The sequence below is a fragment of the Coturnix japonica genome, chromosome 10 (assembly GCF_054131305.1).
Source record: "Coturnix japonica strain WE chromosome 10, WE-NBRP24, whole genome shotgun sequence".
NCBI lineage: Eukaryota > Metazoa > Chordata > Aves > Galliformes > Phasianidae > Coturnix > Coturnix japonica.
This window is the reverse complement of record NC_140672.1, coordinates 13,880,106-13,943,791: the sequence shown is the minus strand read 5'-3', so window position 1 is coordinate 13,943,791 and position 63,686 is coordinate 13,880,106. Positions and strand designations below refer to the sequence as shown.

The 63,686-nt window shown below is 45.6% G+C and overlaps 6 protein-coding genes across 6 annotated transcripts; 5 read left to right on the top strand and 1 right to left on the bottom strand.

Annotated features, from left to right (window-relative positions):
- Window positions 1-8,976: 8,976 nt before the first annotated feature.
- LOC146759400 (myosin-binding protein C, cardiac-type-like) lies at window positions 8,977-17,700 on the top strand. The gene is made up of 3 exons (XM_085510374.1): window positions 8,977-8,992; window positions 15,303-15,578; window positions 17,528-17,700. Exons 1-3 carry the CDS (start codon window positions 8,977-8,979, stop codon window positions 17,698-17,700), a joined length of 465 nt encoding a protein of 154 aa, XP_085366500.1.
- A 9,994-nt stretch (window positions 17,701-27,694) lies between these two features.
- LOC146759399 (myosin-binding protein C, fast-type-like) lies at window positions 27,695-30,098 on the top strand. The gene is made up of 3 exons (XM_085510292.1): window positions 27,695-27,952; window positions 28,572-28,676; window positions 29,574-30,098. The coding sequence occupies exons 1-3, from the start codon at window positions 27,940-27,942 to the stop codon at window positions 29,723-29,725; spliced, it is 270 nt and encodes an 89-aa protein (XP_085366418.1). The 5' UTR covers window positions 27,695-27,939; the 3' UTR covers window positions 29,726-30,098.
- A 1,027-nt stretch (window positions 30,099-31,125) lies between these two features.
- On the top strand, window positions 31,126-33,645 carry LOC146759398 (obscurin-like protein 1). The gene is made up of 3 exons (XM_085510291.1): window positions 31,126-31,308; window positions 32,293-32,559; window positions 33,204-33,645. The coding sequence occupies exons 2-3, from the start codon at window positions 32,310-32,312 to the stop codon at window positions 33,377-33,379; spliced, it is 426 nt and encodes a 141-aa protein (XP_085366417.1). The 5' UTR covers window positions 31,126-31,308; window positions 32,293-32,309; the 3' UTR covers window positions 33,380-33,645.
- A 1,373-nt stretch (window positions 33,646-35,018) lies between these two features.
- Window positions 35,019-43,036, top strand: LOC146759397 (kinesin-like protein KIF20B). The gene is made up of 6 exons (XM_085510641.1): window positions 35,019-35,127; window positions 36,812-37,079; window positions 37,574-37,635; window positions 37,839-37,958; window positions 39,178-39,373; window positions 41,635-43,036. The coding sequence occupies exons 2-6, from the start codon at window positions 36,887-36,889 to the stop codon at window positions 42,387-42,389; spliced, it is 1,326 nt and encodes a 441-aa protein (XP_085366767.1). The 5' UTR covers window positions 35,019-35,127; window positions 36,812-36,886; the 3' UTR covers window positions 42,390-43,036.
- Window positions 43,037-43,288: 252 nt separating this feature from the next.
- Window positions 43,289-55,818, bottom strand: LOC146759396 (C-Jun-amino-terminal kinase-interacting protein 3-like). Its single transcript, XM_085510373.1, has 6 exons — window positions 55,501-55,818; window positions 48,228-48,348; window positions 47,882-47,952; window positions 47,377-47,468; window positions 44,569-44,592; window positions 43,289-43,499 (listed from the first exon to the last, which is right to left on the bottom strand). The coding sequence occupies exons 1-6, from the start codon at window positions 55,816-55,818 to the stop codon at window positions 43,289-43,291; spliced, it is 837 nt and encodes a 278-aa protein (XP_085366499.1).
- A 3,321-nt stretch (window positions 55,819-59,139) lies between these two features.
- LOC146759395 (uncharacterized) lies at window positions 59,140-62,245 on the top strand. Its single transcript, XM_085510372.1, has 8 exons — window positions 59,140-59,424; window positions 59,606-59,725; window positions 60,252-60,375; window positions 60,703-60,789; window positions 60,873-60,977; window positions 61,289-61,428; window positions 61,606-61,673; window positions 62,152-62,245. Exons 1-8 carry the CDS (start codon window positions 59,371-59,373, stop codon window positions 62,243-62,245), a joined length of 792 nt encoding a protein of 263 aa, XP_085366498.1. The 5' UTR covers window positions 59,140-59,370.
- The last annotated feature ends 1,441 nt before the right edge of the window (window positions 62,246-63,686 follow it).

Below are 63,686 nucleotides of genomic sequence, written 5' to 3'. Positions count from 1 at the left end.
AGGAGGAAGGCAATGCTGCCTGCAGCCCCAGCAGGCATTACAAAACATCCCCATTTACAGGAGGGTTTTAAATAGCACAATTCAGGAACTACAACTGCACAAATTCCCGCATGCCCTGGAATAAGTTTGGGAATGGACATGGTTCTACCACCTGTGCAATGCCATCGAAATAACAACCATCCACCTGTAAACCTCCATCCTCTCCCCTGCTGCACAAAGGGAAGCTCAACAGCAGTGCACAAATGTCCCAGCAATGTCTGAGCACTGCTCTGTGCATCCCAACCTGCTCATCCCATCCACTCCTGGCTGGGCAGCAGGATTGGGGTGGCACACTGCAATGGGCACAGAGGAACATGGAAGCCCCACACATGTGAGGAAGGGGCTGGCTGTGCTCCACACTCACGTTATCAGATGTGATTTGCCCTTCTGTGGGGAGCCTCTGCTCTTTCCCAGCTCATCCTCCAGCGTCTGGGACTCCAGGATCTCATTCAGGCTGTTGTTGGCTGCAGGGCAGCAGTACTCCTCCATATTCCTTCCCATATTTGCCCCCAACAGCCCCCAGTAGCCCCATATCACCCTAAGGCCCCCACAACCGTCTATCTCTCCATACACCACCCCTTAAAGCCCCAGACCTGCCCATATCCTCCAATAGCTCCCCACAACCCCTACACACCCTCAGAGCCCCCTAGAGCCCCTAGTCCTCCTATAGCCCACCACAGCCCCATATCCCCCCTACAGTCCCCCTCAACTCCCTTTACAGCCCCTGCACAGCTCTATAGAACAGTCTGATAGAACTACCTCTAGTAGAAGCAATCTCCACACTGAGATCCTTTGCCAGTGGCACTCAGCCCTTCAGTGTGGTCTAAGAGAGCTGCAGCCAGACTCAAACACAACTGCTCACACAGCTCAGCTGCCTTCACCTGCGCTCCTGACGCTGACACATTGCAGCCCCACATCCCCCTCTGCCCCCCCCACAATGGCCACTCCCGCGCACTGCGGCTCAGCCAATCGGAGCCGGCGGAGCTGCCGCTGCCCAATGGGAGGCCGGGGGAGGCCGGCGCTGGGATGGGGAGAGGAGAGAAGAGACAGAGGCAGCACTGAGGTGGGATGGGCTGATGGGGAGTGCGGGGAGGACAGGGGGGTGTGGGGCTGTGGGGGGGCAGAGGGGGATTGTCCCCTCCTGCTCAGCTCTTGTGAGGCCCCATTTGCAGCACTGTGTCCAGGCCGGGGAAGGATGTGGAGCTGTTGGGGTGGGTCCAGAGGAGGGGCCACTGTGATGATCAGAGGGCTGGAGCAGCTCTCCTGTGAGGAAAGGCTGGATGTGGCTCTGGGCAGCCTGGTCTGGTGGTTGGCGACCCTGCACATCGCAGGGGGTTGGAACTGGATGATCTTTGGGATCCTTTTCAACCCAGGCCATTCTATGACTGTACAGTTCCATACTGGAACAAATATAAAATGCTAACTATGTAAAACATGGAGTCAAACCTGTGTGATCTGTCCACACCAGGAGGTGATTAGAAAACAATTTGTAAGCTACAAAGCTGCTTGCATGAAACGAAAACTACAAGAAAAAGGGAAAACCTTTCTTCCTGAAAATAGGAAGAATAATGGACCTGACATGAAATTTGGGTGAAGCTGCCTGATTTTATGAAGCTATTCCTGTTATTTTCTTGGTGCTCTGTGTCCCAAATGAGTGGTTTCTGGCTGTGCTGCAGCACCAGTCTGCATGTGAACATCAGCTCTATTCACCATCTGGGAAGATTAGGACTTCCATTCTCCCACCAGCACCACTGAATTACAGTTACTCAGTGGTTAAACAAAGGAATCCTTAAAGAAGGGTTTACAGCTGTCGTGTTATCTGAAGTGCTTGGGGCATTCTGATGCTATTAAGCTCTATGTATTAAAAAGTTCAAAAAGAAAAGGTAGGCATCTGATTGTTGTGACAGTTTCTAAGTTATTTGGAAAGCTGTACCACCCAACCACTCCTTCTGTTTGATGGAGGTGACAAAGCTCAGTTTAATTTCTGACTGCTGTTTAAATTCTGAAGCTCGAGCTGGTTCCTGGAGCAGAAAAAGCTCGGAAGCTGTCCCTCCTACAAGCAGGCACCTCTGAGCAAAATATGACATCTCAGTTTCTGATGGTAAGGTCAGGAGATCTGATTCCAGCGTCTAGCTTTCGGCTTCATGCTGTGTTAGTGGGACCTTTGGCATCTAGCACTGACCAACAGCAACTGACAGGCTGGTAACAGTGCACCCCAAAGCAGTTATGTGTCTGTTTATGTTATGAGGGAAAATTGTATCGCATTGAGATTTCCTATTTTTACTCTTTGCAGATCTAACTAGCTGCTGGAAGAATCCTGTACGCCATGTTCACTCCATTTTCAATGAGCTGGATGAGTCTGTTGTTGGCATTTTAATGCCATTTACCAGGCAGGCAATATGTATGGAGTATTTGGCTCTCTCTACAGTCATGAATATTTGAGTATCTTCAACATGTGGCTCATTGCTTCCATTTCAGGCTGCCCAGAGAAGCTGTGGGTGCCTGTCCTTGGTGTTGAAGGCGAGGTTGGATGGGCAGCCTGAGCTAGTTAGTGGGCAGCCAGCCCATGGCAGGGTGTTTAGAACTTAATGATCTTGATGTTTTCTTCCAACCCAAGCCCTCCTGTGATCCTATGATTCTGTGATTTCATTCAGGTTTATTGAGATGAGATGAGTTCTTCTAAATGTGCTGTTCTCCATATGATTATAATTGGAGTCTAGATGAATGACTTAAACCAGACACCAAACTTTCTGATGGCCAAAATGAAATGAAATCAATCCTTTACTGTGTCAGTAGTCTGTAACTAGAGCTTATCAGGTAATTCCCAGCCTCCTGCCTGTATCAGTGGCTGCACACAGTGAAAAAGTCTGATGGGATTTTAACCTATAAAATGTTCCAAAGCAACCAGAGGGTGAATATATTCACTATGCAAATACCTGCAGGAATAAGCTTGTCATATATGTCCTCAGGTACCACAGTAGTTAATGGTGGGACTCAGTAGGTCATGCTGCAAGATGAGTCTGCTGATCTTGAAGGTCTTTTCCAGCCTACATGACCATCTGCTAATATTTCTGTATTTATTTCTGTTCAGCTCCCAGAAAACCTCCCACCCAGCCCCCAGCTGACCCCGTGGTGAAAAATAAAACAGAAACCTCAGTGACGCTGGCATGGTCCCCTCCGAAGATGCACCTCCCCATTCCAATCCATGGCTACATGTGGAACCCAATAAACTAACTGGCTTCAAGTGGGTGAGTGCCACGAGTCTCACGTCCCCGTCCCAGAGTTCACGGTGAGCAATCTGTCTGAAGAGGCTGATGATCAGTTCCGAGTGTCTGCAGTCAATGCGCATGGACAGAGCCCGTCTCTGGAATTCCCAGGGAGCGTGCACCTTGGTAAGCACAAAAACCCCAATGGAAATGGGTCAGTGTGTGCTGAGCAGCTGTGTTGGTTCCCTAAAGATGTTTCCTTTGACTTTAAGGACAGTAGTGCATTAACACACCAAAGTCTTTCCTTTATTCCCAGTTCTCCTATCTCCTATCAACCTCCAGATACCACTAAAGTGATACGAGTTATGTTTCTGTGACAGAGAGATGAATATCCTTATCTTTTGATATGTCACATGTGCAAGAGGCAGAACTTTCTGTAGCAGATCTTAAGCATAGAAGTGCTTCTTCCAGCACTCATGCAAAGGGAGAAGTAGAAATGTCCCTATGATTTAATCTTCCATCTCTAAATGAGATACCAGACTTGCATCTAAAGAGCATTAAGACAAACGTTGTTCTTCCTCAGACCCAGTCCTGGCTGTGAAATCCCCCCTAACAACTGGTGAAGCTGTACCTGGAGGGGATGCCATGTTTACTATTGACCTTACAACAACGTGTTGCGGCACTTGATGCCTCAATGGTAAAGTCTTACAGGAAAGCGAGACCTGCATCATCAAGAGAACCCAAACTACTCACAGCCTAATGATAAAGAACGTCACCAAGAACGATGATGGAGCAGAAGTGAAATTTGTTGCCAAAAATGTTGATGTCAGCACCAAGATGAGAGTGAGAGGTATTTGCTTTGATCCTTCTCCTTCCCTCTTACAGTCAAGGCATAGTTGCTGTGATCTGATGATTAGAACTGGGGCTGTAGGCATTCACTGACTGTACCAAATACCTGAAATTGCATCACATGGACTGACGTGAGTCCTGGTAATGACCTAAACATGATAGCACTGAGTGTAGGGTAAGCCAATCTACCCAGCTGCTTGGTATCTGAACCAGATTGCTTCATGCCAGCTGATGAATGTCTGCAGTTCACAGCTCTTGGCCAGTGCATTCAGTCACCATGTTTACCACTGCATCACCATAGAGCAGTACTTTCAGCTCCAGGTTCAGACAGCCTTTCTGATTGCACTGGAATAGTTTAGAAGTAGGGGAGCAATCATTCCAATATTATCTCTATCAATCAGCTTTGCATGACAAAATAGAACAAATAAACATTCATGATGGGAGGAGCTGTTTGTCATTGGGTGGAAACCTCTGCAGAAGCATGTTTAGAGCATTATTAATCAGTAGAAGGAGATGTTTGGTTGATTTTTACTTAGTAAATCCGGCAAGAAGACCAAATGAAATATCTTGAATTGCTCAGCACTGACACAATGATGAGTGCAGGAACAGAAGGTGATACTTTTTCAGAGATCTTGCAGCAAACATTGACCACGTTAGCCTGATATAAATTGAAATAACGAGGCCTTTGCTCCTGACAGGTGCTGCAGTGAGATTTACCAATAAGAGCAAAGATGTAGAAAAGATCTGCGCTCGGCTGCGTGAGGAAGCCAAACTGCAGGCTGAGCTTTCAGACGCAGGTGCTACTGTGGAGTGGATGAAGGATGGGAAGGAGCTCAGGGCCAGTGAAAACTATGAACTGCACATTGAGGGGAAGAAACACACCCTGAAAATTCACAGTGTCTCAATGGATGATGCTGTAAGTTGTCAGTGCATCTGTGAGGGGGATAAAATGCTCTATCAGCTTTCAGTGAAAGGTATGTGACAGTCTGGGCTGTCCTCTTCCTGCCCAGGGCCAGCAGACTGCATTCACCTGACTCCCCGACAGTCCAGCTGTTGTCAGACAGCATCTGGGGTGTTTTCAGTGGGTGTTTTGACTTGAACTGGCCAATCTGCTTTGTAGAGCCATTTGATTTCTGTGTTCTGTCCTGTGATTCGTCCCTAAGATATAGAGGAAGTCAAGGGAAAGAGAGGAAAAAGAGCATCCCAGCCTTCCTGCTCTTCTCTCAGGGTGGCCACGAGAGATGATGTAAAATGCTCTTTTTGTAGCAGTGATCCCAAATGTAGAAGAGACCTGTGAAGAGTCACAGGGATGTTTACTTAGCTGTCATTCCATGGTGGGCTTTTTCTGACACGGATGTAGAGAGAAACTGAACATTCCCACGCAGGTCTCTGTTTTGCTGCAGGGTGTAGGTCTGATCTCTGAGATCCACACGCTGGGCCTTGATTGCAATAAATGAGAGCCCTTTGTTTGCTCCAGTGGAAGACTTTCCATTTCTGCAGTACCCTCTGCAGATGACACAAATGCAAATGCACCTTCTTCCCAGCAACAATTGCCTTTTTTTTTTTCACACTGAGTATGCATGAGGCTCTTCATCATATTCTGCTGTCTTGTCACCCTTGTTGGTCCATGGAGAAACAACAAAGCCCTAGAGTAGTGTATGCACATGAATCTTTTAAGTCAATTATTCCACTGTGTGTTAATAGGGGCCAGTTTTATCATCTAACTTTTGCTCTCCAATTAATTTCCATAAAGGAATTCTGTTTATCTTTTCAGTCCTAAGTGATATCTCCATCTTTTAGGCTCGATTTGTTTGCCAGGGGGTTACAGTGCAGTAATAGATACCCCCTCCATTGATTTCCTTCTAGTTTGCTTGTTCCAATTCTTTCCTCAGTTTTCCTATTTTAGACATTTTCTTGAAGCCTTGGGCTTCTTCCTTTGGCTCTGTCCCCTGTCCAGTGTATGTCTTTCATCTTGTGGAGATAAGGTAATCTGGTACGTGGTTTATAAAAGCTGCCAATTTGCCAGCATCTGAATTAGAATCCAGCAGTTAGAACTAGGACTAAACGTGCACGTTTGATCTTATGATAAATGAATGCCTCATGGTCACCAATGTCCCTGCAGTTCTTTACCATCATACATATTTTGTGTGTCCATATTTTGTTTCAGCAGTGGCAGACTTCGTAATCAAAGAGACAACTGGAGGAGTAATCAGGGCCGTTGCTGGAAAGCAAGCTGAATTTGTTTCTGAGACCTCTGAAGCCAATGTCATGGTGAAGTGGTACAAAAATGGCAAAGAAATCACGACCAGTAAGAAATTCACAATGGAAGATAAAGGGAAACTGCATAAGCTTGTGGCTTCAGTTGTAACGAAAGTAGACGAGGGAACATACATCTACACAACTGGAGATGACACTCTGATTTTTGATTGGAAAGTCTCAGGTAAGTTTGTGAGGCAAACATGGGATCACAATCCATGTAAAGCACTTCAGACTTAATTCATTTGATTTGTCCAACCCTGTGGGTTTCCAGTATTTAGGACAAAGTTTGCATATCTCTATTGAAGCAATTCTGAACTTCCTGTTGTCCCTATGCAAATCCACAGTATAAGCAAATCATGTAACTGTGTTGTGATGAATTCAGGACAGCCTTAGCTCCAGCTCGGGCTGGAGTCACGACTTGAGCCCTGACATCTGGGCTTCATTCTTCTAGTTCATGAATTGCCTCAGCACTTACATCATCTTTAAACCTATGACTGAAATGTTCCTAAGTTCTTAGCATGGGAATCCTGTCTCCTCTTTTGACAAATTAAACTCCACATTTGGAGAGTTGAGTGTCTCCTTCTGTACCCGAAGGACGTTGTGATCTCTGAGGTGTCTCCCTGAGGTGCTGTAAGCACAGCCATTAGCTCATAGTGCAAGTAAAACACTGTCAGGTCAAGCCTGGAGGAGTAATGCTTGTCACTGACATGTTCCTGTTCAGGGTGGAGCTGGAAGGTAAAATAACACAAGAAATTGTCATTGAAATTCAAGATCTGTGAAATTCAGCTGGCTGCATTCACAGAACCTGGTGTTAAGATCTGTTTTCTGGTTTCTATCTTGAGCCAATTTTCCATAACCCAGTTTTCATTTATGAACTGAAGCTCTACTGAAAGCCTTTCGCTGTAATCTATCTATGTGATATTGATTGATGCTATTAGTTCTTAACAGCTTGACTCTAGAGGGACTATTCTTCTTTGGTCACCTAGTTTTAAAAGAATAGATGGCTCCTGTCTATTACAATTTTTAACGAATTATTTGTTCACTGATGCCATAAATGTGCCTGGCATAGCAATTGGCCTTGGTATATGCAGTGACTGAAAGCAACAGTTGTTGCTCTAAGAAATGCAATACTAAGCTAGGTCTGCCTGTAGCTGACAGCCATCAGCTTGCTCCTCAGGCAGGTTCTGTGTGGATGGAATGAAGGGCATGAAATACTGATGTGCTCATCAAACGCTGCTTGGTAGCTTAGAGACAAGGTGTTGAATAGGTTTGTTCATGTATTGAAAACACGTTACTTAGCTACATTCATTTTAGCTTCAGAAGAACATGTGCAGAATACAGAATTGATTAAAAGAAATAAGAACTGTCTGCATAGAACTTACTCTTTCCTTACACAGGAGAATCAAGCAGATGTTTGTATGTGAGTACCTCCAGAGGTGAAACTCGATCACCCAAATGTAATGAGCAGAGACATTACAATCAGTTCTAACTGTATCTTAATGCTGTGCTGAATAAGCCTGAGTCAGGATGTAAACCACTTTCTCTTTTTTTCTTCAGATGAAGCCATTAATTTTGTCAACAAGCCCAAAACGACTCCAGAAATATCAGTCAGTCCTTCTGAAGACCTGGAGCTGGTGTGTGAGGTGTCAGCTGCAAGCGGAGCTGTCGTATGGAAGAAAGATCAAACAGAGGTGAAGCAGGACCAGAGGACAACCATCATCTCCCAGGGGACGCACCGCAAGCTCATGGTCAAAAATGTGACCCTGAAAGACCAAGGGAGCTACAGCTGTGAAACAAAAGATGACAAAGCAACATTCCAAGTAAAAGTCAGAGGTGAGAAAATGCTTGGAAACCCAGAGATAAAGGAACGCTTCATTTTGTGTGTCTTTCATTTGGAGGATCAACTTACAGCCTCTCTGGTGCAAAACACTTTGGCTATAGGACTTTCTTTGTCATCTAGTGTCATAGCAACACTTTTCTACATGTGCTTTTCCATCCAGGAATGAATTACTGCAACAGACCATAGGCAAGGAGGGTAACTTGTGCAGCTCTTGTAGTCAGCTGGTGTCTGCAGGGTTACAGTGCAAGAGCACACCAGGCATGCAAGGAGTGAGAAAAGGGGAGGTGTTTGAAGAGATCTGGTTACAAAATTTGAATGACACAATTAGGTGGAAAATGCCACTAATCAGACTCATAAATGGCCTGGGTTGCAAAGCCCCACGGTGCTCATCCAGTTCCAACCCCCTTCTTCCTATGTGCAGGGTTGCCAAGCAGCAGCCCAGGCTCCCAGAACCACATCCAGCCTGGCCTTGAATGCCTGCAGGGATGGAGCATCCACAGTCTCCTTGGGCAACCTGTTCTAGAGGGCCGTTCCCTTCCGATTTACTGGAAATGTAGAGAGACATGAGAAGAAAAAAAGAGAAGGGAGGAGGTTCAGCAGTGCATGCAGGTGTTCTAAATCTCATGTCCAAATCTGCTATCAGAGTGCGAAATGTTTAGCTTTCTGATATGATATGATGTGATATGATAGGATATGATATGATATGATATGAACTGATATGCCTATAATTTCCCAAGGCAAAATAGAGGGGAAAGTATTTTCCTGTCTTAATGAGGCATCACAATGCTCAATGTGAAGGGCAAGTATAGTGAAAAAGGGGAACTGGACTTAGCTCTGCAGCAGACTACAGCAAAATGGTGTGACTGTTGTGATGTCCCTGCAGAGAAAGAAGACGTGTTTACAAACAAGGACAAGGTACAAAAGGAGGTGAAGGCTGTACTGACTCAAAATGCCACGCTGAGCTGCGAGGTGGCCCAGGAGAAGACGGAGGTGAAGTGGTACAAGGAGGGGAAACTGATCACCTCGAGCAAGAAGTTCAAGGTGGAGTCAGAGGGCAAACAGCGTCGGCTGGTGGTGAGCCAGGTGGAGAAGAAAGATGCAGGGGAGTACAGCTGCGAGGCTGCTGGCCAGAAACTCACCTTCAAGATTCATGTAACTGGTAGGAAACACATTTTGGTTGATATTCTTTGATTATTCCATAGTCTGGCTGTGGAAACGTCTGTGTGAACGTGTCCTCTTTATTCTGACATGAAACTGTTTTGGGGAGGATGAAAATAAATGCTTACAAACATGCAGCTAAAATGATTATTTGTTTTTAACAGTGTTTCATCCAGCTCTTCCCCTAGGACTACTTTTATCATCAGCTGTCCATGGATGTCCAACTGTGATTTGTACAATGTGCAACACTGCTCTGCCAGTTGATATTTCAACAGTAGTAGTTACAGATCTCTACTGTGGCTGCACTGAGAAGGTTTGGTTGTTGGTAAAAGTAAGAACTTTTAGTCAGAGGCATTGCACTTGCCTTTGGTTTGTTGAATCCCATGTTGACGACCATTCGTTCCATGTTCTGTAAATGTAATGACCAGTCATGAATCCATTGATACCTTTCTAATTGTACATTTCTCATTAGTCTGAGAGTTTAGCACGGAGGTAGATCTCTCACTCCAGCTGCAGTAGAGATTGCTCTGGTGTCAGTATATTTTGCACAAGATCCGGTAAATTTTAACTTAGACTCCAGATAGCCATGGGCACATCAGCTGCATTCGGAGTGACCATTAGTGAGCTGGCTGATGACGAGGGTTTGTCTTCTGTTTTATTTGTAGCTGCACTCTACAGGTTTTTGCTCATAAGTCAGCTTGTTCTCTGTTAACTTTACAGTTCTCGTCTTGTATTCTGAGCTGATTAGGACAGGGAATCTGTTTTCTCCTCTTCTTTCCTATGGCAGTGAACACATTGGAGCTTAATCCTGGTCAAGGTTTGGCATTTGATCAGCTATGTGGAGGAGCAACTGTACTGGGAGTCTACTGCCTTTCTGCTCACACAGACCTGGTGTCCTTGCAGGGCATAGCTTGCGTTCTGTTCCCTTGTAAAGGTCACAGTCTTTGCTCTCTCCATCTTGGAGATGGTCCCTTCAGAGGGACCTTGACAGGCTGGAAAGCTGGGCTCGGGTGAACCTAATGAGGTTCAACACGGCAAAGTGCAAGGTTTTGCACTTGGGCCGGAAGAACCCCAGGCACCTGTACAGGCTGGGAGGAGTTGTCCTTGAGAGCAGCTCGGCTGAAAAAGACCTAGGGGTCCTGATAGATGAGAAACTTAACATGAGCCAGCAGTGCGCTCTGGCAGCCCGGAAAGCAAACGGGATCCTGGGCTCCATCAGGAGAGGGGTGGTCAGCAGGGATAGGGAGGTGATCATCCCTCTCTACTCTGCTCTTGTGAGGCCCCATCTGGAGTACTGTGTCCAGGTGTGGAGTCCTCAGTACAAAAAAGATATGGAGATTTTGGAAAGGGTCCAGAGGAGGGCCACAAAGATGATCAGGGGGCTGGAGCACCTCCCCTATGAGGACAGGCTGAGGGAGTTGGGTTTGTTCAGCCTGGAGAAGAGAAGGTTGCGAGGTGACCTCATTGCAGCCTTTCAATACCTGAAGGGAACTTACTCCCAGGAGGGGAGTAAACTCTTCGAAAGGGCTGATAATAGCAGGACTAGGGGAAATGGTTTTAAGTTGAAGGAGGGAAGATTTAGGTTGGATGTTAGGGGAAAGTTCTTTACTAGAAGGGTGGTTAGGTCCTGGAACAGGCTGCCCAGTGAGGTTGTGGATGCCCCGTCCTTGGAGGTGTTCAAGACCAGGTTGGACAGGGCCCTGGGCAACCTGATCTAGTAAATGTGTATGTTTGGTGGCCCTGCTAGGCAGGGGGGTTGGAACTACATGATCCTTGAGGTCCCTTCCAACCCGGGTAATTCTGTGATTCTGTGATTCTGTGATTGGGGCATTCTGCTCCTTCAGTCCCTGGTGTGCAATATATCTCTGCTCCTGTAGTAGACAGTTTTGCTGCTGCCTGTGGTGTAGACTCTAAACCATCAGCTCTTACTATTCCCACACCACGTGGATGTGATTCTGGGGCCTTTGGATCTGTTCCGTGAGTTGTGTCGCTCATGCTTTTGGCTCAGGAAACTGGCAGTTTCAGCAAATAGTGGTTTACAGAAAGGGTAGATTTGGGAGGTATCTGTCAGAGCAAATGAAACATGAACGTTGACAGAAAGACTATGGCAACAGCTGGAATCAACCAAGTTAATCCTCAGCAGCCAAAGCCAGCCCACGTCTTATTGCAGAGGTGTAGGGAGAAAACCCAGAAATGTAGTGCTTTTACACTTGAATTTTGCTAGCTGAGGGCTATTATTAGCTGTTTGCCTCAGAAACCAAAGGTTTTCTGTTCTCTTTCAGACCGGATGAGCTCATGGCTGCACAGGGTAATGTAATACCTCCTCCTCTGCCATACGTGGAGAGTGCTTGCCTAGCTACTGTTGCTGTATTTCTTATGTATTTCTCACTGTAACATGATGTGCAAGTCCAGCCCTCACTGCAGAATGATGTGGTGTGAAAGTCAGGAGGGATTATGAGTACTCTTGGAGTGGTTGGCTCTTTCACTACAGAAATCCTCATCTTACTAGCTTCTCCCAAAGTGCAATGGCTTTCTGAGTCTTAATTTCTCCTCTTACCATTGCACTCAGAAAGCTTTTCAGGGTTCCTCTACCCCAGGGTTCCACTGGTAGCACAGAACAATCCCATTTTAAGGACATGTTGAATGTTAGGTGCTCAGTGTTGAGCATTACGGGATGCAGATTAGACCTTCTTGCTTAAAAGAAACAAGTGCTGCACACCTTGGAAACCTATAGAAAACTAGAGTAAAAAGGGCTGATTCTGCCATCTCATTATCTCAGTATTTGTGGTGCATGCTGAAATCCTTATTTGAAGTGGGCCAAAGCTCCATTGCATTTGTGAGAAGTTTTGCATCACCTGGTTGGTCTAGGCCATGTTTGTTGTCTTGCTAATAAGCAACCCTTCTGATCTTCATCAAATCATTGCAGTTGGAAAAGACCACAAAGATCCCCACATCCAGCCTCAACCCATCCCACCATGCACACTGCCCACGTCCCTCAGTGCCACATCTCCATGGTTATTGAACACTTCCAGGGATGGTGACCCCACCACCTCCCTGCAAAGCTGTGCCACCACATCACCATTCCTCTTCAGAAGAAGTTTTTCTTAACATCCAACTTGAACCTTCTCTGAAAATCATCAGTCAAAACAGGGGCTGTTGAAGATGGGCGGAGAGAATGATGCTTCTACAGTCAGTACAAGCAGGGAGATCAAATGTAGAGTGTGTCAACTGCATTCTTGCATTGGCTTGCTGCCCTGCTCCCTCGCCTTCAGTGGACTGCAGTGCTGGTGGTAGAGCTGTGGTGTGAATCCTGGGATTGCACATACTGCAACGGTCAGCAGCACAGGAACTTGAGCTGAACTTACCCTCCTGGGCAGCTGCTGCCACTCAGAATTCAGACAGCATGCAGAGGAGAAAGTCATGAAGGAAGGGAAAGGGATGGCAGCAGAAGGCTTCACAGAGTGACAGCGGGGAGGAAGGAGATAGGGGACAGGTCCTGGAAGGGTTTGCCATGACTGCTGGGGAGCAGGAGCCTTCCCGGTCACCTGAGCTGGGTATGCCTGAATATGCTTGCATGAATGATCTGAATGAGTGGTCTTCCATGTCTCCACTGCAAATAAAAGGCAATGTCAATCCCCCTCACACCTGCTAGTCCTGCATTCATGCTTGGAGCCTCTGTCTTGGTATCAGCATCAGGACCCTGGGATCTTTCCTGGGACCCAAACAAGCATAGGAAGCTTATTCAAAATTGCTCTGCTGTTAGAAGCTGGCTAGCACCAGAGAAGTCCATGATGTAAGTGCGTCAGAAATATTCTGCACTTCTACAGCCTTTTGTAGGGCAAACCATGGAATAGAAATGGAAGCCCATTTATTTAGGGTTTATCTGTTCTCCCACGCCTCAAATAGGAACTAGCATGAACGCTCTCAGCAACCAGTTGTTGGTAAAAGGAGAATCAGATAAAACAGTCATTAAAGTAATCAATAAAAGATTCAATGTATCAATCGATCCTACTTAGCAAGGTGATTAACTGAATCACCTTAACTGAAGTGTGTATGCCTAACTAATTACACTTGCTATCTTTCTGATGCTAACTCCATTTGTTGACACAAAGGGTAAGGTGGGCTTTAAACACTTTCTTCTTTATGTGTTAGTTATTAAGAGGAGATGACCTCAGCCAGTTCTCTGAAGAATCAGGGGTTGCTGAGAGTAGAAAACCTTGCTTTATGCATAAAACTGAGCTACAAAATCTAATGTAGGCGAAATATTCACCATATTAAGGGCTATATCATTACCAAAGGGTAGACTCAAAAGATGGTTTTCTGCTCTTAAATTTCTATGGTTTCCTGATCTTGAGGTCCTCACTTCATAATTGAGCTGTATTTGGCTGATCTCCAGTGCAGAGTGGAGCAATATCAAAAAGACAGACAGATGAAGAGCTGTCATTGTCTTCATTAGAAGAAATCTGAAAATTAGGAGTTCCAGCTGATAGTAAAGACTACTCAGAGGGATGGGATGACCATAGGGACTGTGCTGAGATGCATTATAATGTGTGATAAACACTGTAAAGCAGTGTTGCTCCAGGAAATGGTCCAATACAACATAGAAGCAACTTTTAATGTCTTCCAGTCACAAGTTGTTCATATCTAATGTATATTTTACCCAATGTTTTCCAGTTCCAGAAGCAGAGGATGCCTTTATCAACAAGCAGAAGGTGCAGAAGGAGGTGAAGGCTGCACCAACAGAAAATGCCACGCTGAGCTGCGAGGTGGCCCAGGAGAAGACGGAGGTGAAGTGGTACAAGGAGGGGAAACTGATCACCTCGAGCAAGAACTTCAAGGTGGAGTCAGAGGGCAAACAGCGTCGGCTGGTGGTGAGCCAGGTGGAGAAGAAAGATGCAGGAGAGTACAGCTGCGAGGCTGCTGGCCAGAGACTCACCTTCAAGATTCATGTCACAGGTAAGACAGGTGTTGTCTGAAATACAGCAGAGAACAGTAAAGTAAAATCTAGTTTCCATTATACAGTGATCCAGGTGCAGTAGTCTGTGCTGAGGTTTTTTTCCCTATACTTGATTGCCTGGGTTTGTAGCAAGTATTTGGTTTTAGTATGGCACAAAGACCTGTTTCAGTCTGTAGAATAATAATTACTGATATATGTACAATGGAAGCAATATTCAAGATATTATTCAAATCTCTCCAGTGCCTGAGATCCCAAACTGTAATTCTTGTTCACCGAAACATTTGACTAAGATAAGTATGTGCAGTGAGGCTGGAGTGCATGTTCTACGTGCAGCCTTTCGTGGCAGGAGAAGCAGGAACTTCTCCTAGTAGTACACTGCCTTTTTACTATGCCTTTATGTTGGAGGCTGCATCTGGATAGGTGAGTCTGCTACTCACAGTAAGAGACCTGGTAGAGCTGACTATTGCCAGAGCTCAAAGTAAGATAGATATCTGCAAATCACACACAAAGAACAAAGGACTGCGTTGGTGAGCATATTTCCTTTGTGCCTTTGACAGTCACAGTTGTGGCAATGGTAGAGGCCATGAGGAGTCTGTTCAGGAAGCTAGGAGTACTGTTCTGGGTCATGAAAAGGCAGCCAGTGGTTTGACTATCACATGTTTATGTGTTTTGATGTTTCACAGTGGGTCTTAAGTTAAAGGAGCTCAGGTTTTGGTTGCCTGCAGGACAGATGTTCTTTTGGGTTCAATATGTTTGCATAGTGACTTGCAACCATGGGACTGGTGTTCAAGGACCCTCTTGGTTCCTTCAGTTCCTAGGTTCTTTCTTGCCTAGATTTGACACTTTGTTTCAACAGAAGAGCTGATATTCTCTAGTGAAGGCTATTAGTTTGGGCACAAGTGGTAACCTAAACCTGTTCCAACCTGTACATACAAACCTGCAAGATGGTCTCATTTCAGTCCCTCAGTCAATACTTTTTCTTTTCTTCCCTCAGAGCCAAAACCTGTGTTTATAAACCAGGAGCAGGTGCAGAAAGAGCTGAGTGCTGCCCTGGCAGCAAGTGCCTCCCTCAGCTGTGAAGTAGCACAGGATACAACCGAAGTAAAATGGTTCAAGGATGGAAGACTGCTTGCCTCCTCCAGAAAGTTCAGAATGGAATCTGTGGGCAAAACACGGCGTCTGGTTGTGGAGCAGCTGGAGAAGAAAGATGCTGGAGAATACATCTGCGAGGCTGCTGGCCAGAAGATGACCTTCAAGTTGGAAACAACTGGTGAGCATTCCCTTTGGGAGCACTAAGCAGCTGTTTATGTGGCTTAGAGGAAGACTGTCTGTCTTCTACCCTGTGGGCATGGAACAGCCACAGTTCCCCCTGGAACAATATCAATGACCCACACCACTAATTGGATTCTCCTTTTTAATGTAGTGGTAGCGAGCTGAAAACCTGGCTGTGGAATACTTCTGACTAAGGAACTTCTATTTTAATTTCTAGGTGCACTGAATTACCCTCTTAGAGTATCTTTCTGAATATATAAGCAACCACGGGTGACTATGATCCTGATTTATATCTAGGTTCAGGATTACTGTTTCAGTTAGGTTAGATGAATAGCTCCAGAGAAGATAGGGAAATACAGCAGTTCACTGATACCACATGTCGGAAGAATGCAGCTCAGTGCTGGGCAGTTTGCTGCTTCATTCCCTCTTACAAGTTGCACCCAAGGCTGGAAAAGACCACTGAGATAGCTGAGTCCAACCCCAGCCCACCCTCACTGGACTTACTAACCACGTCCCCAGTGCCACATACCCGTGGCTCTTGAGAACCTCCAGTGACTGCGGTATATCAGCGTGGTTGCTTCAGTTGTGGGAGTTTTCAGACACTGGCTGTTGTTCTAGCGAGGCAAAAAACCAAAACTGATGGAACAGTGTCTATACAGGAAGCAACTGGCTGTCCTGATGGCTGCCAACAGTTTTGCACAAGGTGTGTCATGCAAGCTTGCATGAGTCTGGTTTAAAAACTTGCTGTTCTGATGGAAGGAGAGGATGTTGGTACCGGATAACTGCGGGATTTGTGCTCTCCCGACATCCAGTTGCAATCACAGCTTATTGTTGCTATAGAAAACAGCTTCTCTATAGACAAACTAAGTTAGTTCCAATAAGTGGCTGAAGCCCTAAGTGATCCAAGGTGAAGCATGATCCAAACTGGAATTTAGCTAATTGTAGTAGGGAATCCAAGATGTGTTATTTAAAATATGAGTCCTCCATCTAAAACAGCATTGAACTCTTACCCTGGTTGATGATAGAAGTGAGAGTTGAACAGCAGAAGTCTGAAGTTATGCTCCATATTTCTCATCACTGAAAAGAATATTTGAATATATGAATTCCTTTGGCTATGTTAGAGCTCATAATGCGGTCAGCTGATGTTCTTTAAATGCTTGGAGTCTAGCAATGTGGGGAAGTGGACTGCTATTTGCTGTTGAGCTTTAGGCTGAGAAGCCTGATTTTAGAGGACCATAGACTTCCCCTTTCCCTTCCCCTCTCCTCCCCTTCTCCCTGGACTGATCCCGCATGGTTTGAGAATGAGTTCAGAGCAAGGTAAATGAGGAATAGCCATGTGAAAACCTGTTGTTTTAGTGCACTATAAAAGACACTTAGTCAAAAGACAAGTGTGTGTTCCAAGCTTAAGATTACAGGAGATCCTAGAAACAACTCAGCTGCTCAAACCTGTAGTCTGGCTGAATATTTTATTGTCAGTTCTGGTCAGGACACCTTCCGAGGTGCTTGAGTAAGACAAATAAAAGGTCATGGGTAACTTGGTCCTTCTTGTGATATACTTCTAGGCTTTCATCAGGGAAAAGCTTAATTAGTCCAAATCATTCATCGGGGAGGCTCACTGTGACAGGTATTGGTTGGTGCAAGGTGTCATTATCTGCTCCTGTCCCAGATTACTTTAACAGCAGAACCAGCTTCCCTTCCAGCTGCAAAGAATGTTTTGCACTGGGCCATTACCACCAGAGTATCCCTCAAATATCAAGAGGATTGCTGGAACGTTATTGTCCCTAGCACAAGTAATGATAATGTGCTCAAAACAATAGTTTTTTTTGTTGTTAATTACAAGTTCTAGTAAGCATGGAGAGTAGGCACTGCCTTTCATTATTCCTTACGCCAGATGCTCCTAGAGACCTCATTCCCAACTAAATCCACATCCTTCTTTCTCCTTCTCAGAATTGCCTGTGAAAATCAGCAAACCATTGGCAGACATTAGCGTCACTCAGAAGGACAAGGTCACATTTGAGTGTGAGCTGTCCAGGCCCAAGGTGGACGTCAAGTGGTTCAAGGTATGGCATGTAATGGTATTTTCCTTTCTGACTTCTCTGGAAATGAATGAGAGCCTTTAATTTCACTTCCAAGGGATGCGAGTCTGAGCTTTTGCTTGATAGCTTTTGCACTGCTCTCTTTTCTTAGTGCTCTTTTACTTGCCCAGATCAGCACTCTTTGTTATTATGTCCTGAGTTCATTTATCAAGTAGAAATGGAAGTTTGCTTTGGGTTTCTTGTGAACTCCTGAGGTCTTGCTGCACAAAATATTGTTGGTTGGAGTACAGTCTTGAGCTTCAAGTCTAACACAGAAATTCTCAGCCGGGATTTTGTAGCCTTGTTGTGAACTGGGTTTTAGGGTGAAATCTGAGTTTTCTTTGCACCTGACAGTGTGAGAATTTGCTCTGGCACTTTGTGTAACTCCCCGGTGCTCAGCTGTTCCTTCCCTTACTTGGGGATAACATCATTTATTCAAGGTGATGTCCAAACAGGCTTGTTAACAGTCCTCCGCAGTGCTTTAAGCTGTCATAGTTCAGCCAGAATTTATGCATGTTCTATAGCCATTCCTACATGTTGAAAACACTGCACTGTGCTTAAGCTTCAGCATATGTGCCAGTAAGCACAGTTCCATTAATTCTAGGGGAGTGGGTGAATTAAGCATAGATCTGAAGGCTCCCTTTGCTCAGTGCAGAGATGGAAGGACTAATGGAGATCTGACTTGATATTTTCCCTTCTAGGATGGGAAGGAGCTCTGTCAAAGTAAAAAAGTGGGCATTACTTCCCAGGGAAATAAGAGAAGTCTCATTATTCACAAGTGTGAATATGAAGATCAGGGAACATCCACATGCTGAGCAGCCTAAGACAAGACATCAGCTACCCTAAAGGTTCATTTTATGTTTAACTGAAAGAGCAAATAAATCCTATTGTGGTATTTTGCACCACAGGAAGAAATGCTTCATGGGCAGTTTGGGCACTTCTTGGTTAGTCCTTTTGGATACCTTTCTCTTTCTTCTTTATGCTCAAGACAGATTTTCCCTCCATGTGTTGCATTGGTTAAACCCCAGTTTGTAGCTCATCACCAGGCTCTGAAGCATCAGACTTGTTACTGAACACATGGGTCTGCTGTGCCCTGATAGATGCCACCTTCCCAAGGGACGTATGAAAGGATGCTTTTTTCTGATTTCCTACTAGATGCTGTCCTCATGTGGCCACTTGGGTTCAGTGTTAGCATGAACATGAACATCTGTCCTGTCCCATGACTTTGGTGAACTCTCATTTTCTCTCTCATTCTGCAACCAGGTTGGGTTGCTGTTTCAGTACTGGCTGTTTTATGCAGCCATTCCATTTGTTCTGGTTTAGGTTCTTTTTTTTTTTTTTTTTCTTTTCTTTTTTTCAGACATCATTTCTATACAGTAGACAAAGCCAGCCTATTACATTTGATTTATAGTTTTTAGCTTTTGCTGGTAAGCAATTCAGCTCTCAGGCAGTTTTACCAACAGCTTTGAAGAGCTGAAATGAACCAGCCTGGACACGATGGTCTGTTTTTGTTGGTGTAATGAATTTATGAAGTTAAACTGATTGACCCCATAAGGTTTTACAGTGTATGACTCACGTCTGGCAGAGTTATCACAGCAATGAGTTTATATACTTAGCATTTCAGGAGGCAAATGGTTGGGGATACTCTTTCATTTGCTTGCGTCTCAGAGTGAATCACTAGAATGTGAACCATCCTTCATCTCCTTTGTATTGCTTTTGTGTGTGTCTGTGTGTGGTTTCCCCTGTGAATTTCATTCTTTCCAGTTATATGTAAGTTCTCTTTTGAGCAGTGAAATTAGATGTTCCATCAGCAGTCATAATGGTAAAGCTGAGTTGCCACGTTATCTGTGTCCTTTCTGTCTGGCGTCTCAATAACTGCTGCCCCACCACAATATCTGCCTAATACTTCAGCTCCATGGATGCCTCCTTGTGCAAACTGAGAGCCTGGATTTGGTGTGCATAGATCTGGGCTTACATCTGTGCTGGTAAATGCACTAGTGCATGGGCTAAGCAGTCCTGCCTCCTGTGCTGTGGGCATTGAGATGGGGCTCCTACAAGCTGCCCATTGCAAGATATTTAGAAACTAATTGCTGCGGAGGTTTCCATCCTCTTTTCAGACTAACTAAAATTTGGTTAGTGGGATCAAAACAGAAGGGGCAGGGAGGGAGAGCTGACCAAGGACTACTGATGGAACAACTATGAATCCTTGGTTCCTCAGGATTCCCTGCATCAGCAGTTGGCAACAGGAGTAAGGGGGCTCAGGAGGACACTGTAGAGTAGTGTGAAAAATGAGCAAAGAGAGTTACTAATTGATGCCTCTTGGAAAGTAGTCCAAGAGTGGTCCTCTTCATAAACTCTCCTCTTGTGTGTGGTTTTATCTTTATGAGGTGTTCATAACAAGTGATGTGTAGATCTCCCTTATCTCATAATGTCTTTGCCTGCCTGCAGTGAATATGCAGGATACTGGATCATATACCAGCTTCTTTGAATTACTGCTCATGTCAGGAGATAAAATCTGCCTATTCTTTGAACTAACACTGGCGAGGGTTAGTTATTCTGGCTACCGAGAGAATGACACAGCAGATTAAACTCTTTCATTTCCTTCTTTGTCAAATGCCTTTTCATCTAACTGTGTGTCCCATAGAAATTCAGAGCAGTGTTGGCTGAGGGAAGTGGAAATATTTATCTCCTGTGTGTATCTGCCACCCTATTTAGACATGCTGGCAGAGCGCAGAGATTGGAGGAGTTGGATTAGGCAGTAGTTTCCCTATTGCTCACAGAACCACTTTTTCTGTGGTCTCCCAGCTACCCTGTGCCCAGTGGCCTATGCAAGATGGAGCGGAAAAGGCTCATTTTATGAACAAACAGGAACCTTTCTGGTCAGATTAATACCTGTGCTCTTTTAGAGAGATTTAGATACTAGAGATTTTAGGTACTGGAATAGGCTCCCCAGAAAGGTGGTTGAATCACCATCCCTGGTTGTGTTTAAGAGCCTTTTGGATGTGGTACTCAGGGATATGATTTAGTGTAGGGTTTTTAGAGTTAGGGTACTGGTTAGGCTGCGGTTGGACTTGATGATCTTCAATGTCTTTTCCAACCTGGGTAAATCTATGATTCTATGCAGGAACTCTTCTCCTGAGGTTAATCCAAGTTGTATCCAGGCCCTTCAGAAGGAAAGGGATATAGCAGCACAGAAATATGGCCTGATTCTGACATAACTAAATGCAGACCTGGAGAGTTAAAAGGGATTGTGTGATGTTCAAAGGATTTTGAAGCAAAGATGTCCCCTAGGTAAGATTTGTGGCTGACATTCCCCATACATTGTTTGTAGGCACACAAGCTAAGGAGAGACTAGTGATGAGCATGCAGAGAAGCCAATGGTTCAGACAGGTTTGTAGTGACACAACACTGTAGAGTTCTGTCTAGTTCTCCTTGGCATAGTTTGGAAAATAAAGATGAGGTAATTGGTGGTAACCAATATGGCTTCATCAAGGTCAAGCCATGTCTGACAAACTTGGTGGCCTTTCATGATGGAGTAACAGCATCAGTGGATAATGGGAGAGCAACTGTCATCATCTACTTGGACTTGTGCAGAGCATTTGATCCCGTCCTGCATGACATCCTGGTCACCAATGAAGAGTGAGCAAAGCCTCAAAATGGTGGTAAGGTAACACTGTGCTATAGAAAGGGAAAGGGGAACTTCACAGAAACCAAGACAAAGGGTAACTGTACATTTAAAAGTGCAGGGAAAGGGGGAATTGCAGACACTTAGTCAAAATAAAGCCAGAGAAGAGGGCAATAAAGATAAGAAGAAACTGTCCGTAGACCTCTGACAAGAAGGATTAGATCCCCCCCCCGGGCAAGATGATGCCGACATGGGAGAACAATAACAGCAGATAACACCAAGAAGAAAACAGAAGAAGAATTTCACCCCAAAACATCGCAAGGGTCGCGGGGAATGGGGTCAGGGGGAATGAGGGAATGGGGTCGCGGGGAACGGGGCCATAGGGAATGTAATGAATATGTAATCAAACTGAGGAGGAGACTATTGATTATGTATTAGCTTAACCTATATCTGTAACACACTTTTCTCTTTACGGTGTGCAAGTTTGGAGGAGCTATCCCCCTTGCACCCGGCGCTGCGCAACGCTGGAATAAACATACCTGCTTTATAACCCATCTCTGGATTATAGAGTTTGATTCCGCAAGTCAATTTGGCACCCCAGATGGGACCCTCTCTGTTCGGCTGCAGGACCAGCTGAGAAGGGGGACGCCTTTGGCGCGCCCCGAGATTTCTCGGAAGGACTCCCCTCCCTCATCTGATCACTGCAGGAGCAGACAAGAACCATCTCTCGGCGGACCAGGTATGTGAAATGGGGGACCCGTAAGTCGTGAGGAGACGTCCTACGCAGGGCACAGTGGAGTCGGCGTGCTCCCCCCAGGGATGTGAGCTCACGGGTTAGGTTAGGTTGCCGGCTGGGTTAGGACTCCCTAGGGAGTGCCTACAAAGGGGCCAGTAAGTCGTACGCATGGTAAAAGAGCTATTGCTCACCCTCAGGTGATTGCTAATTGGGCAGAGCTTGTCTGCTCTCTGGTACAGGGTGATTTGGGTAATCCTGGGATAATTGGTATCGTACAGTGCTGTCTATATAGGTGACCTAAGTCAACAACTAGCACCGGTGTTCTTAACATCTTTGGTTAAGCTTAACAAATGATATATTGTAATTGTGTTTGAATTGTCGTGTGAGTGTGGTGTGAGTGAGACGCAGCACAGCTGCGGGGTGAGTGTGGAGTCCCGACCCGCGGTTCCGTCCTCCCGCGAGGGAAACGGCCGGGGACGGACGAAGCGAAAGTTGTCTCCAATACTTGTTTGTCTTTGTTTTAATACATGTTTATTTTGTATTATTAATTACTGGTTGTTGTAAAGTATGTGGTCATAAGTCATAACAATGCTGTTGTGTCAGAAGTGGTTTTACTTATAAAAGAATACGGTGGTTTATATTAAGTTACGATGGGAAAATCACAGAGCAAAGAGGTCCCTGCGCGCTCACCCCTGACATGTATACTGGCACATTGGCGAGATATCGCTGGGGAACCAGGAGGAACCCTGAGCCGAAAAAAATTCTGATTAAATATTGTAATCAGTGGTGGTTGATGTATAAGCTAGAGGACAGGGACAATGAACATATAGAGGAATGTCTGTGTGGAATGAGTATCAAGCCATTTATGTGATACTGTGTTCTGCCTGCGAAGAGGTGTAAGGGAGGTGGGTCAGTCAGTGCTGGCTCTGTGGCGAGAGGTTTATAACTGAATGATATGGATTGCTAAGGGAAAGTTATAAGGTAGTAAGGGTGTTTATGGAAACTGAAGAACTGTGTTGCTTGATTTGTGGGTTTTGAAGGGAATGGGACAAACTGTTTTGCTGGTATAAGAAAGTGTAGTTGTTAATGGCATACGGAAGTATAGTTGAGGGTATGTGGAAGTGTAACTGAGGGTACAAATAGTGGAATAGTGTACAGAGGAAAAAGGGTTAAAGAGAAAGTGAGTTTATCTGTGCTGGCATGAGAACAACCCCCCCACACCGTTCCCCTGCAATCAGAACTCTCAGAGTGGGAGAGGGAGCCAGGGTCAGAGACTGCTGCTGTAAACTGCAAAGGGGGAGGTGGAGAGGACAGGGCACTGGAAGTGAGAATAGCCTTCATGTGCAGAGATCTGGGAAATCTGAAATCTGGGCAGCACTGGATGGCTCTGGAGAGGAGGTGAAATGTAATGATTAGAGTTTGGAAAGTGAGAAAGTTTGGGAAGGACAAAAGTTGAGGAAGGCAAAGATAAAAACAGATGTCAGGTCTGAAGAGAGGTGTACAATAAGAAGAAAACAAACAAACAACAACAACAACAACAAATAACAAAACAAACACCTGATTGAGAATCAGAGATGTTCAGGGAATTGAGAATAATAACAGCTGTTTCTGTTGTGGTGCTAGAGTAGGGCCATAGGACCCAGGGATCCCCCACGAGGAAAGGGGAGGGAGGGAGGCTTGAAGAGCCCAGGGAGGGCTCTGCCCCGCTGGAATGAAAGCAGTGTGCAAATGCAGTGGGACACTGGTAGAGAAATCCGACCAAGCTGAGTGAGAAGGAATTGCCTCTGATTGCAGAACTGAACAATGAGAACTTGGGAAGTTAACCCTAGCAGATACACCGATGAAACTGCAGCTAAGGAAGCAGGATAAAGTAGTTCATTTTCTGATGGATATGGGAGCTTCTTACTACCCATAGATGGTTTTGTAACATTAGTAGGTGCTACTGCCCAACAAGAAAAGGCTTACTTTTGGAATTAATTAAATATAAGCTAAGAAAACAAGTAGGAATACAGGAATTCTTGTACCTGTCAGGTTACCCTGGCAAGAAATTTAAGAAAACTGGAGCTAAGGGTCAAACAATATTGGCTGATTAAGAATTGTAAGTCTGACTATTAACACAAACTGGGAAAAACAATGTTATACCCCCAGGAGCCACAGCAATCTCAAATAAGACACACTTAGGGGTGTGGGCATCAGGGCCAAAAATTAAGTTAAAAGCAAGAGCTCACCCACTCAGGGTAAAGTGATGCCCTTTGAGGATATGTGACTGTAGAAGGATAAAAGAAATAATAGATAATTTTTTTGAGTTTGAATTACTAATTGAATGGGAATCCAAGTACAAAACTCCAGTTTTGCCAATTTGCTAAATTTTCGGTAGTTTGGTAGAAGACATGAGGACAAGTAATAGAATTGTTGAATGGATACACTCAGTGATGGAAAATCCATGCACTTTATCAACCAAGTTAAGGAATGACTAGGTGGAGTTTACCTTCTGGATTTGAGGGATGTCTCTTCTGCCTGGTTTGGCTAAAGGAAGCCTAAGGTTATTTGCCTTTGAATAGGAAAGCCCTAATAAAGGGAGAAGAGACTCAGTTAACCTGGACAGTGTTACCCAGGGTTGTGAGAACAGCTTAATGATTTTTGAGAACCGGTCAACTTGTGAGCCTGAGACCTGGGATCCTCCATCCTAGGGTGGAACTTTACTGGAGCATGTGGATGCCACAGCGACAAAAGGACTGTGTAGAATAGACTGAGAGTTTGCTGAGTTTCTTGGTTTACAGAAAGCACAAATAACTCAGAAATTACAGCTGGACTTTGAACCTTAAGGACTGCCAAGAAAGAAGCCATCTGCTAAGCCCCTGAGCTGCAAACTGCCAAGGAACTCCATACGTTCCCAGGAATGACAGGAGGGTGCCGACCATGGATACACAGCTACGGACTGATGGTAAACCTCAAACAGCTTGAAGTGAGTAAGGGATGGTGCCTGAGGGCAGTGGCTGCACTAGTGCTCAATATTCAAGAAGCCCATAAATCTACACTGGGCCAAAGGATACCAGTTTTAATATCTCATACAGTGTTTACTGTATTGGAGGCAAAAGGGGGACATTAGTTCATTGGCTCTCACCCCAAAGATTCCTGAAATACCAGGCCATCCTGGTAGAGCAGGGTGATGTAGAAATAATTGTGACTAATATTGTCAACCCAGTATCTTTCCTTAGCAGAACTCCCGGAGAACCAGTATTACATGACTGCTTTAAATCAACTGAAGCTGCACATTCCAGCCAGTCAGTCGAACCTGAAGGACGAACCCTTAGAAGATGCAGAAGACACCTGGTTTACCAGAAGCTGCAGTTTTATGAGACAAGGAGACTGTAAGGCAGGACAAGCAGTAACTGCTACTGACCAGGTAATCGAAGCACAACCACCAGCTGTGGGGACTTCCCCTCAGAAGACTGAAATAACTGCCTTGACAAGAGCTTTAATCATATGGACAGATGCTAAATATGTGCCACACGCTCATAGTACTATCTGAAAAGAGCAAGGATTGCTCACATACAAGGAAAACAGCCTGATTTAAATCTACCAATGGTTATTATATGTTGTAAAAGACATCAGAAATGTAACACTGTACAGGAAACAGAAAATAAGATGATAGATCAGGTGGCAGAACAGGCAGTTGAAGAGGGCTTCAATTCCAGACGGTAAACTTAAAATCTCTGAAGCCAAGTCAAAACCTGTAAAATATTCTAAAGAGAACAGGAGTCCAATTAATAATTTAGAAAGGAAGAGAGCAAGCTGACAGATGTGTGCATGCCCAAATGGACACATTATTATGCCCTTTAGTATTTTATGGAAATTGGTTATAAGGGAAGATAAGAGAATATATTGAGCAAACCAACACTACAAAGTACAGTCCCAGTACCAGGAACAGGGCACAAGTGGGCCTCATGGGAGAGGGCCTTCCAGGGCAACAACGACAAATTGAGTTCACAGAACTCTCAAGAAAAGGGGGGTACCACCGTATGAAAATTTCTGTAACCTTAGAAACAATTGAGGATGCTGCTGCAGATGCTTGATGGACAATCCAAAAGGAGATATCCTGTTTATCCAAAGATGCATTGCAACATGGAGTAGGCAGGGATAACACCGATTGGGGAATAGTTTTCTCTGGATCATGGGATAAACTTACTAGTTGCCAAATTTAGGATGACTAAAACAGCTTTTCTTAGCCTGCATCACCTTGCTACTCTTGGTGTGTTTTACTTGTGTTGTTATAAGATGTCTTTTGTGTCTGTACCAAGGTACTGGAAGGGAATACGAGGTTTGGAAGAGACATGAGCTGAGACAAAAGGTAGAGAGCGGAGCCTATTTTGAGACCCATTAAGAATCTAGCAGGTAAAAGCCTGCTAGATTAAAGAAAAGGGGGGAATTGAAGAGTGAGCAAAGCCTCAAAATGGTGGTAAGGTAACACTGTGCTATAGAAAGGGAAAGGGGAACTTCACAGAAACCAAGACAAAGGGTAACTGTACATTTAAAAGTGCAGGGAAAGGGGGAATTGCAGACACTTAGTCAAAATAAAGCCAGAGAAGAGGGCAATAAAGATAAGAAGAAACTGTCCGTAGACCTCTGACAAGAAGGATTAGATCCCCCCCCCGGGCAAGATGATGCCGACATGGGAGAACAATAACAGCAGATAACACCAAGAAGAAAACAGAAGAAGAATTTCACCCCAAAACATCGCAAGGGTCGCGGGGAATGGGGTCAGGGGGAATGAGGGAATGGGGTCGCGGGGAACGGGGCCATAGGGAATGTAATGAATATGTAATCAAACTGAGGAGGAGACTATTGATTATGTATTAGCTTAACCTATATCTGTAACACACTTTTCTCTTTACGGTGTGCAAGTTTGGAGGAGCTATCCCCCTTGCACCCGGCGCTGCGCAACGCTGGAATAAACATACCTGCTTTATAACCCATCTCTGGATTATAGAGTTTGATTCCGCAAGTCACCAAAGTGGAGAAAAATGGTTTTGATGGATGGACCAGTTGCAGGATAGGGAACTGTCTGGATGGTCACACTCAGAGAGCAGCAGTCAATAGCTCAGTGTCCAGGTGGAGGGTGGTGTTGGGACCAGTGTTATTTAACATTTTTGTAGGCAACATGGACAGTGGAATCAAATGCAGCCTCAGCAAGTTTGCAGATGACACCAAGCTGAGCGATGCTGTTGATGTGCTAGAGGGAAGGGATGCTACTCAGAGGGACCTGGACAGGCTGGAGAGGTGGGCCCTTGGCAGCCTCATGAACTTGAGTGTGGCCAAGTACAAGGCCCTGCACCTGGGTCAGGGCAATCCCAAGCACAGGCACAGGCTTATAGGAGAATGATTTGAGAGAAGCCTTGACCCTGAGGAGAAGAGTTGGTGTGGAGGGAGGTGTCCCTGCCTATAGCAGGGGGACTGGAACAAAATGACCTTAAAGATTCAGTCAGTTCTATTGTTTTTCTATACTTAATTTTGCTTGAAAGGTTTTAGAATAAATGAGATTCTGGTTTCCATGAAAACTGTTTGCAGGGAGCTCCATTGTAGCTAGTAAGTCTATCTTTAAGTTCCAGGGCAATAATGCATTGACTGTGTTGAAGAGAGAAATGACTCAGGAATGGATGATGGTTTAGAATAAAACATAATCCTACTTATTTTCTATGCAAATATGTGTAAGGAAAAGATGCTGCACTCAGTTCTGGAAATACCCTGACAAATATATCTCTAGTGTTTCACAGCTGGAGATATCAAGATTGTTAAACCACTGGAAGATGTGGAAGTGAATGAATATGGGAGTGCATCTTTTGTCTGTGAGATTTCACACGATGAGGTTCAGAGCCAGTGGTACAAAGATGACAACAAGCTGAAGGCTGATAACAACATCAGTATGCGGCAAGATGGTAGGGTGTAAGAGGGGGATCTTTCTCCTGAGTGGGGGGTGGGTTGGAGATCAAGCATATAAGACATCTGAAATGAAGAAGGTTCAGAAGGGAGTTCCCCTTTTGTTTTGGGACTGAGGTTTAGGTGGAACAAGTGACATGGTGGGATGCTTAGTGTGGGAAGTGTGATGCTATCCCACCATCCCACACTGCCGGGAGCAGGTAGGAAATGAGTGCAGTTATTTCGAAAGTGGGGGTGAACAGGGCAGTCAGTTCACCTCTCCAAAGAGGTTTTGTCTGACAGTGAGTGTGATCCTTCTGTATCAGGTACTTTGAAGGTGACGGTGACCACATTTGGTCAGTCCTTGTAGAAGCCATGTTTAGATTACGCTTTGGTGGGGATGTGGACGTGGGGGAATGGGTGGTTTCATTGACATGAGAGAACAGGCAGTGATGCTGTGAAACCAGATGGATGATGCTCAGCCTGGCCACGTGCCTCAGAGCTCTTTGCTCAAGGAAGCCAAGTGTAGTTGTGGGTTTGCTCTCAAGAGCACAGTTTGGTAGGGATGAGCTGGCGGTTGGACTAGATGACCTTAGTGGTCTTTTCCAGCCTTAGTGACTCTGTGGTTCTCTGCTTCAGGAAAGAGCTACTCGCTGACTTACACACGTGTCCAAGTCAAGGATGCAGCAGAAATAAAATCTCTAGCAGAAAAGGCAGAATCTCGTGCCCATCTTTCAGTTAAAGGTAATTATGCTTCTCATGACAATTTTAATTAAATTATGTTATAAATGAGCTAACATCCTTTGCTTTAATTTCAAGGAAGTTAAACACCACCAGGACCTTTCACAGAAATAAAAACTCCTACCTACCTACCTTTCTGCCCACAAAATATCCAGCTTCTCTTTTGCAATTTACTTTCGCTAAGTAAAACAGATTATTTTCTTAGGAGGTTGATTTTCTACGTTTAGACTTCAGATTTGTGTTTGAACGTTGAGGGATAAAAAACATAGCTTGACTTTTTCTTCATTTTCTCTTGCTGTTTGAAAAGAGCACAGGGTTGTTTGTTTTTTTTTAATATATACAATGTTAGGGTATATATATGATGTTAAGTGTGATAAAGAAAACGGAGACATTTGAGTTAGCACACTACTCAAGAGTTCAGTCCCCACCTTTGCCACTGTTAACATTATAAGGGCAAGAACTTCCTGGAAAATGAATTTCTCCTAAGTAGAGTCATTACATTTGAGCTACAGAGACCTTTACGAGGTGAAAACTTGTTGTTCAGAGCTAAGTTGCTGTATTTAACCAAAGTAATTATCAATGTCCGTGTTTCATTGAACCTCTTTTCCATTTCGTAATGCGAGGAGTTTGATATCGGGATGGGAAGGTCATGGTTTGATTTGGATGTTGGACTGGGAATCAGAAGATCTGGGCTCTTTTCGGGTTGTCAGTCTTATTCTCTGACTTCTTAACAACATTCTTTTCTTTCTATTATTTTTTAATGATGTTTTAAGGCATTCTGAGCTGATAGGTGTAGTGTTCATGTGCAGTAATGCTGACGTGAGTAAGTAGGGTGATAATGTAAGGGTTTTTTACATTCCTTCTAAATCTCTGCTTTCTCTTGTTCCATCCTTCTTAAAGAGCAATCCATTAATCTAGTGAAGGAGCTGTGTGATGACTATGTGACTGAGCCTGAAGAAGCCAAATTTGAATGCGAGATATCCATTCCTTCTGTGAAACCTCCCAAGTGGTATTCCTACGTGGGGAAGTCTTACAGGCTGGCAGAAACTTGATTATGCAGCAAGAAGGCACCATCCACCAGCTGACCATACCGAAAACCACCACTGATATGACAAGCACCATTCAGTTCTCAATTGGCAAATCAAAATCCACAGCCAATCTGCTTGTCAGAGGTAACATATCCAGGCTTGGTTTACATCATGAAGATGAAGAATTAATTAACGTACAGCCTTCCTTCACTGGGGTCTTTGAAATATTGTGTGTGTGTCTGGAGGGTCTGCTCCATTTCCAGTTCAAAGCCGTTGGACAATCAATGAGACAGCTGCATCTCAGTAAAAGATCTGTTTGAATAGCTGTGATGTGCTTACTATTCAGATCTACAGAGCTGAGGTTTTGTCCTTGGCTATACCAAAGAAGTCAGATCAGGTGAAATTAATTGTATTTCTGAACTAGACAAGTTTAAGTTTGGTAGCACCTAAATTTGAAGCAGTTTGTCATTGATTTCATCTGAAAGAAACTTGCAGGCTTTTTATCTGCTGTTGTCCCCAGCGTAAGAGTCTCCATTCACATCCTAAAGTACTTGTTATATTTTCAACTCACTCTTATTCAACTCAACTCACTCTTATTTGAATAAAAGCCTCAACAATTGGGAGCAATTTGTTTTGTGGGAGCACAGAACAAGAGCTGGACCTTGCATTTGGTAGATAATATACAGTATTACTTTATAGAAATGTAGTCAATGGCATTCCCTATAGACAATCGTTTGTTTTATCTTTAGAGTGGTTCAAAGAACCATTGTGAACATGACATTAATTGGAATGGAATACACGCAAGAGACTTTCCTCTTCTTCCAATTGTCCTCATCCTTTCTTCTCTTCCACCCCTGCTTTGCAGATTACCATATACAAATCACCAGGAAGTTGGAGGACAAGACAGCTTTGGAACGTCATTCTGTCATCCTGTCCTGTGACTTCAGGCCTTCTCCAAAGGTTGTGAAATGGTTCAAGGGCCGCACACTCATCAAGCCCTCTGAGAAGTACAAGATCAAGAGGGATAAGCATTCAGCAGAGCTCAAGATTCTGAAGCTGAAGCCCGATGATGCTGGTGTGTACAAGTGCAAGGCAGGAATTGCAGAGACTGAGGCCACGCTGACAGCTGAAGGTATGAGCAGGGAGGGTGACCTCTTCCATGTCCTATTTCACCTCAGATTTCTCTTCTCTTGGTTGATTTCTGCCATTCTCTCCTGCTAAATTTATAAACGTATAATGTTCACTGAGAAGATTACACAAAGATCATCTAGTCCTACCATTCTACCACATCCCAGTATGATTTATAGTAACAGTGGTAACAGTTCACCTTGTTTCCCCACAGCCCGCAATGTAGAGGTAACGAAGCACCTGCAGGATGTGGAAATTGAAGAAGAGAGCTCTGCTGTCTTCTCCTGCGAGCTGTCCCATGATGACGAGGACGTGGAATGGTTCCTGAATGGCAACCTCCTTTACACCAACAATTACAATGACATCAAGAACGTTGGCAATTGCTGCACACTGACAATGAAGCAGGTTAAGCCTGAGGATGCTGGCACAGTGACAGTGAAGTCAGACAAGGTGTCAGAAAGCGCGCCTGAAGGTGATAGGTGGGTCTGATCACACCCCTCCTGGATGTAAGAGATGCTAAGGAGCTCCAGTTCATTCTATTGTGCAGCAGTCCTGCTTCTAAAGCTGACCTCTCTGGGGTGACAAGTCATCAGAGGCTTTCTTCCAGTGGAAGGTTCCATTGCAGCAGATATCAAGGAAGGAGGATGGTTTTGGTGTCCTGCCAAAGCATTCCATTGCTTTTTATCATCATTTTATTTAGCACAAGGAGAGTTACAAGAGCAGTTTCTTTTACTGCTTCAGTAACATGCAGTGTCAATGCTGTTGTCTCCAAGGATTTATGACTGAAGGAGAGATCATTCAGTGTGTGTTTTGCCTCTGGGATGACTAATGACCAGGCTGTGAGCAACCTGATCTAGCTGTGAATGTCCCTTTTTATTGCAGGGGATCTGGGCTAGATGGCCTTTAAGGGTCTCCTCCAATTCTAAGGGTACTGTGATTCTAATCTGCTCTCCCCAGCAATTAAGCTCTTTTACTCTATGCGCTCAGAGTTTGAAGGATTTCCTCTTTCTCCTTTCTTTTGCATTTGGTGGAAGTTTTTTCCCCAGTATAAACATCTGATGTGTGAAATAGAAGATAGATAAAAGGAGTCAATAAAACAGGAAAATCAAAATTGTTCAGCAGCTTATCCTCTTAATCCTGTGGCCTGCTGTATGAGCTCTGCTCCATGTGAGGGCAATGCCAGCTCTCCAGCTTTAGAAGAGCTGCATCCCAATTACTTCATATGATATCAGTCCCACCCACCGGCAATGCAGGCTGTCCCTCCTGTTCCCTGTATTCTCCTACTGATTAGTTCAGAATTCCATAAAGTGCATTCAGTCAACAGACATGAAACCACTTTAGGTTCTATATTGATGTCATCAGTACTGGTAAAGATTTATTTATCCCTCTTTAAAAATCTGAAAGCAACTGGAAATGTCTCAACTTCTGTATCACATTGTTCTGTTTTGCCTTTTTAATTGCAGAGAACCCTGCTGTCTTCATGAAGTCCTTGGATGATGTTTTTGGTGAGGAGCGGGGTGTGATTAAATTGGAATGCGAAGTCTCTAAAGAGAAGGTCAAACCAGTGTGGAAGAAGGACGGTGTTGTGCTCACTTCTGGCAACAAGTATGAGCTGGTACAGTCTGGGAAGACCCTATGTCCCCTTATCCATGACCTTGAGAAGTCAGATGCAGGTTTCTATACCTGTGATATTGGCAGTGATGTTGCCAAATCAAAGGTCGGCATTCAGGGTAAGTACTGTGGAAAGTAAAGGAGTGCTAAAAGCACATTCAGTGTGGTCACTATGTCTTACACCTATTCCCCCACGAGCCTTACTAGTTTCTACAATAGAAGTGTATTACTGCAATTTAGCACAGTGATGTCTGGAAAATTCCCATTGCTTTTGATGTAAATGTATCTCATTTTGCCATGAAAATCACCAAACATGTCAAGAATGTCCTGGAAATATTTCCTTTCTAAACATCCCTAAAATGGAGAAATCGTTTGAACACCAGTAGGGGTAGGATGGTAACAAATTAGCTAATAGAAACAGTTAATTTCTTGTCATAGGCAAAACCCTTTTTCTCACGCAGCATCCTAGAGTTGTCCTCTCTGTTAGGTTGTTCCCTCTGTAGCTCATTGAATCTTCATTCTGCTCCATGGACTGAGCTGCTCTCCTTGTAGTTCTTCCAGAGCAAAGACAAGAGATTCACGTCTCTTTTTTTTAATAGCTTTCTGGTAATTCTGAGTGGAGAATGTCTTAGAGAATACATCAGTAAGGAACACAGCCATGTTCTTCAAATCCTGAGTTAAAACACCAGTACTGCTACTCATGTCAGTCACAAATGCCTTTTCTCCATATAAACCTCATACTAACCTATCTCTTACCTTCCAGAGCTGAATAGTGGCATTACCAAATGGCTGAAAAACACTGAAATCCAGGAGGGAGAAGATTGTACTTTTGAATGCATTCTGTCCCATGAAAGCATTGATGAGTTCAAGTGGACACTGACTGGAAGCAGAGTGGAAAGTGGTGGGCGATTTAAAGCTTCTAACGTGAGTCGGAAATAGGCTCTCCTTATCAAAAGTGTGACTCCTACTGACACTGAGGAAGTCGTTTTTACTGCCCGTGGTCTAACCTCCAAAGCCTCTCTGTCTGTGAAAGGTAATGAGATGGGAGAGATTCTGGGGCCTGATTCCTTCAACTGTCTTCTGATAAGATTGTCGTGAGAGCTAACTCATAATATGGTTAAAGTGAATAGCAACCTTCTACTTGAACCTCAAAGCACTGAGAATTTCTCTTAAAAATAAGTAAAAGGAGGAAACATTTTACACAAATGTGAGAACTACCCAAAGCACTGGGGTAGTGTTGGAAATGGGCATCTCACTACAGCTTGTTCCATTAAAAGTAAATCAGGAATGATCTGTTGAGGGAACTGTGGGAGCAAATATCCTCTAAGTATAAGCTGAAGGGATGGCCTTCACATCATCTAGCTGTACAACAAATTCCTATCTAGAACATGTGCATCTGAGAGCATCATCTGAGGCTCCCAGTGTGATGAGTGGAGAGAAGAGAGAGGCAGTTTTCAGACATGGTTCATCATCCTCAATTGGGTAGATTTAAGAGAGTATTAATGCTGCCTGGAATTCTATTGTCTGTACTTTGCAGATTACTGCTGGCTGTAGGATGGCGTCTGTTGCAAGTGCCTCTCTAACTTATCTCCAGCATGTAGATGCGTGTATTTTGAGAGAGGCATCCTACCCTAAGTGTATGTTACTCAAAAAGCAATGTTTTCTTCCAGGAAAACCTACTGAGGTTTCAAAACAGCTGGAGGATAAGACAGCAGCAGCAGGGCAGGACATCAGCCTGAGCTGTGAGCTGTCAAAACCGGATTTGAACATCAGGTGGTACAAGGATGGCAAAGCAATCAGAAAAAGCCAGAAGTATGACTTGCAGCAGGAGGGAAGTGTGGCCATTCTGATCATCCATGACTCTACTGCCAAGGACAGTGGGGAGTACCCCTGTGAGACAGAGGACTCCATAACAAAAGCCAGGGTCACTGTGCAAGGTGAGTTGAAAAGCACACTGGGGATGGCATGTAGAGAAGTCAAGGTAAATATCTGCAGCCTGTGGGTGATGTTTTTCTCTTCTGTTTCCTTGAGCAGGATCAATTCTTAGTTTTCAGAAAATATGATGGATTAAAATATTTCCTTAAAATAATCTGGAAACTGAATGATTCTCCAGTGTGATGTGGATCTGGGCAGCCTGGTCTGGTGGTTGGTGACCCCTTGGAGGGGGTTTGAAACTAGATGATCTTTGAGGTCCTTTTCTACTCAGGCCACTCTATGATTCTGTGATCATTCTATGATTCTATGATCTTGGGTGTTAGTGAGCCAAGAAAAGATGGCAATCTGAATTAGTCTATATTGAATATGTGTAATCAAAACTATATGCAGTTTATCAGATGAGATCCTAACAGCGCATGTATAATGGTATTGAACTTTCCAGATATCTACTGGAATTATCAAACCTATGTAAATGGGTGGACTCTGTGGTCTTCTTAGACTCTTTGCATCTCTATGTGATATTCTGAAATGAGGGCAAAGGAGATTCAGGACACCTCTGTATGCTTGGGACTTGTTGGGGTAACAAATCCCTTTGTCCTACACCCTCATCCTTTTTTTTTTCCTTCCAGAAAAACCTAATTACTTTATCAAGGAACTTTCAGATGTGAAAATTGAAGAAAGTGGAAGTGCACTTTTTACATGTCAGAGCGAGAAAGCCGCATCCTTCGTCATATTATCAAGACATTATCCTGGTAGAATTTGTACATTTATGGCAGGTCTTTGGGGCTGCAGCTGTCTGGCCTGAATAGCGGTTCACAAGCCATGCACAGAGCAAGCTGCACAGAAAGGGAAAGAACTACCGACTAGAGCAGTGCTATTGAGAACTTTATGTATCATTTAAAAACCAAAAATGCTGATGTACGGTGAGGCTGGTGACCCAGAAATCAGTGTGAACTTTCTATCTCTGACCTTTCTGAGTTACAAATAGCCCTCCAGAGTTCTAGGCAAAAATTCCCTTATGCTGCATTCTGGGTAGTTGTCACGGTTTAGACAAAAATCTACCTGTGTCCGTGACAGGGGGGCCGCAGGCAAGCGAGGTGCTAGAAGGAGCTGAACCACTGTCCCAACTACTTCAGAAGCAGCCCAAACCCCCTCATACACGGCTAAGATCTCCTTCTCAGTTGGAGTGTAACACTCCTCTGACCCTTTATATGCTCGACTCCAAAGTCCCGGGGGTTGGCCTTGGGTTTCTCCTAAAGCTCTTTGCCACAAACTCCAAGTGGGACCTTTCTCTCCAGCAGCAGTGTAGAGGATGTTCTTTACATCCTGTCCCGTCCGTACTGGCCCCAAGGCCACGGCACGGGCTATCTCTTGTTTTCTCTGCTCAAAAGCCTGCTGCTGCTCAGGACCCCATGAGAAATTATTCTTCTTCCGTGTTACCTGATAGAGGGGGCTCACTATGTGGCTGTAGTTTGGGACATACATTCTCCAAAAGCCCACTACTTCCAGAAAAGATTGGGTCTCTGTCTTGTTGGTGGGAGGAGACATAGCAGTGATTTTGTCAGTCACATCTGCTGGGATGTGTCGATGCCCATCTTGCCATTTTACACCTAAGAACTGGATTTCCTGTGCAGACCCCTTCACCTTGCTGCGCTTAATGGCAAAACCAGCTTGCAAAAGAATTTGGATTATCTGTTTTCTTTTCTTGAAAATCTCTGCTGCTGTATGGCCCCACACGACAATATCAACAATATACTGCAAGTATTCGGGAGCAGTAAAAGTATTCATGCTTTATATGACGTTATGATGTGGAATACTGATAGCAAAATTACGAAATTATTAAACCATGACACCCTGGTATTTTTCTTTTTTTTTTCTTAAATATTTTCCTTTTTACTATTTAAATGTTATGGGCACATCTTGTAGAAACACAAGGCTGTTTACAAAGAAGTGCATGCTGTGTTGCTGTATGATGAGCAAGATACATCTATTCTTCATCTAGCAGGAATAGTTGCTGAGCCTTAAGAACAGTTTCAGAAAGCTTTGGGAATTTGGGCGTTTTCCTTGTTTCTGCAACACAAAATGAAAATTTACGCTGTATACAAAGAAAAGGGGAGTCCAAACTTGTACGTTAAATTTGAAGGAGATCAATCTGGGGTAATATTTAAAAAAAAAAAAAAAAAAAAAAAAAGGGGGGAGTGTGGTCATCAAATACTATAAAATATATTAGCTTTTACTACTAGAATGCCACTTATCTTCCCCCCATACGAATCACTGTCATGTTGTATGTAAATTTGTGAGGTGGGTTTTGAAGCTGAAATTAAAAACTTCTTGTATGGCTGTCTTCATAGTGGCTATCCAGACTATCTGTAGAAATAACAGCTATTATGTAGTCAGCTATTCACCAGTTTTAACTGATTATAAATTACGTTTCAGGGTGGAGAACATAGCATAGTTCCTGACACCTGTGTTGATCCTGAGGGCATTCTTGATTCTGTGCATTATGATGTCATGGATATTAAAGAGCAAGCTGAGGCAGCACATAGTTCCATTGTATCCCTGGGGGACCCGAAGGACGATACTGGCTGGTTTGAAAAGCAGCTGGAGAAAACTAACTTTGAACTGATGGAGACCAAAGAAGAGCTAACAGAGAGAAACACCAAACTACTTAAAACTGAAGAAGAGCTGATGCAGAAGAACAAAGGTGAGTTATGCGATGTGAAAGGTAGAAGACAGAAATAGTTCATTAATCTAAAAGAGAAATAACCAGTTTGAGTAGGAATTAGAGGAGATGTTCTACCTTTGGAACCATAGCCTGTAGATAAGTGATAGTTTGTTCCTTGTGTATATTCAGGTTCAGCAATTCCACGGTTTTTGGTTATTTCTTTTCTTTTTTCCCCCTCTCCTTTAAACTGCAACGAGCAGCTTTACGCTTTCGTAAGTATGGGGTTAAATGTCTATATCTTGATTTTTACTTTTATATTGTAATCTCTACTCTTCTTTATGTCTTGTTGATGCAATGTTTTCGTTCCAAGAAATATAGAAAACTTTTGAATCACTCCCAATAAGTGAAGACCACATGCAAATTAATTAATCTGTTCAAAAGCTACCTAAACGTTAGAATATCTGGAAAAAATGATTACTTAATAAACTATCTATTGGCTACTTATGTAATACAACCTTTTCTGTGTGTTACAGACTTTGAAATGCAGGTGATTAAATTGGATGAGTCTGTTGAGCAACTTAAAGAAGCAACTGAGGTAACTTTATCAAGTAGATGTTGTGTAAAATTGTTTTAATACCAACTTGTGGTAGCTTAAAATGCTATTCCAGTAGGCTCCATTAATAGATTTCTTACCGAGCTTAGATTAACTGAATTTGCCTTTAATGCATTGTGTAATTCAGCTACTTAACACTACATTAGAAACTGATGACTGATTTTTTTTTATTTTTTATTTCCAAGAAAATGAATACACAAAATGAAAGGATTCGAGAGCTAATGGACATCGTGGTGCAGAAAGATGACATTATGACAGAGCTACAAGACTTAAAATCTCATTTAGAAGAAAAAGTAAAAGATTATGTGAGTTTTACACATCTCCGTATCCTTATACAAAAAAAGAAAAACACTAATTCTATGCTTGTAATCAACACATTTTTGGAAAAGTGATTTTCTGTATGTAGCTGGTACTCGCTTGAAATTGTAAACAATTCAAATTTATCTGAAGGTAGTTGTTGTTAACACAAACAACAAAAATATCAGTGTGTTCCACTAACTCCTGCCTCACACTCCTACATCAGAGGAAGAGCAACAGTAAAAGTATGTTGAGTAGAGTTGGAAGTACGAGTAGGAATGGTCAGGATATCTCCACGTTCTATGCAGTCCATAAAACTTTATCATGACTAATGTACTGCCAGCTACTGAATATGTGAAGACTAGCTTGATTAAGTATGTGTGCATACCACTTCTGGTGGTTTTTGTTCATTTTTTGATGTTTGGTAGCCTGAAGTAGCTCTGAAAACATTTATAGTTAATTCTGTCACTCAGATCTCTAACCTTGTAAGCTTAGCAACTTGACCCTTCTTAGTCTTTGACTGTCTGCATCACTGCAACTTAGTATTTCCATGGTATTAAAGCTGACTGTGATGAGTAGTCATGTCCTCGCCTATTACTTCTTCCAAGAACAAGGCTCCAACTCTATCTGTGAGATTGTGTGGCCTGAACACTTCTGAGGCTTTTCTTTTCATAAGTTACTAAAGATGAATAATCAGTCCTTGGCAGTGCCAGCATGGCTTAACAATCGTCATCTTGTAAGTAAGGAAGCTTCACTTGTGGTCAAGGACACAATCTAAAATATGCGTGACAGAGCTGACTAAGCTTTAAGGTTGGATTATATCTGTCACGATGAAAGTGATTTTAGCAGCTTAGCAGAAGTGTGATGTGATGAACTTGTATGAGAGCTGACCATTTGCTCTTTGACCATGTTTGTAATTTTGTTGACTTCTTGGAAACAGGAAATTCTTTGATAAACTGCTAAACTCTTGATTGTGTGCAAGTCTTTTACTTTGTAACCTGCTAGGCTCTTGCTTTCCCTTGTATACTCTACCGAGTATTGCACTTGTCATTATCTGAAGGTGTACTTGTTCTGTCTTCTATTGAGATTTGTAACTGATGTCTATAGAGTCACCGGGTAAATATTTTAGCTGTATGGTTTTGTGTAAATATTTGCCTACAGAAGATTACTGAGACTTAAGTGCTCCTTTTGTTAAGCTTCAATGTAACTGATCTTATATCAATACAGGAAAAGACTACCTACCATTTAACTACCATTAAAGCAGAACCGGCAGAAGAGAACACTAATAAAGGAACTGAAAGCAGCCAATTTTCAGTGCTTTCAGTTAAAGCACTGAAACAAGAGAAAACTGAGTTGGAAGTGGGAAGAAAACGCAGTACTGATGAGGATAAGCTTACTGTGGAAGAGCCACCTCCAAAGAAAGGTACAGTTTCTTCCATCGTTGAACAGGGTGTCTTCCAAAACAATAAATTGCTTCCTATTCCGGATAGGAAGCAAAAGGCTGTGAAGCGCGTACCTTATGGTATAAGGAGAAAAGCCACTGTGTTAAACTGTAAATAGAAGTAACTGTTATGTAAATATCCCTTTTTCAGAAGGTCCTATGCTGTTCATTTTTGAATGCTTAAGAATAAAAGTTTTTTGCACTATTTTTTTCCTTTTTGCTGCTTTTTCCTCATCTGTTGATGCACTTGCAGATTTGGTAATAGTTTTAAAGCAGTTTCTTTAGGATTGTTTCAACTGCTGTTGCTGATCTTCTGAGTAGCATCAGCTGCTCAAGTGCTTTTTTTTGTTTGTTTGTTTTGTTTTTCCTGAAGCAACTATCAAAATTGTTGATGACCTGCTAATTGCTCGCTCATGGGCAATATTTGAGCAAAATGGTTTGGATAAGCTCTGATGCATTTAACTTCACTTCTGGGCACAGCTGAGCATCAGTGTTCCTAGAATTACGGAAGGCATATACAATGTAGAAGGGAAAATCTAAAACTTAGCTGTAGTCCCTTCCTTTCTTGTATTCCTCTTGCAAAATATGTGCAAGGGAGAAAGTCAAGGCCTTCTTTGGATGAGATACTGTTCTTGGATGATTTGTCCCTGCTGCCTTTATTTGGCATAAATATTGAATCCTAATGTGACCACTGAATGGCATCACATATAAGCATCTTACCAGAGACTGAGGGAGGGATGTGGACTCCTCCATACTCCAAATAGCAGTGGGTTTGTTATAATCATATGACCAAAGCTCTCATTTAAAAATTAATGACAGCAATGCTCCACATAGGAATTAAAATGGGTAGCTGATAGTCACAATGCCTTCATGAAGTTTTCTGTTAAGAAGTACTGAGTATTCAATCATGTTAAAATTTTCTTCTATTTGTGAGTATTAATAGCATCCAATTTCAAAAACTGCTTAATATATATTCTTTAGCTATGTTAAATATACACAGTAGAACAATGAGCACAGGTATGTTGTGCTGGTTCTTTTGTAGAATTAGTTATATAGGTAGCACGAGCAAAAGTGTTTTAGGAGATGCTAGGTTATCTCAGCTTCAAGTTCAGGGTATTTACACCATTCTCTGAGCTTTTAGGTCTTGTTTCCTATGCTCTGTAATAATGCTTTTTCCCTACTTCCTGTGTAAGGAGCTTCTAGACTGAACATTACACATCTTCTCCCTAGTCTTATTTATCTTGCTTTAGTGCTTGCTTGTTGTTTTCAGCATAAAGTGTTTAGATTACTTATAAATCATATTCCCCTCACTAGTGTTGCTGGGAGCAGCAATCAAAACCCAAACCTGGTTTAGGGTGGAATATGCCACTGCTGTTTCTTCAGTATGACTTTTAAATCAGTTGAGGGCTGTATATAAAACTCCTTAGATGAGTTAAGAGGCTGTTTCCATGCAGTACATGTGAATCTGTATGTAATGCAGGCTGCACGTGGGCGCTACAGCAGAAGTCGCTTTTGATAGAAAGAAAATGCATGTGATTTTAGCTAATTGCTCACCAGTTAAAGAAAAAAACAGCCCCAAGCTAATGGAATATTTATGGAAACTTGAATCTGCAAATTTGTACAACTTTATGAATGAACTTTATATGCAAAAGAGTAAGTGTGGACAGAAGTAGGAATCCTCATATTTTGTTTAGAGATCAACTGAATAAGAGAGACAGATATCAACACTTAAGTGATCAACTTGTCCAGGGTTTTATCTTTCTTTTGAAAGTAAGAGGACTGTGAGTTGGAATGAAATTTCTTAGAGAACTGTTTATCTACCATTTAGATGTAGATGGAGTGATTCCTGGCTGCCTTATAGGGATTGCTGAAGCACGGAAGATAGAAAGAATATAGCTGTGAATTATCTATCTCGTTCCCATGTTTCTTAAATCTAATTTTCTACTGGTGTGGAGTAGAAGGTTTGAGTAGTGCCATGGTAAAAGTGTTCTTCCAGACTGAAAACCTTTTGCTGTTAATTCTGTATAGAAATCTGAGGCACCTGATTACGTGTTCAGAGAACTTTAATTCCTTCACTAGTATCAAATACTATGTGATGTGAGGGCATGGCTTGCATATTATGACAGTTTTTCACTTAGAAGTTGCTACTTGGTGTTGTGAACTGCTATGTAATAATGATTTTAATCAATCTGAGCTACATTCCTTTTCCCTTTTTTTTGTTTGTTTGTTTGTTTGTTTTACAGTAGTTGTAAATGAGAGAAAGAAAAAGAACACTGTAGAGCAAAAGAAAATTGAACACATGAAGCAAAAGTGCTCCACGTACCGAAAGGAAGTACTAGCACTGAGGGAAAGAACTGAAATCTTGGAACGTCATTTAGCTCTGCTTGAAGAACAATGCAGCAGAGAACAAAATAAAAAAGAAGATTTCAGTAAGCAGGTAACAAGCCTGCGTATTGAGCTTTCTTTTTCTGAAGAAACAGCTGATGCCCTCCGTGAACAAATTCTGCAGGGTCAAGCTGACTATCGGGAAATTGCTTCTGAACTGGATGAACAGAAATCTATAAATATGACACTTGAAAACAAAAATGCCCAACTAACTAACAACATAGAAGTTGCCAAAGAATATATAATTGATAAAGTGTCACAAGTAAAAGAAATGCGGACCAAATTAGATGAATTATACAAATGTCACTTAGAGTTTCACGCCATCGGTACTGACTTTGTCAGTGTAAAGGATTCCTCAGACTGTGAAAAAGATGAGCCAGGGACATCTCAAATTAGTTCTGGATGCATTCAGTCACAGACTTCTTCCATCTCAGATCTTGTGCAGGACCTCTCCTTTAACTATAGTCTTGAAAGGATTTGGGAAGTATGCAGAAGTATTGTTGATGTTTCCTCACAAAAAAGTCAGCACATCAAAGCACTGCTTCAAGACAATGAAAACCTAAAGGCGGGACTGAATAATGCTGAAAATCATAATCGTCATTCAGAGAGTTAGGACGCTCCTTCCTGCTAAACAGAGAAACAGAGAGAGAGGGAAAGCCAATCTGTTAGCTGTTTACGAGCTTCATACACAAAAGAAACAGCACACTAGCTCATGCAAAATGTTAGTCATTAGAAACTGAACAGCACTCCTTGCCCCAGCTTAGCAGTTGTGTGGATTCCCAAACCCACAGCTCCATGGTGCTGTTTGTTCAGACCCAGAGTGTCTACAGGTAGAGCCAACCATCTGCCTAGAAAGTCAAAGGGGGTCAAGTGACCAGGACAGGCACAACTGACATCAGCACCCCCATGCAGTGTTTGAAGGAAAAGCAAAAGTGCAAAGAAACCGAGCAAATTCAAACCAATGTGTCCTTTGAGAAATGGGTGCACTGTGGGAAAACGCCACAGCAGACAATCCCACAACAAAATGGGCATCATTGAACGAAGAAAGAGGCTGAAGTGAGTCACCTACACGCCACTTCTGCACATTCCACCCCAAACCTGGTTTGCACCAACAGCAGAAATCAGTGGGTTTTGGATCACTTCTAATACTAAGCAAGAGAAGTAATACTTGCATTCTGTGATTCCTCCTCCATATCCAACTACAGTCTTCTCAAAATTCAGAATTTATACAAACTTATAAATAAATGCATCACTCATAAAGCCAGATGTCTGTATTACTTTTTCTTTATCACTCTCCTTTCTGGCAAGTGCAGGTGACCAGCAAGCTGTGGATTTGATTCTCAATATGGAAGCTGGCACAGATTTGGGGACCAAGTTCCAGTGGGAGAAAATGTAGAGCAAGCAGTGGAGGTGGAAACTCAAAAAAGAAAGTAGCTTGTCAGCATGAACACTCCAGAAACAGGGCAGCAGTCAACACCTCCTTGCAAGACACCGATCTGCTTCCCTGCTCCATCAGGCTCCATGCCAGCCCAGTACAGCACTGCTCCTGGACACAGCAATCATTTCACCAAGACTCAGCTCAGCTACCACCATCACACAGTGGGACCGGCAGCCTCCAGCAGTCCCTTCAACCCAACCTGTTCTGTGATCCTGTGATCTGTGACCACGGGTGAAAAACAACTGCAGCTGCATCTGAGGCTGCCCCAGGACTGACTCAAACACACTGACATGGCAGGGGCAGAAAAGAGTTCATTTACAAAGTGAAAGCAAAATGTCTAACGGAAGAGACCAATGCTCAGCCTTTCCATTCTGAGCACTGTCCAGCTGACATGGCGCACTGCACCGCTGTGCCAGCATGGCTCCTGCTTGGAATGGCTGCTTTCTGTGCCCCATCAAGGAAAAACTGCAGGAAAGATAACTTCAGTTTCACAGTCCTGACGTTGGTGTTACCAGTCCCCAGAGTAGTTCAGAATATCCTCAGGGTTGCTATAAATTTTCAGTGCTGACTACAGCCCTTTGGAGTGACTTTCATACACCCACGTCCTTCTGGTCCAGGGGGACTCTGAGCACTTGGTTAGTTCCACCTCATGTTGTGAGGAAAACAGCAAAAGCCTCTATAAGGGCTTGCAGTAGCCAAAACCTGGATCAGAATGCTCCTCCTGTAAGACCTTAAAGCTTAGAAAATGTAACAGAACTACTAGGTTTGCCATCATTGCAAGGTGGCAACAGCCCTCTTTGTAGGCTGAGGGTGCGGAACTCACTGCCTCAGCCAAAGTCAGATGTGCATTCTGACAGTTACTGGTGACACGCATTTCCTGCCCTGCTTAGAAAAGAGGTGTATTTTGTGCTCATATAGGAAGTGCTCAAGAAACGTGTAGATGCGGTAGGCAGGGCATGGTTTAGAAGGGAAATATTGGTGGTAGGTGGACACTTGGATCATTGGGGATCTTTTCCAACCTTGGTGATTTGATGATTCTAATTTAAAGGAGAAAAGACAACTTTTTAAAGTAATCTGGAAGGTGAAGTGCAAATGTCCAATCACACAGGGATGATCCCAGTTTGGAATCCAGCCTCTGCCCCTTCTGCTTTGGGTGCATGAGCTCCTTCCTGATGTAGCAGCTTGCTGGCTCCCTCTGCACCAGCCAAGGGAAGTGTGCCATGTGAGTGAATCTAATGCAGATGTCAGTACACAAAGAGGGCAAATAGGCCAGCACAGAACCTTTCAGCATCACACCACGACCACCCAACAGCAACCTCCAGAACTATGATTAACAAATAGCAGTAGGATTTACCTTTTCCTCCATGACTGGCGATGACTGCAGCGACAAACGTAACAGCCAAAACAGAGCAGCAATTGCACAAAAAGCAAGACAAAAAAAAAACAACAAAAAAACACAACAACAACTATTAGAGAATGAAGGTCATGCAAACATGCAGCCCTATCAGAGACAGCGAATGCATGCACTTTTATTCATACTACTTGGAGGTGTGCACTGTACCCATTCCCCTCCTCAGATGGCAGCAGACACACACACCCCTCAGCAGTTCTTGCACCATCTTCTCTCAAGTGACAAGGAAGCACCCTTGGTGCATTTACAGCCTTATGCAAATATGTATTTACACAGTCTACCATATAAAACACACCCAAGCACATCCACAGGTGAAGGTAACCAAATGCACTCACAAACATGTAGGAAGACATTGAGAGATTACACCCATATCCCCCCCAAAACACATCAGTGTACCAACTCACAAGTGCTGGTGTTCACCCACACGCAGCTGTGCAGACACAGGACCACACAACCCTCAAAGGCACAAACATACACAAATACAGCACACATGAACAGCCCAAAGCTTGAAATGAAGGAAAACGACCCACTTCCCAGCTGCTGTTCCTACAGATTCAGATGGAGGCCTGGCAGGGGCTGTGACAGACACAGAGAGCTGCTCTTTCTTCCCATTCTTCCAGGAACTAGCAACACGTTACATGGAATAGCATCCCTCCAACATAGAGACAATCCTCAGTGCAAGGTTTGTCCTTCATACCAGAGAACGGGGTGTGGGGGGGCAACCAGCCTAACACACTCCAACCATTACAGCTGTGATCAGGATTGGTTTGGGGCAGAGGAAAACAGAAACAACCTATTGAGGGAGCTGTCAGGAACACACACTCTCACAATCCTAACAACCTACTGGTTCTTCTCACCCCATATCTTCTCTTTCCATACCCATCATGCCTGCCTCCATTCACTTACAGAGGCCACCATCCAGCTTCTGCTCTTCTTTCCTTGTATAGATTTCTATATTTTTCCACTGGTCTGCTAGAAAAGCATTACCTTCAGATGGGAAAGGGTTACACTGTATTCTGTAATCAGTTTTATTTTTCTAAGCCACTCTCTGACATGACACCAATTTACTGCTCTGCAGAAAACACAGCACTGAGAACTTACTATATGGAAAGAACTCAGCCAGATCAGAATGTTCCTATTCCAGTTCCTTTTAGATCCGCTACAGATTTGTGCTGTCCTTCAGAGTTTGTGCAGGAGAAAGCCTAGATAAGTCTCTCTGCCTCTGGAGTTTAGGGTATAACTGCTTCAAACTGCTATATTGCTGCCCCTGAAACACTGCTGGATATTCTCCATGGCAGGAGAGCTGAGCTGCTCTCTGCAGAACAAAAGAAACAGGACCACACACTGACACTTGGCTTCCTGCAATGCTGCACCCTGCCAGCTCAGCAATTCCCAGCTCCCCCTGTTCCCAGCTGAGACATGGAGATGGCAACAAGACAGAAACGCACACATCAGCACAGCTGTTCTTCCTACAAACATTCATACCTTTCAGGTAGGTGGGAGAGGTGAGTTGGACTGAACAAAGACCTAATCCACCCTGTTTCTCCTTCACCATGGGTGTGCCTAAGAGCTTGTACAGAGACATCTGACAGCAGAGGCACACAGCCCAGCAGAAGTCTCAAACATGGATGTTCTGCAGTTACAGAGCCCATTTTCCTTCAGCATCCTCCCTTCCTTCTAACACAATGTTATGTTACCAACAGCTGTGAACAAAACTCCCGTTCCCCCCAGCAGCCCTGTGTTCACACCAGTAAGGCACCAGCACAGAACCAGAGGCTGACCCCCAAACCTTCCCCTCACAGCACGATGCTCGGGCAGGAGGCCAAGCACTGGCTGGGGAAGGAACATCACGTCTGCAAGGAATCGGGGAGCAGTTTGTGTCTCTCTTGCTCTCTCCTCTGCTGTTTTACAATACACAACCAAAACCTTGATGATCTGAATTCCTTCCCAGGCACTCCAACCCAGCAAAAGGAAGCCACAGCTTCCAGAGAGCTTATATTGTTTATTTCAAGACCTGACACTTCCTTCCACTTTCTTTATCCCAAACCTAATGGACACACTAGTATTTAAATGTTACGGATCTAAACAGAAGGTACTAAAATAACCTTATTTTTATAAAATAGGAAGAATATTTCTTCTTTTCTTCATTTGAAATTATCTTTTTATATGTGGTTTTAATAGAGTGGTTTTATATACTGCACTTCATTTCCTGCTACTGCCATTCCTTTAAACAGAGGCTGGCTCTGATCACTTTGGTGCTATGAAAACAGAGGGGAAAAAAACAAAGCACTTTCATGGGCATAAGTAGATCTATTGAGTGACTGACTCAGATAAATCTTCCCTTAAGAAACTGGGGAAGAAGTTACATAAAGGCTAATGCGTTTAACTACTCCAGTTTCGCTGGCTATCACACATGCACACAGACACACACAAATGAACACTCTCTTCCATCCCCATCCATTTTATGGATCAGTCTTATACATGATACCTGAGAACACAAACGTTGCTTTCCAGAAGACGTCCATCTGCAGCAGCACAATGAAGTCTAAGCTTTGTAACAGAACACAAAAAACTCCTCTCTGTCAAACCTTAGAGAACTTATCCACAACTCACCCTCAACCCATTACAAAAAGCTTCAGGTACAATCCATGCCCACAGGGAAAGATCCTTTGGTTTCTTTCTCTTGCAAATATGCACTCATTTGATAAGTTCCTGGATGGCAAACATTATATGGAGAGGTTATGGCCCTACCTTCTCCCAGGTACACTGCCCTCAGTTTGATTATTTCCCACAACCTGCTGCATCTTGGATCGTTCGATGTGTTCCACATAGGTCTGGATCATCTGAGAAGAGGAAAAAATACGTGAGGCAAACAGAATAAAACAAAAGACTCCATTGGACTCCATGATCATTATGGGTCCCTTCCAACTTGGGATATTCTGTTATTTCTGTTTTTTGAATATTGTTTTCCAGCATTTACTTCCAATTACTTAAAATTTCTTTTAAAAAGTGCTATCTGATGTTCAGACAGAACCTCCCGTGTTCCGGTTTGCACCCTCTGATTCTTGTTCTGGCACTGGGCACCACTGAAAAGAGCATGGCTTCATCCTCCTTGCACCCTCCCTTCAGATAATGTTGATGCTCTCAAGTTTCTGAAGCTCTAGTCACTGTCAGGATGAAAAACCCAATTCTCTGATGTGGTTTTATGGGTAAGCTAAGAGTTTGTTTATTTGGAAGGAATCAGGCAACAGCTTACCTCTGTGTGACGCTGATGTAAAGCATTATACTCTTTCTTCATTTCTGATTCACGCTCCTCCAGCCGTGAAACTGCCAAGAAAAGATTCCACCCATCAGCTAACATACAGATCTAGACATGCTCCATGCAAGAGAAGCAATGAAACCTGCACTACACTAGTGTGGATATGTCGCACCCTGTAGATTGCTCTGATTTTTATACCAAAGAAAGGGACAGCCACAGATTTCAGGCTTTCCACAAACTACATTAAAACAAACAAGAAAAAACAGCACATGAAGAATATCTGCAAGTATATGCTCATGGAAAGCAAACTACATAATCGTATCTGGTGCACAACTTTGCTTACTCTGATCTGCATAGTTTTTGGTCTTCAGCTCCAACTGTCGAGTCTGAAATTCAAGGTGTTCCACTTGGATTTGTAGCTCTTTCTTCTCCTGTTCCAGTGCATCTTCAAACTCTATGAACTTCTGTACAGGGAAAAACCAGAGAAGGAAGCAAGGATGAGGAACAGACCTAAACGTATTTGACTTTTCCTCTTCTCTCCTCCTATACTATGTGTGCGTATATATACATATATATATGTACACACACAAAAAAAGCAAGAGATAAGAATTTCTATGTGCTTTAAGTTAAAACAGCATTTACTCAAGCTAGAAATACTTATCTTCTAAAATAAAGTAAAAGATGTACTTTGTGTATCATTAAGATATAATCTGCTGGCCAATGCAAGTTATGTAAACCAACACGGTTCCATCATCTTCAACAACACCTTTATCATGCTAGGCTGAATTTGGATTCCTGTTAGTTTTATGTCAGAAAAGCCAAATTCTGTGTCTACGGTCACGCATTTAGAAGTGCCTACGTCAGAAATCTCCTTCAGACATCAGAAAGTTCCCACTATTAATGATGTTGCATCTAAATTTTGCAGGAAACATAAAAGCCTTGTGGAAAACCAACCCACAACCGTCACACCTCACAGTCTCCTTTGCAATCCACTTCCCAGATCTCAGACCAGAGGTTTTTTCAGGCACACATCAGAGAAGGGGTAGAGAGTTACATGGTAAAAACCAGAGCAACTTTGACAGGTGATTCTATAAGGATGGCACATTCAGCTCCAGAGCTGCTAAGAAAAACTTGAGTCTTACTTTTTCAGTTCTGTAAGTTGAGTTATGCCTCAATTGGTGCAGAATGGAAGCAGTGAGTGATGAGACCTCACAGCAAGAAAATCCCGGCCAGTCTTCTCTGGGCATCAGTAAAAAAGAAAAAGTTCTAACCAAGACAGCCACACTGAGCAACAGGCCTAAAGAAGCCATTTCACTTGGTTTGGACTGGTTGAAGCTATGCTAAGAAAAGCAGTATTTCCCTCTGCCCCCTCTCAGGGTTTGCTGGAAGCACTCCATGCTAATGCTCTGTTGACAAACTTCCAATTACAGCCCAGCGCTAAATCCCTCTCCCTTCTCACTTGCTTGGCTTTCACTCTTGTGCAGCTCTCCTGGCACAAGGTGCCCATCTCTTCCCAGCTCCCCACCCAGGCGTGTGCCACCCAGCCAGGCAGGAATTGTGCTTGGAGTAGCAATAAACTTTAACTGACTCTAAGGAAAACATTCACAGAACTCTCAACAGTAAAACAGGAAGCAAAAGAAAGCAGGAGACCAATTTTATTCCCACTATGTAGGTCAACTTTAATAGGATTCCTGGATTTGCTACCGTTGCTTTGGTTTAGTTTAGTGAAACCGATTGGAAGATTAAACATTCCACACTAAGGCTCTTCTTAGTCCTGTCTGTCTTGCAGCCTCAAAGTACTCAAACAAACTGCAAACTAGCAATGAGCCGACCACGTGGAGAAGAAACAGAGACAGCAGCATTAAAAATTAATGCCACTCTAAGTGTTCTCAGGGAAGAAGAGCATCTCAGGTGAGTGCACTGCAGCAATATCCTGCTCCATCTCCTACGGAGATCGAACACCAGCTCTGGGCACAGGGACCCAACGGCTCCTCACTCTGTCTGGCTCCAAAACGCTTCTTGGCTGTTCCTCCATCAGAATCTTCCAGCCAGTGTCTCCCCCTGCATCAGAAAGTCAAGACAAGCAAATAAAGTGGGTGCCGTGGGAGTGGCCACCCAGCAAGCATGGGGACATGGAGGCACTGTTCTCTAAGGAACCGAGAGAGACCTGAAACCCAGCTGCCCTGGTCCTTATGGGTGACTTCAACATTGCAGATGTTAACTGACAGTAACACACAGCTATCTATTTTCCACACATATGTTTACAAACTGCACCAGAACAGAAGGAAGGGATGCCATGGAGCCTGGACAGGCTCAAGAAGTGAGGCCTCAGGAACAGGTAATTCAAATGATGTTGAAGGGAAAATCTTCCTTTCTTTTCTACCCCACTACAATGAAATCAATGGGTGAACTGGAAGAACAAAGAGCCCACTCCCACTTGTCCTGGGAGAGCAAAGCCGAGCACAGCATTACTATTTTTTCCAATCCCTTCATACTTGCTTTCAAAGGATAATTTTCCAGCAGTTATAGGAGCCAGATATATTTTAAACAGTTAGTAATGATGGAACATGACGCTGCTGTACACATACAAATTAGTCTTGCTGGAGCCTCTCCCTGGATTTCAAGCAGGATCGCTGGTCTCTAACATCTCAGGATAAGGTTACAACCAGCACCATGGTTCACACGCTCATCGTTAAATGGAAAACAACGAGCACAAAATCATCTTAAGTGAAAGAACGAGTATTCCTCTGCAAAGCAGCGGTACACTGGAGATGGCTGAGCTTCCTGCATTACTGGCTTTCAGAGGAAGAAAATGACTAAAAATAGTAGCATGCGGTCAGAAACCATCATATCATATTAACAATAAATCAGGCAGAGTGAGCTAGGTGTGCATATATGCAGAAATCTTATTATAAGGTCTTAATCTGGGCTGGCTGGCAGCACGTATTACATGCTGACGGGAACAGCAGCAGCTCAGTCGTCACCTTACCCTGCGGCTGGGCAGAGAGCAGCGCTGGGATGCACTGCCCGGGAGAACAGGGAGGATGCACAGCTGGATGCACAGCTGGACGCACAGCTGGACGCACAGCTGGATGCACAGCTGGACGCACAGCTGGACGCACAGGTGCCTGTGAGGAGGGGGCTGTCTGCAGGGCAGGAAGGACTCACACCGCATTCCACTCCCCACCTGCAGGAAGGCTGTCAGCCAGGGAGCCAATGCAGGCTGTGCAGCCTCCAACTCACAATTTGGGGCAGTAATTAACTGGCAATTTGGGAAGTTACGTTGACAGTATTCTGTCTTAGGAGGCCAAGACAAAGAAATAGGGCAGAACCCACTGGTGGCAGGACGCAGTACTGCCTGGTGGGCAGATGCTTTGAGCTACACCCCACGCTCAAATCTTTGCTATCCTCCCCAAAGAGAAACACTCCTCTGAAGGAACACCTCCACCTGCACAGGAGCACACAGCCTCAGTGAAATAACATCCCCTTGACAACTGCAGCCCTTAAGGGCTTTTGCTTCTCTTGCTAATTTCAAGGATTCACAAGCACATCTTTTATGTGTTAGCTACTTTATAGTTGTAGATTGGTCTTCAAATGCTTCTGTGAAATCAAATGCTGTTATTTTGGCATATATCAATAAAAGCATCTCCTGGATTCCTATTCCAAGGGATCTGAGCCTTTTTTTGAAGAATGAGATGCTCTGCCCTTTAAATGCTCTCCATGAAGCAGGCCTGGTGCTATGGCAGAGCCAGGGCAGGCAGATGGGCTCTTCTCAGCCCTGACACAGCTCTGCCCCCGCACACCATGGATCACTGTAGAGGAGCACAAAGGGAGCACGGGCAGCTAACAGAGCTCTTCAAGGCAGCCTTGTGGTAAGTGGGGCTGACAGGGCAGGAGGTGCTACTCGAGTGCAGCAGATGAGACCGGACTGGGAGATGCCACTCATGAAGAGAATCAAAACATCACACAGGAGGAACGAAGCGATGCTGATGGTCAGAGAGGAGCTGGGACTGGGCAAGGGCATGCAAACATCGTGACTGCAATGAGAAGACTTGAGAGAAGGGAGCTGAGCACAAAGCAAAGATGAGCCCCAGGTCAGCTGCAACACAGTGTGAGGAGACAGACAGACGTGCTGCCATCTCCAGCCAACAGGATGTCACACAGGTGAACACGCAGGGTGATCACACCAGATAAATCCTACCATTGTCATTTTGAACAGTGCAACACTCCAATTCATGCTGAAGCCTTCCAGGAAAGCCACCTGCTATTGCAGCCCCACACGCCCAGGGATCAAACCAGGCACAGCCAAGTGTCACCCAAACCAGCTGCACACAGATCCCTCCATGGGGCACTCCAACCTGACCCTCCTCCAGCAGGCAGCGAGCAGAGCTCGGCTCGTGCCACCAACACAATGGAGACCAAAGGCAGGACTGGTTTCTATTAATACTTCAAAGGCACAGATATCTCATGGAGGCAGAAGTTACTTGGAGTAAAAGTCAATGCTGGCACAAGAACAAACCAGTAAAAACAGGCTGCAAGTTAAAAAAAAAAGAAAGTGGAATTCAGGAGGAGGTCACTTTTAGAAGAGCAGACGCAAGAGGTTTAAGTAATGGCTTTAAGACAAAGCCTGATACATTTATGAAGCAGCTTCTGTAATGCAACTGCCTGCAGTGCTGAGGAATGGGCTGCTGAGTCAGCAGGTCCCTCCCAGTTCTGTGCTCCTACAAGTGGGTGCCATCCTAACACCCGCTACAGAGCAGGAAGAAAATTCCTATGCAAGGTCCTATGCATAAGCTGCAGATGTCACTAAATAGTGGGAGCTGCTGGCTCCCTGGAGTGTAGGGAGGCCTTGCAGTGAGAGCTTGACGAGTTAGTGGGATGTGCATTAGGCTCCACATGAGGATTAACAAGGGAAGTGCTGTACTCTGCACTGGGACAGGGCAGCCCCAGCTCTGTGCAATGACAGGAGTGGCACAACAGAGGTGCTATAAAGGAAGGGAAGAAGATCGCTCACCTGGAGCAGAAGATCTCGGATTCACATGGGAAAGCTGCACCAAGGGGGGATCTCCAGAAAGAGACCCTTGCCAACAGCAGTCAGCCCCTAAATGGGCTCTAGGAGAGGTGCAGCCATTACCCTGCGCTCACACAATGCAAAGCAGGTGGAAGAACACGGCAATACTGAAAAGCTGACGCTGTTCCACAGCTTCAGTGTTTTGGAGGTCAAGGAAAAGAAATGTGACATTCTGAGCCCTGCAATCACAGACTGACTGCACTGCTTCATTTCAAGGGACTTCTGACTTCAGTGCTCTTGTCCGGGTGCTTCTGCTGCCCTATTTTAGAGCAAATGGAAAATATTGAGTCACTCTGCAGTCAAAGTGTCCAGAAAAGCTTCGCTTTTGGCTGAGAGTATTTTGAAAGATACTGAATGCAACCATCCTGGGGAAATGAGTGGCAGAACATGGAGACAGAAACCTCTGCTTCAGAGGAAGGGAAATGAAGGCTGTGCAAGCTGCCCCAATGGAGCAGGACATGGCTGGGTGCACGCTTATGTAAAACAAGATCTGGTGGTTCTGCAGTAGCGGGAACAGGAGGATACGACACAACTTTTATGCCAGAGAATAACATCCACTGCTGGTTTCAGTTCACTTAACATCAATAAACTAACGATGTAATCAGACGCCCATGACATGATATTGCAATACAGGAACAAATTACTTTGTGATCACCGACTCCCAGCTCCCCAGCATTGCTGCAGCTGTTGAAATGATCATTGATACACGCAAAGAACTCAACAGCAAGGGATTGAACATCGCTCCTGGAGGTGGAACCCCCACTGAAGGTGGGGCTGGAAGCTGCAGACCCAGGACAGGCAAAGCACACAGCGCCGAGTGCTGCTCAGGGACGGAGATGGGCTTCCCCTGCTACAGAAGTGCAAGGCGTGCTCTGGTGGGGGGTGCATTTCTCTGCTTACAATGAGCTGATGAACAGCAGAATTCTCTGTAGCATAAGAGATTTTCACTTCCATAACACGTAATCCACTGCACAGGAAGAGGCACACAGGAAACTGCTGCAGGTAATGGTGTGCTTTGGTCACACACAAAGGGAATGACAGCTGTATCTCACACACGTGAGCTGATAGCAGAGGCTACACAGGGGGCAAAACCCATTTGTTCTCATAGAAGCACATTATCTATTCCTTTCTGCTAACAAGGCCCTATGCAGATACTTTTTTGCCCATTCAGCTCAGATGCACCTGAGGATGACAGAGTGCTTTTACATCTGCCAACAGCACCATGCTGTGGGTCTGAGCGTCCCTGCAGGACGTAAATGTTGTCACCACATCTGCTTCCAGGAGCAGGCACAGCAGGAAGCAGCACCCCGTGTACCTGGTAAACTGAGAGCAGAAAGATACGAGTCCAAAGATGCAGGATCCATCCATGGGGCTGTTCCACCCCACGCCCCGAGCCCCACTCCTCCCCAGCAGCAGCACATTTCCAAGTATTTAATTCTCAGAAGCTACAAAATACCGGCTTGTGGAATGAAGTCCCACACTTGGAATTGCTTTTCAATCCCTCCCTGCCTTCATATGAATTTGAAAAGATCAGCTGTAAGTTTTATTAACACATACTTAAAACTTAAGGCTACAACCCAAATTGACCAGCATTAGTACAGGGCGATAAATGTCCTGGGCTCACGTCCTCACCATCCAGCACCCAGAGCACCTCCATTGAAATACTGCACAGCGCTTTACTCTGGAGTCATGAAGGGATTTCATTTACCACATCTAAGCAAATCAAAACCCGACTCTGAGCAAGACTCCTGGGACGGAAAAAACCCTCTACTCTCCCAGTGTTAAAACACAGCCAATACAGACGCATACATTCCTTTCCCAGCAGCTTTGCAAAGACATGCTGATGACACGACAGCATTACACTTCTAGCGGTACCAATGTGTCCGGCACGTCGCAGACCGGCCCTGCTGGAGGCCGGAGCCGCCCGGCTGCGCCTATGGCCAGAAAGATGCCGGTGGTGTCGGCGGACTCGAGCGCTCAGTGCGGAGCAGCGCGCTCAGCTCGGCTCCTTTGTCCCCGCATGAGGCGCTGTGCCCCGATGCCGCCCGCTCCCAGCACCTGCCGCAGCCCCGGGGATCCGGGACCCGCAGCACCCGGGGAAAGGCCGCTGAGATCAGACAGGGAACCATCTCCAGGGCAGGGGAAGTACAGGGAAGACATCAACCATCTGAGGGCCGCGTTTAAACCTGAAACCGGCAGGAATCCTCCAGTCATCCCCGTGCAGCCGGTGTTCGAGCTCGGGGCAGCGCAGCAACGCGGAGCCATTCCCAGCTATTCCCAGCCATTCCCAGCCATTCCCAGCTATTCCCAGCCATTCCCAGCCATTCCCCTTCCCCTCCGCACGGGCTGTGCGGAGCAGATGGAGCGGAACCGGGAGCGCGGCCTGCGATGCGGGTACCGCCGCAGCACATCACATCACATCGTATCACATCATCACATCGCATCGCATCATATCATCGCATCACATTGCATCACATCCCCGGCCTTTGGCGCCGCGCACAAGATGGATGCCGGGCCCCGTTGGCGCTGGGCCGCTCTCACTCACCTCCTCGGCCTGTTTGCGCAGCACCTTCTCCCACTCGTACTGTGTGAGCAGCTGCTCATTGTCCTCCTGCAGCAGCTCCAGCTCCACCTCGTGCTCCTGGTTATCGGTCAGCACCGAGTCCAGGTTCTCCAGCACCGTCACCACCAGCGGCATCAGCTCCTTCACCACCTCCTCATTGTAGCAGTGGATGAGCCGCTCGAACTCGCGGTAGATGCTGTTGGCCAGGCCCGACACCCGCTCCGACATCACCGACCCCGAGCAATAGTCGTTGCCCGGGTACCCCCCCACGCCGCCATCATCCAGCTGGATCTCCAGCATCGTGCCAGCCCCACAGCAATGCGCTGCGCCCCGCGTCGATCCGCTCCGTTCTGTTCCGATCCGCTCCGTTCCAATCCGCCGCTGCCGAGACCCACCGCGCTCTGCCCGCCAACGGGACCCAATGAGCCGCGCGGCGCCGCCCCGACACCGAGACGCGGCGCTGAGCGGACGGAGCTGCAGCCGGGCGGGGTGGGGCGGAGCTGCGGCATCCCCGTGTGCGCCGTGCGGGCCGCGCTGCCGCCGTGTGCATGTATGGAGCCGCCAAGGGGCGGGGGGGGGGGGAGTCACAGAACGATGCGGGGCCGGAACGAGCCGAGCTGGAGAGCGGCAGGGGAACACCGGGAACACACAACATAACAAAACACAACAACACAACACAACAGCACAATACGGCCCGACCCCCAGCCCTGCACGCACCACCCAATCCCGGCGACGGGGAGCCGAGTCCCGTGAGCTCCGGCAGCGCGGGCCTATATAGGAGCGATATTTCTGGATGGGAGGAGTCAGGAGCTATAAGCTCATTTTGCAGCTCAATTAGTGATGCCCCAAACGCCTCCAGACCTGAACGTCTCTGCCCAGAGCCTGTGAAAACCAGGGCACTCCTGTGCGCCTGCATGTAACAGTAGTTTCAATGTAGGTAATGATCCTTCAAGGTGAAGTGCCTGCGGGTTCTGCAGCAAAAGGGTTTGATGGCCCCATTGAGGCGGGGATGGATCCAGAGAGAAAAACAGGGAAAACTGGCTGCCTGCCGTCCCCTTGGTCACCCCCATAGGACCCCACTGAGCTCCAGGCCCTTCTCAGCTCCATTGCTCCTCTCTGGACACACTCCAGGGTCTCAGAGTCCCTAATGCTCCGAAAAAACAATAAAGGAAGTTGTCCAAGGAGAGGTGAAAAGAACCTCATCGCTTATTCACTGCAGGGAAACATCTTCAGTTTGGGGGGTAAACGGAAGAGAAACGGCTGCATAAAATGACAGCTTACAGACAGGAGGAGGCTGTCAGGTGTCACGGTGTTATTAAAGGCCACAAGAGCACGAAGGGAAGGAGTGCAAGAGTGGGATTAGGGCAGGGGAGCTCCTGAGGGCTGCCAGCAGATCTGCAGCCTGCGTTCGATCTGTGTGAAACCCACATGGCACAGTTTGACTTCAGCACATTGGCACATCCTGAGCACAATGGAGTTATTGGTGCGAGGGCAGTGCCTGGGGGATCCCAGCTATTCCGTGCTGTGTAACAGCAGCAGAAAACAGCTGCAGAGAAACCTCAGAGTGCTCTGTGAGATCTCAGCTGCAGCTTATCTTGGGCTTTGGAGTCTGAGCACAGGGACAGCAGAAATCCATCTCCTGTCCTGCACTGAGCTGGGCCCAGCAGGGCAGGCAAACCAGGGCCTGATCTTTGGGAAGGCTCCTGACGTGGATGTGAGTTAGAGCTCAAAGATGAGTGTGATTCCACAATCATTATTGTCATCCTACAGACTCCACGTTACACAAAGCGGAAGGCACTTAAACCTGCCCTAAAAGCATCATTGCAGTGGGAATATCACATCTCACCCGTGATTCACGGCCTTAAGCCCTGCAAACACTCCATTCTATGTGATGTCATTATACCTATATTGCTAGCATGCTGTAGATTCGGTGCACGACGACTTTAAAAAGACACATTTAAGGCTTGTCTCACAGAAAGGAAGAAGTGACCATGAAATATTATTATTTCATCTGAGATGTACTTAGTTATGGAATGGAGCACTGATGAATCACGAGGCAGCTCTGCTCCGAGCATCGTGCAGAGGAGCTCATGGGCTTCTCTGGGACTGCAAACCTCCCTCTGAGGAATCTTAACTGCAAGAAACCTGGCCTGAAGGTTTGGTCCCCATTCCCAGTGTTGTGACAAGAGTCACCTCAGTTCTCTGTTACTTTACTTCAGATAACCCACTGGGTGACCCTTGTGCTGGTCTCTTACAATTGGATCTAGGAGGTGCTGGCTGCCTGTGTTTATGATGAAAGAGCAGCAGTGATGTGGGTCTGTGTGAGGTCACAGTCATTGCTGGGTTGGGAGGGTTTGGCCCCCAGCTGTCGAGCAGAGCTGGTGCTCTGGTGAGCGTACTGCACACAGACACTGAGCTGTGAGCATTCCTTGTTGGAGATCATCCTTTGGGAGCCCACTGCAGGCACCGCTGTGGCGTGTGTGTGAGCTGGGCACAGCCCGGACTGACCAGGCCAATAAGGTGAGCTGGGTTTGGTGCTGGGCGGCTGCTGGAAGGAGTCTGAGCAGAACAGCTGGGCTGGGGAGGAGCTCCCAGCTCAATGGAGGCCCTTCCGAGTGGCTGTTTGCAGGGGAAATTGATTCCTTGTGAGATTCTGTCACACGTTTTGGTGAGGATGATGAACTGCCATTACTGCCCTGTGTGATGCTGCAGTGCAATGGAAAGCACAGCAGTGATAATGGGGTATCAAAGTCCTGGGCTGCAGCAGGTGAGGATAAGCCCGAGTGCAGCAGCTGTGGGGCACAGAAAGGAAGGAAAAAACTGCTGACCATTGGAAGGGCTCAGGCAGGCAGTGATCTCCAGTCAGACACCCTCACCTGCACTGCCAACCTTTCAGTGATGTCTGGGAGGGGTTTGCATGTGCCTGAGCTGCCCTGGGTTGGCCCTGCCATCCCACCAGGTGCTCAATCTCTGCTTCAAGCCGTGACTGAGCATCGCTGCTACAGCCCTGCAGAACTGCTGCTGGTCCCCAGCCTTTGTTTTAGACATTAGAAGGGAAGGAGAGCACAGACTTCATGGAGTGCAACTTGTGCTTTATTGACCCCCGGATCCAGCACATTTTTAACAGAACCCCCTGAAGTCCTGGTGAGATCCAGGTGCTGAGCTGGGCCGTGGGCTGTGCAGTGACATCACAAGCACAGTGAGCTCACAAGCGCTGCCTGGGGCCACGGCTGCCACCAGTGAGTGCCAGAGCCGTGAGTGCTGCGCAGAGTGTGGACACGCTGTGTCAGCCCTCGTCCCGGCTGGCAGTGACGGTGGTGGTGGCTGCTGGTGCTACCTGCTCTCACTGACGGTGTTGCCCAGCCATTGCACTGGTGTGTTAGCTGGAAGGGAGGAGAACTGCAGCTGTGCCCGGGTAAGCCAGAACTGGAGGTTTCTCAAACATGTGAGTGGTAGCACTGCATCCACTGCAGCTGCAGCAAGGGTAGATGATGGAGTCCTTCTCATGGCAGGAACACAAAATGTGTGCTGCAAGGTATATGACTGCTGGTGGGATGGAGAACAGCACTTGCTGGGGAAGTCATGGCACTTAGACACACATTGGTTCCAGAGCTGGCACAGTTCTTGCAACCAGCTGCTTCCAAGGCATTGCCCTCCTCGAGAGCCCAAACTGCATCAAAAGAAAGCTGGGAAAATGCTTATTCCTCATGATTCTTCCCTTGTAGGCACTTCCTGTAGGGTTCCGGTCCGAGAGGACTCTTTGGGGATCCAAGCAGTTCGAGCACAACTGTCTCTTTGCAAGAGCAGGGAATTCCTCTGGAGATAACCCAGACGGGCTCTAAGAATTTCACCATGTCTCAGCAAAGAGGCGACTGCTACTTCTACTTCTACTCCACCTGCACTAAGGTACGGTTGACTTTCTTCTGCCTGGGTTTTCTTCCATTTCCTCATGTTGAAGAGAAAGGGGTGGAGCAGGGGAGACCTGCTGGTGATGTTACCCTCATAGCGCTGCTAACAGCCTGGGCTAATGGCATGGACACGTTTCAGGCTGTGCTCTTATTTTCCTGTGGTTTCCTTGTGCTTGCAGGGAGACAGCTGCCCCTTCCGCCACTGTGAAGCGGCTCTGGGGAGCGAACGAGTCTGCAGACTGTGGATGGAGGGCGGCTGCTCGAGGAGTAACTGCAAGTTCCGTCACATGAGGATTGATGTGAGTGTTTGCCTAAAGATGTGCTTTCCAGCTTAGTCTACAACACCACTTTTCATGGCTGTGGTTGGGCTGAATGCACTTCTGCAGGCTGGATATGTTTGCTGTGAAAATCTTACTGGTTTCTGTTTCTAGAGGGGACTGGGAGGAGGTAAAGAAGGCAGAGAATTCAGTGCCTTAGGTATATCACAGCGGGAGATGTTTGCATTAGGAGCCAAAAGCATTTTCTCCCCAGATGCAAAAAGCTCGCATTGCTCAGCCTCCTAAAGCTGCTGGAGCTGGGTGGTAGGAGAGAGTGGCACTGCCCTCCTGCCAGCAGGGCTCGGTTGTGCCCTATCGAGCCTTCTCCATCCTGGATTTCTCCAGAGCAGTTCATTCTGGCTGCTTGGAGTAGTGAAAGGAGGGGCAGGAAATGAGGGTACAGAGCTAAGGCTCCACACAATGGTTTCTGATGGCTGTTGGAGCGCGGCATCTCCCTGCAGACCTGATGTGCCCGTTTCCATGGCCCTTTCTTTCCTTCTCTCTGCAGAAGCAGCGCAGTTTGATTCCCTGCTTCTGGGAGAACCAGCCCGGAGGCTGCCAGAAACCACACTGCGCCTTTCGTCACCTGAAGGAACGCGGTGGGAACAGACCAACTGCACTGCTGAGCCACAGTGAGTGTCCGATGGCGTGAAGCATGAAAGGCTCAATTCTGAATGTCAGTTCTGAGCGGGTGCAGGATGCATGTCACCATTCATTGGGGAGGCAGGGGAGAGTCGCGATAGTGAAATATCCGTCTGTGCTTTGGCTGTCAGAGCAGCGCTGGGCTTTTTCTGGAGTGAGGAAGATGCACTGCAGGTCTGTGCTGACTGCACAGCATTTGGGCAGCGGAAGGCAAATGTAACAAACAGTGCTTGAAAATGTGAAGCTTGTGGTTGACTGTGCTCAAACCTGCCCCCAAAGAGACGCTCATCAATCATTCCTTGTTTCTTTTCTGCCAGAAGTTGACACCAGTGGCCTTCCTCCAAAGAGCGGCCTTGCAAAAAGTCTGGGGAACCAGACAGAGGTTGACAAGGCACCAGAGAGAGGTACAGATACTCAACAGGCTCCTGGGTTTGATGCTCTGTTTTTCTACTGAGATCTGACTGTTCTTTCCCGGGACTCTTTGCAGTTGACATCCCAGTTTCCTCCCATGGCCCGGCTGGACTTAAACGCAAACGGTCGGAGGAGGAGAAGGGAAAAGCGGGGGAATCGCCCTGCAAGAAAAGAGTTAAAGGTGAGCACGAGGAACTCGTTACGGTGCCTCAGAAAAGCAGTGCTGTCATTTTGTATTGCTCTCTGTCAGACTTTTCCTTGCCCTGGATTATTACTGAGTGCAGCTATTGGGTTTCTTTGTTCCTTTGTACGCGTTGTTGGTACACAGAGATGACCGTGTGCAAAACGTGGCTGAGAATCCCGGACAGGGCATTGCAATTCCACTGGCCAAATGTATTTAACTTTGTGGAAGGGTGGTGGGACTGATAAGAGAACTTGATCTCTCTTGAGGCGCAGCAAGACAGTACCAGCTCTCTCTTCCTTTTACTTTAGGTGGGCGCAGGGTCTCTGTGAGGCCCATTGATTGGAAAAACACCTTCCCCCCAACGCGGAGACAGAAACGAAAAGCAGCAGAAATTCATCCATCTGCTGCTGAGGACGCGGATGAGCCCCCAGCTAAAAAACTACCAATGGTAAGAGCAGTGGAAAAAGCAGTAGTGGATATGAAAGGTTTACATTGCCCTTGAAGAAAAGGAAGAAATTCCAAGTGTTCTACAGCTCTTCTGTTTCCCTTGAAGGCAGCAGATGTCTCACAAGGTACTTGTGGAAACTCTGACCTGTGCTTCATACTCTGTCTTGTTTCTTCCTAGGAGACTCTTGCTTCAGTCCCGCCCGAATACACCGTGCTCAGCACCGAAGTCATAAAGCTTCCAAGCAGGTGATGACCACAACTTGTTCTTCCTTAATGCCCTTTTCCCATCAGACAGAAGTTCTTTCACACTGGGGGAAAATGGGGTGTTTGAGATGTGTCATGGCATAATGCAACAAAGGAAGAGGTCATCTGAGATCATTGAAACTGCTTTGTCAAAACCTCTGCTGAGTTCATGGGGAAAAGTACCTCAGCCAGCAAGCAGGATTTTGCAGAGGAAGATTTCTTGACATGTTTACAGACAAAGCATTGAGGGTGGCAATGTGTTTCTGCTACAAAGCCCAGCCCCTGATTGCCAGACTCAAACTGCTCTACTTGAACAGATGAAAAAGGCACCTGCTGGTTTCCTTAACTCCAAAGGCAGCCGCAGGTTAATCAAATCACCATCCCTATGTGGGTGTGAGGGGCGGGAGGGTCAACTACAGACCTCAGAGCTGAAAGCACATCTCAGAAATGTCACGTAGATTGTTCTTTTCCTTCCCACAAGTCTGGAGCTGCTCCCAGGAAGCCATGCAGACCCCATGGCACAGCCAGAGGAATCCAACACTACATCATGTTCCTCACAAGGGGCAGAAAATTAGCAGCTGAGCTGCACAGGGGCGGGGGAAGCAGCCATCACTGAAGACAACAACCTTGAGGAGCTTCTGATGGAGCTCACAGAAGAACTGGAAGGAGAAACTGATGTGACGTTGAGGATGTGGATGAGCTCCTTCTGGACCTGTCCGACATGACGGCTTAACACCATCGCCTGATTGGACAGTTTAAAACAACAACAATTAAAACCAGCCCTGTTCCTTTCCAGCCCTGCTCCTTTTTGTTGTTACTCTGTGGGTATTTCTGAGACTCTGCACAGTCTTAAAGCCGAGTCAAAGCAGTGACAATCAGCACTGACTGCATCCTGTTCTGATTTCCTTGTGGCTCTGAGTTCAGGTCCTGCACCCGCCGCCAGCTCTGGGTGCTGCTTCAGCATCGAGGGCACAAAGCTCCTCTGTGGGCACAGAATGGCGTCCATCCAGGGCTGAAACTTCCTCCTTCCTTCACCCTCAGCAAAACTCTGCCTTGGGCCCAATGGGAGCTCTGCTGTTCTGATTCCTTGGGCAACCCTTTGAGAAGGCAGTAACAGTGGGCTCAATAACTGAGGCTGAAGCACAGCACTCAGGGCAGGGGCTCATGGGGGAACACAACGACGGGGGATTCAGGAGCTGGGGGCAAAGCCGCTGTGCAGGGAGCGGCCCCAGCAGCCGCCGTGGCTTCGTGGTACCCCGGTGGTCGGGGCCTGGGCGGCCTCTGGCGGCGGCATTGCTGGCACAGCCCTTACGTTCCTTTCCATTCCCTCCCGTTCCCCATCCCATCCCATCCCACCCCATCCCATCCCCATCCCATCTCTATCCCATCCTATCCCATCCCCATCCCCATCCCATCCCACCCCATCCATCCCATCCCATCCCATCCCATCCCATCCCATCCCATCCCATCCCATCCTATCCCATCCCATCCCATCCCATCCCATCCCCATCCCGTCCCTTTTCGTTCCTCCCCGCCCACCCAGCGGGGAGGATGCGGGATCATCTATGAAGGTGCGGGGCCGGGCAGAGCTGCGGGGTGTCCGTGCTGCAGGTGCCATTGCCATTGCTTTGCCCCATGTTTGGCTTTAGCGTCCTTCTACTCCATCGGATCGGATCGGACCGCACTCCGCCCGCAGCGCAGCGCACTGAACTCACCACACCAGGTCTCCGAGCCTCAGACTCACGGCCGCCATCTTACCCTCACCGCACAATGCACCACAGGACAGCACAGCACCACGAGGGGCGGGGGTGGCGGAGACGGTGATTGGACAGTAGCGGTCACGTGGGCGGGAGGGCTGTCCTTCTTGCTGCATACTCAAGTTTCTGCCAGCCTGTAAGACTTCCCCACGTAGAAACCACTTGGGAGGTTTCACAGAAGGAATGGATATCTCGCATTCAAATTTGGCTTCTTCAGGCTCAGTCACATCCTCATCACACAGCTCCTTTACTAGATTAA

Excerpts from the sequence above, each read along its gene's own strand:
- LOC146759400 (XM_085510374.1), top strand. Across the intron at positions 15,579-17,527 it reads CTTCAAGTTGGAAACAACTG|AATTGCCTGTGAAAATCAGC; the intron begins GTGAGCATTCCC and ends TCTCCTTCTCAG.
- LOC146759399 (XM_085510292.1), top strand. Across the intron at positions 28,677-29,573 it reads TGCCCATCTTTCAGTTAAAG|AGCAATCCATTAATCTAGTG; the intron begins GTAATTATGCTT and ends TCCTTCTTAAAG.
- LOC146759398 (XM_085510291.1), top strand. The coding sequence starts at position 32,310 with ATGAAGTCCTTGGATGATGTTTTTGGTGAGGAGCGGGGTGTGATTAAA. Across the intron at positions 32,560-33,203 it reads ATCAAAGGTCGGCATTCAGG|AGCTGAATAGTGGCATTACC; the intron begins GTAAGTACTGTG and ends CTTACCTTCCAG.
- LOC146759397 (XM_085510641.1), top strand. The coding sequence starts at position 36,887 with ATGGATATTAAAGAGCAAGCTGAGGCAGCACATAGTTCCATTGTATCC. Across the intron at positions 37,959-39,177 it reads AAGAAAAAGTAAAAGATTAT|GAAAAGACTACCTACCATTT; the intron begins GTGAGTTTTACA and ends ATATCAATACAG. Across the intron at positions 39,374-41,634 it reads AGAGCCACCTCCAAAGAAAG|TAGTTGTAAATGAGAGAAAG; the intron begins GTACAGTTTCTT and ends TTTGTTTTACAG.
- LOC146759396 (XM_085510373.1), bottom strand. The coding sequence starts at position 55,818 with ATGCTGGAGATCCAGCTGGATGATGGCGGCGTGGGGGGGTACCCGGGC. Across the intron at positions 48,349-55,500 it reads TGCGCAAACAGGCCGAGGAG|AAGTTCATAGAGTTTGAAGA; the intron begins GTGAGTGAGAGC and ends TTCCCTGTACAG. Across the intron at positions 47,469-47,881 it reads TACATCAGCGTCACACAGAG|ATGATCCAGACCTATGTGGA; the intron begins GTAAGCTGTTGC and ends TCCTCTTCTCAG.
- LOC146759395 (XM_085510372.1), top strand. The coding sequence starts at position 59,371 with ATGTCTCAGCAAAGAGGCGACTGCTACTTCTACTTCTACTCCACCTGC. Across the intron at positions 60,978-61,288 it reads CTGCAAGAAAAGAGTTAAAG|GTGGGCGCAGGGTCTCTGTG; the intron begins GTGAGCACGAGG and ends CTTTTACTTTAG. Across the intron at positions 61,674-62,151 it reads GTCATAAAGCTTCCAAGCAG|TCTGGAGCTGCTCCCAGGAA; the intron begins GTGATGACCACA and ends CCTTCCCACAAG.